The sequence below is a fragment of the Platalea leucorodia genome (genome assembly GCF_965183815.1).
Source record: "Platalea leucorodia genome assembly, contig: HAP1_HAP1_SCAFFOLD_24, whole genome shotgun sequence".
In the NCBI taxonomy this organism is placed as follows: Eukaryota; Metazoa; Chordata; class Aves; order Pelecaniformes; family Threskiornithidae; genus Platalea; species Platalea leucorodia.
Genome location: NW_028121458.1, coordinates 670,120 through 733,997, shown reverse-complemented (window position 1 = coordinate 733,997; position 63,878 = coordinate 670,120). Strand labels below are relative to the sequence as shown.

Sequence of the window (63,878 nt, the reverse complement as noted above, 5' to 3'; positions counted from 1 at the left end):
TAGTAGACTAACCTACACATTTGACTGCCTTCTCCTTCATGGACAGTGCTGATGCCCAGCAGGACCAGATGTGCAACGGCAGCTCCATCACCCAGTTCCTCCTCCTGGCATTCGCAGACACGCGGGAGCTGCAGCTCCTGATCTTCTGGCTCTTCCTGGCCATCTACCTGGCTGCCCCCCTGGGCAACGGACTCATCATCACTGCCGTAGCCTGCGACCACCGCCTCCACACCCCAATGTACTTCTTCCTCCTCAACCTCTCCCTCCTCGACCTGGCCTCCATCTCCACCACTCTCCCCAAAGCCATGGCCAATTCCCTGTGGGACACCAGGGCCATCTCGTACTTGGCATGTGCTGCACAGCTTTTTCTGATAGTCTTTTTTATCTCAGCAGAATGTTAACTTCTCACTGTCATGGCCTATGACCGCTACGTGGCCATCTGCAGATCCTTGCACTATGGGACCCTCCTGGGCAGCAGAGCTTGTGTCCACATGGCAGCAGCTGCCTGGGGCACTGGCTTTCTCTATGCTCTCTTGCACACTGCCAATACATTTTCCCTACCCCTCTGCCAAGGCAATGTCCTGGACCAGTTCTTCTGTGAAATCCCCCAGATCCTCAAGCTCTCCTGCTCACATGCCTACCTCCGAGAGGTACGTCTTCTTGTGGTTAGTGTCTGTTTAGTCTTTGGATGTTTTGTTTTCCTTGTGGTGTCCTATGTGCAGATCTTCAGGGCCGTGCTGAGGATCCCCTCTGAGCAGGGTCGGCACAAAGCCTTTTCCACGTGCCTCCCTCACCTGGTCGTGGTCTCCCTGTACCTCAGCACTGGCATATTTTCCCACCTGAAGCCCCCCTCCATCTCCTCCCCAGTTTTAAATCTGGTGGTATCATTTCTCTACACTGTGGTGCCTCCAGCAGTGAACCCCCTCATCTACAGCCTGAGGAACAAGGAGCTCAAGGATTCCCTGAAGAAACTTATGACTGGATGTTTTTAAGCAGCAGTGAACTGCCCATCTTCTTCTGCAAATCACATTGCACTCAGAATGTAACTCATTCTAGGCTGAGACTGTCTTTGGTACTTTGTTTTTAGCTTTTCTTAGTTGTAATTATGCTGTCCACAAAAAATGCTTGTCTGCATCCCGCTTCTGTTTCAGTATCCACCTGTTTTTTGTGATCTACGGACTGTGTAAATGAGGAGCCATGTTCTCTGTGTGTTTAAACAAAATAAATGACACTGCAGTGACTTTTTTGTCCATGATCCTTCCCCTGAAACCTTTGTAAAGCTGCAGGTGGAGTACGTTGGTGCAGAGGTGGAGAGGAAAAACAGCCCTGGCACAGCAGCACTGCCAGGGAGCATCAGTTCTTGGTCTTTCCCCAGCTGCTCTCTTTCCACTTCCACACTCTCCTTCTCAGCCCTTGTCTTGGTGCATGGTCGGAGTGCTCTGGCAGCTTGGTCACAGTCCTGTGGTGCGGCAGTCCTGGGACCGCAGGCAGGGACGGGCAATGGGCACCTCTGTGACAGAGCTGGCCTCTATAATAGCATTTTGGATTAGCTATTAGGAAAAATGTCTTCATGGAGAGAGTGGTTAGGCATTGGAACAGACTGCCCAGGGAAGTGGTCCAATCACAGTCCCTGGAAGTATTCAAAAAACGTGTGCATGTGGTGCTTAGGGACATGGCTTAGAGGTGGACCAGGCAGTTAGGTTAACAGGTTGGACTCGATGATCTCAGAGGTCCTTTCCAACTTTAACGATTCTATGATTCTATGAGAAAGGATCTTCTCCGGGCAGTGCCTGAAGGCTTGGGTCTTTCAAAGTGGCTCTAGAGAACATGCCCAGAGAAGTGCCCAGGAGAGGAAAACCCTTGTGAGCAGCGCAAGTGTGTGAGTGTGCAGCTCTGGGGCACACAGCAGTGTCATGGACGCTCATGGGAGAATTCAGTCCTTGGCACCCAAGAATGTCTCCTCGCACAGCCAGGCCTCCTGGGAGAGACGTGAAGGACCAGCAGAGCAGGGTCTGGTCTGTGCCCGTGTGCGCTGGACACCCCATCCAAAGCACACACCATACGGGCTGTTGTGGAGAAAATTAACCCTCTCCCAGCCACAGCCAGTACACCGAAGCTCCCCTCCCACGGCATTCCTGGTAGCAGTTCCGTCTCACTCCCTGCCCAGTGCAGACCAACCGCCTGCAATACAAATGGGGTCACCAAAGGAGCTCCTCCCGAGCCGTGCACAAGCAGTCAAAGAGCCAAGAGGTGCCTCAGGGAGGTCCTCCCCTCACACATCTTGATGTGCTTCCTCAGCCCGTGTTTTTTGGATCCATGAATAGTGAATGGTGAAAGATGGTCATCCCCTGAGGATGGGATGGAAATCTTGAGCGCTCCTTAACTTAATAAATACTGCTTGTTGTTGTTATGCTAACAAATGTAAACCAATTGAGTACAGTGTAAATATCATTCGAGAACATGCCCATACCTTACACCAAATAGCTCAAGAACAATCTCTGCTCAGGGGTCTGTCAGCTGACTGGTCATGGCTGTGCTCTTAGGTACCACATCTCGGAGCTTGGGCACAGCACAGTTTAAGGATATTAGCTGTGAGGAAAGGGTAAACTGCTGAGCCCAGATAGCCAGGTAAAAATCCTGAGAAGAGACCTGAGCAGGATGCCCTCAGGAGGAGGAGAATAAAAAGGAACCTGTGTTTGGCAAACGCAGGGGCACCTCTGGACCTCAGGAGGTCATGTTTGAACAACCAGACTGCCCATGCAGAACAACACTGGGTGACTGAGAATACTTGCAAGGAACTGAACGTGATCGGAGAGGACTAAAGTGTGTGTGTGCGCTATTGGATGATTAAGCTTAGCTGTATAGAAACCTTTCAAGCTGTATATGAACTCTTGAAAAATCCCGATGGATACCTTCCTTCCCTATGGAGAGCTGGTCTCACGATCATGAAAGAAACCTGTTGCAGTTCTACTCTTGTGTCCCTTTCCTCCTCAGATGACAAACTTCCCAACTTGCTTTTGCGACAGTGCCCCAGTTTAGCTGGGGCACCTCATGTGCATGCATAAATATTGACCCTTGTAATTCTAGACTTTGCATCCTAGCCTCTCTCCTCAGTGTGCACGTGGCAGTTGGAAACTTTCCTAACAGAAGCAACTGATGGCCACGACTGCAGTGTGGCAAGGTCTGTCCCCTGTCAATCCAGCAGATGTAGGGCAGTCCAGGAACACAAGGCACAGAGCACTGCGGTCTCCACTTGTGTGCCTGCACACTGTCCTATGTGCAGATCTTCAGGGCCGTGCTGAGGATCCCCTCTGAGCAGGGACGGCACAAAGCCGTCTCCACGTGCCTCCCTCACCTGGCTGTTGTCTCCCTGTTCGTTAGCACTGCCATGTCTGCCTACCTGAGGCCCCCCTCCATCTCCTCCCCTGTTCTAAATCTGGGGGTATCATTTTGGTATTCAGTGGTGCCTCCAGCAGTGAACCCCCTCATCTACAGCCTGAGGAACGAGGAGCTCAAGGATGCCTTATAGAGACTGGCCCAGTGGTCATTGTTTTACCAACAATAACCTGCCTCCCTTCTCTGCCCATTTCCCAGAGTTTATCTTTGGCCAGGAGTGATTGTTTTCTCTTGTGATAATCCTGCTTATAGATAATTTGCTGGGTTTACACTGCTTTTCTTGAGGCTCGATCTTACTGTGTGTGACCCTTGCACAGTACTGTGTCAAATGTGGCCTGTTCAGTAGCAGCTCTTCAATAAAACACTATCTCCCAGTTCCAGAGACTGAAGGCTGAGCTCTTCCTCCAAAGGTGCTGCCAAGAAAATGTCCAAGGAACTGGTCTTTTAAAGAATCTTTTCTCCTTTTTTTCTCCCTGTGTTTGGGGTTCAGCTCATGGTACTATTGGGTTCCACTGGACCAAATGCTCTGATTTAAAAGCTCTCTTCTTGGTGTCCAGTGGCAGGGCAGATGGTCCATGAGCTCCCCGTTATCTCCTTAGCATTTTTCATGTATGACAGGAGTGGTGGCATATACCAGACTCTCTGGAAATGAATTTGGAGGGGTGAGGAGAGGAGAGGATGGGGACTCCCCATGTGCCCTGGGGTTGGAATGAATGGAAGCTCAGAAGGTGAAACACCTTCAGATGTGAAATCTCCCCCCTCAAAAAACGCTAAATTGAGGTATGCACAAAAAAGTACCCTGCCATGGGAGTCAGTGGGAACCCAGCAGGCAGAGGGAAGGGAGAGTGGAGAGATGCGGGAGCTGCCTGAGGAGCCCCAGGACTCTCGTGCTGTCCTGGGCAGTGGGGCTGATGGAGGCAGAGAAGGGGGCAAATGCAGGCGGAGTTGGGGATAACCTCCAACATGAATGCAGCAGAGCTGGAGATTGACTGGCTTCTGTTTCCTCGTGCCCTTGGGGCCAGCATCAGCCCTGGGGCTGGTGGGGAGGCTGACCCCCCTCTCTGCCCCCCAGCAGCTGCTGTGCCCTTCAGAGGGGCTGGGGCTGTGGTTGAGTGCCCAGAGCTCTGCAGCACCCTGCAGCGGACACCACCATGGCGTCAGGGAGGTGGAGAGATCTGGGCAGGGGCTGGGCTGGGCCGCAAAAGGCCTGGAAGAGGGAATGCTACTGCAGAGGTAATCTGTGTGAGTGTGCAGGGTGGGGGCACCCAGCAGGGTGCTCACGGTGCAGAGCCAGGCGTCATGGGGAAGGAAGCAAGGCACCAAAGGTGCAGAAGAGAGGGGCCAGGTCTGTGCCATGTTCCCTGGACATCCTGGGGAAGCAGCCTCAGGGAAATTGTCCCAGACCCGTCCCCCACACCGGCCATTTCCATCTCTGCCATAGGTCATGGGTCAAGATAAAGACAGGGAGATCGCTTACTGATTCCTGTCACAGGCAAAGAAGACACGACATTTCTTGCCAATTGAAAGAATCTGGATAGTGAGAAATGATAACAAGAGTATTAAAGCCCATTTCCCCACCCCACTCCTTTTTCCCAGGCCCAGATTACTCCTTCATTCCCAATTCTTCTACCCACCCCAGCCTTGAGAGGTGCAGGGGGGTGGGAAATGGGGGGTTTCAGGTAGTACATAACAGTTCACCTCTGTCACTCCTTCCTCCCCATACTTCTCCCCTGCTCCAGCGTGCGTCCTCTCCACAGGATCCCGCTCTATTTGCAGTCAAGGCTATGTGTTGTTCAGTTCTTGCTCTCTGACTTTTCTCCTTTCTACTCACAGAATCACAGAAATGTTGAGGTTGGAAGGGACCTCTGGACTTTCCTTCCCCTTTGTGAACCCATGTTAAATAAAAGTCCAGTTTAACTCATTTGATATCCTTCTGAGATAAGGTCACCATCCCAGTGGATGAAGGGAAGGTGGTGGGTGTAGTTTTCCCGGATTTTAGTAAGGCTTTTGGTACTGTCCCTCACAGCATCCTTCTGGACAAGTTGTCCAACTGTGGGATGAGCGGGTTCAGGGTGCGCTGGGTGAAGAACTGGCTGAAGGGCAGAGCTCAAAGGGTCGTAGTGAATGGGGCTGCATCTGGCTAGCGACCGGTCCCCAGCCGTCTTCTTCAAGGCTCTGGGGAAGAATGCCTAGGATTCTAGGGCCAGTTCTGTTCAATATGCTTATCGATGATCTGCATGTAGGAGTTGAATGCACCATTAGCAAGTTTGCTGATGATACCAAACTGGGAGGTACTGTCGACTCTCTCGAGGGACAAGAGGCCTTGCAGAGGGATCTAGATAGATTGGAGCATTGGGCTATGATTAATGGGATGAAATTTAACAAGTCAAAATGCCAGATTCTGCACCCAGGATGGAGTAACAGCGGGCACGAGTATAAATTGGGAGAGGAGTGGCTGGAGAGCAGCCCTGCAGAAAGGGATCTGGGGGTGCTGGTGGACAGCAGGCTCAACAGCAGTCAGCAGTGTGCCCTGGCAGCCAGGAGGGCAAACCGTGTTCTGGGGTGCATCAAACACAGCAAAACCAGCCGGTCCGGAGAGGGGATTATCCCGCTGTATTCAGCGTTGGTGCGGCCTCACCTGGAATACTGTGTGCGGTGCTGGGCCCCGCCATTGGAGAAGGATGTTCAGGTCCTGGAATGCATCCAGAGGAGGGCACCAAAGCTGGTGACAGGGCGGGAAGGCATGTCCTCTGAGGAGCAGCTAAGGGCTTTGGGCTTGTCTAGTTTGGAGAGAAGGAGGCTGAGGGGCGACCGCATGGCTCTCTCCAGCTGCCTGAGGAGGGGACGTGGAGAGGGAGGTGCTGATCTCTTCTCCCTGGCATCCAGTGATAGGATGAATGGGAATGGCTCAAAGCTGCACCAGAGGAGGTGTAAACTGGATATCAGGAAACATGTCTTTACCGAGAGGGTGGTCAAACCCTGCAACAGGCTTCCTAGAGAGGTGGTCGATGCCCCAAGCCTGTCAGTGCTTAAGAGGCATTTGGACAATGCCCTTAATAACTTGCTTTAACTTTTGGTCAGGCCTGAATTCATCAGGCAATCAGACTAGATGATCATTGTAGGTCCCCTCGAACTAAACTGTTCTGGTCTGCTCTGGTTTATATGCTATGCTATTCTACTCATTTAATCAAAAAAGGTGGCAGTTGTGTGACAAGCCATGGGCCTACAGCTCTTCCTGGCAGTGCACACATGGGCTGCAGCACCTCAGCTGGGGCACCAGGCTGGAGGACAGCCTTCTCACGGGGAACCTGAGCAGCTCCTGCTGGGCTGGGCTGGGCTGCATGGACAGTGTGGTCTTCACGCCTGTGCTGTGCTGCACAGGTCCCTGCGCCGCAGGACAACCTCAGCAGCTCATTGCCACCGAGGAGCCTGCAGGCAGCTCCCACTCTCCACTGGCCATCAGGCCACCTGCCTGGCTTTGCCTGCCCCTAACAGTGCAGCAACAAGTTCTCATGGGAACGTTGTTTCTGTTGGACTGCACAAAGGATAAAGAACGTTGTTTCCTTGTAAGAAAATCCTATAGCAGCTTGACTTACCAAACCAGGAGACTTCTGCAGATGGGATCTGCATGGCATGCTGTGTGTGTCGGTCGGGAGCCCATCCCATGCTACACCACCTGGTGTTCCCACCATCTAAAGGGACATAAGATTAGCTATACGGTTCTCTTCTTACAGTGTTAGCACTAATGAGCAGCATTTTAAATGATACCTCACAGGGTCTGAGTGCCTTTCTTACTGGGATCATAACAGACCAGCACCTGCAGGTGAAAACCTCTCTCAGCACCCTGGATTTGAACACGAAAGTGGGCCTGGGCCTGGATTTGAACACGAAAGTGAGCAGATTCCCTGAATGCTGTAAGGCAACGTGGGGCTGAACATGAGGCAACGGCCAATATCTCCACGTCAGTGGAGATCTCGTAAATACAGCAGAAGGAGAAGAGGGAGACGGAGTTCTCCCAAAGGCACATGAATCGAATCATTCAGATGAATAACTCCATAAACTGCCCTGAACTTCATGAGCAGGGACAGTTTTAAGGTCCAAAACTGATTACAGAGCCCAAAGTCTCCTCTTCAGGGCCCAAAGCCTCCTTTTCAGCATCCAACTACTCCTTTTATGGTCCAAATGCTCATTTTAAGGCCCAAAGCCTCATTTTTAAGGTCCAAACCCTCATCTTAGGATCCAAAGCCTCATTTCTATGGCCCAAAGCCTCACTTTTAGGGATCAAAGGCTCATTTTAGGCTCTGAAGTCTCCTTTTAGGTTTCAAAGCCACATTTTTATGGTCCAAAGGCTCTGTTTCAGTTTGCAAAGTCCCCTTTTTAGATTCCAAAGGCGCATTTTGACTTTCCAAAGCCTCAATTTCAGGCTCCAAAGCAGCATTTGTAGGATCCAGACAGCCATTTTGAGGGCCTAAGTTGCATCTTGAGTTTCCAAACCATACATTTTTAGGGTTCAAACCGCTCTTTTAGGGCTTAAAGCTTCAGTTTTAGAGTACAAAGCTTTGATTCTAGGCTTGAAAGCCTCCTTTTGATGCTCCAAACCCTCATTTTCAGGGTCTAAACCCTCATTTACAATTTCCAAGCCACACTTTTATAGATTCAAGGACTCATTTCAAGGGTCCACAGTGTCATTTTTAAGTCCCCAGTTCTGATTTTGAAGGTCCAAAGCCTCATTCTTAGAGTCCAAACCCTTATTTATAGGGTCCAAAGGCTCATTTTTGGGCCCAAACCCTCAGTTTTAGCTTCTAAAGCCTCCTTTTCAGGGACCGAAGCCTCGCTTTCAGGAACCATAGCCTCATTTGTAGGATCCAGTCTGCAATTTGGACGGACCAAAGCCTCATTTTGACAGCGCAAATACTCATTTGGTGGGCCCAAAGCCTCCTTTGAGGGTCCAAACTCCTCATTTACGCTACAAAGCCTCATTTGTTTCATGTCCAAAGCCTCATTTTGAGCCTCCAAAACCCCATCTTTAGGGTGAAAAGCCTTAGGTTTTGGTACCAAAGCATCATTTTAGGGCACAAAGCCTCATTTCAGGGTTCAAAACCTCCATTTCCTTTCCCAAGCCCCATTTTGAAGGCCCAAATCCTCCTTTGGAGGGTCCAAACTCTCATTTATAGGCTCCAAAGCCCTCTTTGACAGCTCAAAGCCTTCACTGGGGTGCCCAAAGCCCTATATTCAGGATCAAAGCTTCAGCTCTTGGGGCCACAGAGGAACCAATGGGTTCCCCTCGTTTGCAGGGTCCCAAGTGTCATTTGTAGCATCTAGTCCATTCTTTTTACTGCCCAGAGTCCCTTTGAGGGTCAAAATCCTAAGGTTTTTTGTTCCAAACCTGTCTTTTATTACCCATAGCCTCTTTTGGGGGCCCACAGTTTCATTTTTAGGGTTTAAACTCTCACTTTTAGGGCACCAAGCCTCTTTTCAGGGTCCAAAGCTACATTTAGAGGGTCCAAAGCCTCAGTTTTACTTTTTAAACTCTTAGTTTTGCTCCCAGAGCGTCATTTTTGACTTCAAAGCCTCATGTTAGTGGCCCAAAGGCTCCATTTCAGATTGCAAACTCTCCTTTTTAGACTCCAAAGCCTCATTTTTACTTTCTAAAGCCTCTATTTCAGGCTCCAAGGTGGCATTTTGAGGATCCAGCCAGTTGTTTTGAGGGTCTGAGCCACTTCTTGAGTGTCCAAACCCTCATTTTTAAGGTCCAAAGCCCTCTTTTAGGGCTCACAGCCTCATTTTTAGGGCCCAAAGCCTCATTTTTAGAGTACAAAGCTTTGATTCTAGTGTTTAAACGCTCCTTTTGATGGTCCAAGCCCTCATATTCAGGTTCCACACCCTCATTTGCAATATTTCCATGACAACTTTTAAGGTTCAAGGATGCATTTACAGGGTGCAGGGTGTCATTTTTAAGTCCCCAGTTCTGATTATGAAGGTCCCAAGCCTGATTTAAAGGGTCCAAACCTGTCTTTTATTAACAACACCCTTTTTTCAGGACACACACTGTTTGGGCAGGCGGGGGTCGGATCCTTGGTGCTCCGTGGCAGGTGGGCTGGATTTCCAGGCACAGGCGGTGGCTGCTGGCATCAGGTCCGGCTCTCAGGGGTTCTGGGGCATGCGGGACAGCTGTCTGGGCACGTGGGGCGGCTGCTGGTGTCAGGCCGGGCTCACGAAGCTGCAGAGAGGCGCCTGTGAAGAGAGGAGGCTGCCGAGGCCCCGCTGCAGCTGCGGTGCCACGTGGGTGCCAGGGTGCGGGGCAGCGCTGGGCGCCCTGTGGGGTTTGGGCACCTGGCTGCACGTGGCAGCTGTGGGCACGGAGAGCTTTGTGCAGAAAACGGGGCGCCCCGCACCCCTCGGCTGGGGCTCTGCTCGCCTGCCCACGGCTCGTCTCCTCTCGGCCCTGACCATCCTGACCTGCCTGCTCTGCATGTGCCGGGAAGGAGACCTGACCCCGGCAGGCCGAGGGGACCAAAGCCGGGCACGGCACTGCAGGGCCAGCAGAGCCTCCTGGTCGCCTTTCTCAGCGTGCCTGGCAGGGACCAGCGCTCGCCTCCATGCCCATCCCTGACCAGGCAAGGGGACAGCCTCGGCTCACTGCTCGCTGAGGTGCTCTCCATCCTCTCTTCACAAGACCTATCCAAAGGGATACGTACCCTGCACAGACAAAAGCCCTGCCTGTGCTGAGAACGCGCACGCTGGCAGTGTTGGGCTGCAGGTGGGACAGACTGACTCTTTCTCCAAAGCAAGGCACAGAGCTGGGAAGGTTCGGCACCACGGTCTGCGTTGCTGGGACACCTTGGCTGCGGTGAACATCTGGGATTTATGGCATCACCTAACCGAGTGATTTCTGCTGCGGGGTTCACTGGTAGGGAGATGTCACTATTGCAGTTCTCACTTTTCATGGCAATGGCATCCCTTGTTGTTTTTACTTTCTGACCTTGCTCTGCCTACGTCTGTCGCTGGGTCTGCTCTTGTCGAGGCTGGGTCACTTGTAACCAACACTTGCCACAGTCAGAAGGGGTTTCAGAAAAGAATGCCCATGAATGGAGAGGCCAGTGAAAGCATCTTACAGCAGAAACCTCAGTCGAGTCTAGCCAATAAGTAACTCAGCACTCCAGAATACTCTAAATGCTTCATGACCAACAGCAGCCATCTCATACAGAAGTTTGGCAAAAAAACCTGCCAACAACTCACTGTTTCCTCTTCCTCCACAGACAGATCACACCACACAGTGCCATCCCAAACAGCACGGAGCCCAAGACTGCCACGGCGCCTTCTATGCAGTATTTCTGGAAATCATTGGGATCCACAGCATTTGAGTTTCTCCTGCCATCCACACCTGGAGGAACACTTCTGCACATTAGTGTGTCCTGCGCACGACTGGCACTCTCCCAGGAGGTCTGACATTGCCAGGAAATGGTCTCTCTCACTTTGTTAGCATCTCCGAAGGAGTGACCATCCTGGGGCTGCAGCATTTCAGCAGAAACAAAGGAAACTCCCAAAGCCATTGCAAACCAATGCACTCTGGAGCCTCTCTTTCTGCATCCCTGCATCAGGGAGTGCCACCCCCAGCTCTCCCTCCCCAGCCCAGCACCCACACCCCGAGGGGACAGAGTCAGGCCCTCTCACGAGACACCTCCACATCGCTCTCCCCCTTTGCCTTTTCTCCACCATGGGCACCGCTTGCATCTACTGAACGAGGTTCAGATGGCCTCGTTCCCAAAATGGCAGAGTTCTGAAATTCCTGGGAAAGGGGGGCGGTGGGAGGCGAGCACTTCACCACATCCACAGAGGGTTACCGGTGTCTCTCTGGCACACTGCTGGCAAGAACCTCCACACCCCCGAGACGACAGCCATCCTCAGGGAGCCGCTCCTGGCTCCCTTCAGAACACTTGCTCTGTACTAATAGTTCGGCTGCTGACACCATGTGCAGTAGCCGGCACCAGGGGAAGAGCCTGCAGACACCCAGGGATTTTGAGATGTGACACTGGATGACCGAGGGACAGCAATTACCTGGCACGCCGCTTGGTCGGATTGCCCCCGTTTTTCCGTCAGAGACTGGCAATGAGGGACTGCCTCCTTCCTCAAGCGCCTCCTTCTCCACGGTCTCACGGTCCATCTCTTTAGAAAGAAAGTGGGTCAGTTTAAGTAGAAGTAACCGTTCCTCCTCAGGAACACGGTATCTTCAGGAGGCAAAATACATTAATTACACTCAGAAACAAAGCCTGGGCATTTCGGGGTGCACCTCATCACTGGTCCAAACAATGTGTCAGTCATGGAAAAAAGTTAAGCACGGGACACTTTCCAGTTTACCAGTAGACGGCAAAACCTGACCTGCTGAGAGACTGGGAGATTGCAGGTCATCTTCCTGTTCACATTGCACTCAGTTCATTTTGGGCAAACTGCAAGATGACGGTAAATTACTTCCCTCAGAGAGGACAGGAGGACGCTGCAGCCAACTCAGGTGGGGAAAGAGCCCTTTGGAGAAGCACAACCCATCATGCCAACTCCATCACACACTAAGGGTAACAGCCCCACACAGTGGAATGAACCCCAAGCTCTTGCAACCATGTTCTGGGCACTTTCACAAGCGGCAGTGAAGAGCCCACAGTCCCCCAAAACAAGAGGAAAGCCACAACCAAGGTAGCTAAAACACAACTACACACAGACAGCTAAACCACCCGAGACTGAATTCACAGCCTTTCATTTTAGCTGCCTTCAGGTTCAGTGTCCGGCCTCAAGCTGGGTGTCCGGCTTTCACCTGTCCCTGACCCCGAGGTGTCACAGCGTCCTAAAGGTGAGCTCTGATCTCAAAGCCCTAACCTGAACACCTAAGCCCCAAAGCCCTCGTTCCTGTGCTCCAACCCTCTGACCTTCAACCCCTCCTAACCCTAACTTCCTCTGTTTGGCCCCTTGAACAGGGCAGGGATCGTGAGGTCCCAGAACAGTCGCATGGCACTGGAAGAGGAATGTGAGGTGACCTGTGTCTGCTGTCTTGGGCTCAGCGACCATGAAATGATAGTGTTTTCAATTCTAGGAGAGGTAAGGAAGGGGGTCAGCAAGACCGCTACCCTGAACTTTAGAAGGGTGGACTTTGAGCTGTTCTAGAGTCTGGTTAACAGAGTCCCTTGGGAGGCAGTCCTGAAGGGCAAAGGAGTCCACGAAGGCTGGACGTTATTCAAGGAGGAAATCTTAAAGGCGCAGGAGCAGGCCGTCCCCATGTGCCGCAAGTCAAGCAGGTGGGGGAGAAGACCGGCCTGGCTGGACAGAGAGCTTTGGCTAGAACTTAGAAAAAAAAGGAGAGCCTACCGCCTTTGGAAGAAGGGGCAGGTGACTCAGGGGCACTACAAGGGTGTTGTGAGGATATGCAGGGAGAAGATCAGAAAGGCGAAGGTGCCACTGGAACTTAAACTGGCCACCGCTGTTAAAGACAACAAAAAAAGTTTTTATAAATATGTTAGCGACAAAAGGAGGGCCAGGGAGAATCTCCCTCCTTTGTTGGATACAGAAGGTAACCTTGCCATGAAGGATGAGGAGAAGGCAGAGGTACTTAATGCCTTCTTTGCCTCAGTCTTTAATAGTCAAGCTAGTCATCCTCGGGTTTTTCCAGCCCCTGAGCTGGGAGATGGAGATAGGATGCAGAGTGAAGTCCCAGTTGTTGAAGAGGTGACAATCACTGACCTGCTCCTCCACCTGGATGTGCACAAGTCCATGGGGCCAGACGGGATCCACCTGAGGATACTGAGGGAGCTGGCAGAGGAGCTGGCCAAGCCACTCTCCATCATTTATCAGCAGTCCTGGTCAACCGGGGAGGTCCTGGATGACTGGAAGCTAGCAAACGTGACGCCCCTCTACAAGAAGGGTCGGAAGGAGGATCCCGGGAACTACAGGCCTGTCAGCCTGACCTCGGTGCCGGGGAAGGTCATGGAGCAGGTCATCTTGAGTGCCATTATGCAGCAAGTGCGGGACAACCGAGGGATCAGGCCCAGCCAGCATGGGTTTATGAAAGGCAGATCCTGTTTCACTAACCTGGTCTCCTTCTATGACAAGGTGACCTGCTTAGTGGATGAGGGGAAGGCTGTGGATGTTGTCTACTTGGACTTTAGTAAGGCCTTTGACACTGTCTCCCACAGCATTCTCCTGGAGAAGCAGGCTGCACAGGGCTTGGATGGGTGCACTCTACACTGGGTTAAAAACTGGCTGGACAGCCGAGCCCAGAGAGTGGTGGTGAATGGAGTCAAATCCAGTTGGCGGCCGGTCACGAGTGGTGTTCCCCAGGGCTCAGCGTTGGGACCAGTCCTGTTCAACATCTTCATTGATGATCTGGATGAGGGGATCGAGTGCACCCTCAGTAAGTTTGCAGATGACACCAAGTTGGGTGGAAGTGTCGATCTGCTGGAGGGTAGGAAGGCCCTGCAGAGGGACCTGGACAGGCTGGATCGATGGGCCGGGGCCAACCGCATGAGGTTCAACAAGGCTAAGTGCCGAGTCCTGCACTTCGGTCACAACAACCCCAGGCAACGCTACAGGCTGGGGGAGGAGTGGCTGGAGAGCTGTCTGGCAGAAAAGGACCTGGGGGTCTTGGTTGACAGCCGCCTGAACATGAGCCAGCAGTGTGCTCAGGTGGCCAAGAGGGCCAATGGCATCCTGGCCTGTATCAGGAACAGTGTGACCAGCAGGACCAGGGAGGTGATAGTGCCCCTGTACTCAGCACTGGTGAGGCCGCACCTTGAGTACTATGTTCAGTGTTAGGCCCCTCACTACAAGAAGGACATCGAGGTGCTGGAGCGTGTCCAAAGAAGGGCAACGAAGCTGGTGAAGGGTCTAGAGAACAAGGCTTACGAGGAGCGACTGAGGGAACTGGGGTTGTTTAGTTTGGAGAAGAGGAGGCCGAGGGGAGACCTTATTGCTGTCTACAACTACCTGAAAGGAGGTTGTAGCGAGGGGGTCGGTCTCTTCTCTCTAGTAACGAGTGATAGGACGAGAGGAAACGGCCTCAAGCTGTGCCAGGGGTGCACCGGTCAAGCTGCGCTAGGGGTAAACCGGTCAAGTAAATCCGGTTGTCCCTTTCCTCCACCTGGCTCGAGGCACGGCCCCCTCTAGTTCTCGTCATAGTATTCATAGAATCATAGAATGGTTTGGGTGGGAAGGGACCTTTAGTGGTCATCTAGTCCAACCCCTCTGCAATGAGCAGGGACATCTTCAACAAGATCAAGTTGCTCAGAGCCCCATCCTGCCTGTCCTTGAATGTTTCCAAGGATGGAGCATCTACCACCACTCTGGGCAACCCATTTCAGTGTTTCACCACCCTCATCGTGATTTTTTTTTTCTTTTTGTTCAGTCTAAATCTACCCTCCTTTACTTTAAAACCATTACCCCTTGTCCTGTCTCCCTCCCCTCTGCCTGCTGGGATCCCACTGACTCCCATGGCAGAGTCCTTGTTTGGGCGTACCTCAATTCAATGTTTTGCCTTTGGGGGACTTCACCATTGAGGGTGTTTCACCTTCTGAGCCTCCATTCATTCCAACCCCAGGGCACGTGGGGAGTCCCCATCCTCTCCTCTCCTCACCCCTCCAAATTCATTTCCAGAGAGTCTGGTATATGCCACCACTCCTGTCATACATGAAAAATGCTAAGGAGATAACGGGGAGCTCATGGACCATCTGCCCTGCCACTGGACACCAAGAAGAGAGCTTTTAAATCAGAGCATTTGGTCCAGTGGAACCCAATAGTACCATGAGCTGAACCCCAAACACAGGGAGAAAAAAAGGAGAAAAGATTCTTTAAAAGACCAATTCCTTGGACATTTTCTTGGCAGCAGCTTTGGAGAAACAGCCCAGCCTTCAGGGCTGCGAGATACTGTTTTATTGAAGAGCTGCTACTGAACAGGCCACATTTGACACAGTACTGTGCAAGGGTCACACACAGTAAGATCGAGCCTCAAGAAAAGCAGTGTAAACCCAGCAAATTATCTATAAGCAGGATTATCACAAGAGAAAACAATCAGACTCCTGGCCGAAGATAAACTCTGGGAAATGGGCAGAGAAGGGAGGCAGGTTATTGTTGGTAAAACAATGACCACTGGGCCAGTCTCTATAAGGCATCCTTGAGCTCCTCGTTCCTCAGGCTGTAGATGAGGGGGTTCACTGCTGGAGGCACCACTGAATACCAAAATGATACCCCCAGATTTAGAACAGGGGAGGAGATGGAGGGGGGCCTCAGGTAGGCAGACATGGCAGTGCTAACGAACAGGGAGACAACAGCCAGGTGAGGGAGGCACGTGGAGACGGCTTTGTGCCGTCCCTGCTCAGAGGGGATCCTCAGCACGGCCCTGAAGATCTGCACATAGGACAGTGTGCAGGCACACAAGTGGAGACCGCAGTGCTCTGTGCCTTGTGTTCCTGGACTGCCCTACATCTGCTGGATTGACAGGGGACAGACCTTGCCACACTGCAGTCGTGGCCATCAGTTGCTTCTGTTAGGAAAGTTTCCAACTGCCACGTGCACACTGAGGAGAGAGGCTAGGATGCAAAGTCTAGAATTACAAGGGTCAATATTTATGCATGCACATGAGGTGCCCCAGCTAAACTGGGGCACTGTCGCAAAAGCAAGTTGGGAAGTTTGTCATCTGAGGAGGAAAGGGACACAAGAGTAGAACTGCAACAGGTTTCTTTCATGATCGTGAGACCAGCTCTCCATAGGGAAGGAAGGTATCCATCGGGATTTTTCAAGAGTTCATATACAGCTTGAAAGGTTTCTATACAGCTAAGCTTAATCATCCAATAGCGCACACACACACTTTAGTCCTCTCCGATCACGTTCAGTTCCTTGCAAGTATTCTCAGTCACCCAGTGTTGTTCTGCATGGGCAGTCTGGTTGTTCAAACATGACCTCCTGAGGTCCAGAGGTGCCCCTGCGTTTGCCAAACACAGGTTCCTTTTTATTCTCCTCCTCCTGAGGGCATCCTGCTCAGGTCTCTTCTCAGGATTTTTACCTGGCTATCTGGGCTCAGCAGTTTACCCTTTCCTCACAGCTAATATCCTTAAACTGTGCTGTGCCCAAGCTCCGAGATGTGGTACCTAAGAGCACAGCCATGACCAGTCAGCTGACAGACCCCTGAGCAGAGATTGTTCTTGAGCTATTTGGTGTAAGGTATGGGCATGTTCTCGAATGATATTTACACTGTACTCAATTGGTTTACATTTGTTAGCATAACAACAACAAGCAGTATTTATTAAGTTAAGGAGCGCTCAAGATTTCCATCCCATCCTCAGGGGATGACCATCTTTCACCATTCACTATTCATGGATCCAAAAAACACGGGCTGAGGAAGCACATCAAGATGTGTGAGGGGAGGACCTCCCTGAGGCACCTCTTGGCTCTTTGACTGCTTGTGCACGGCTCGGGAGGAGCTCCTTTGGTGACCCCATTTGTATTGCAGGCGGTTGGTCTGCACTGGGCAGGGAGTGAGACGGAACTGCTACCAGGAATGCCGTGGGAGGGGAGCTTCGGTGTACTGGCTGTGGCTGGGAGAGGGTTAATTTTCTCCACAGCAGCCCGTATGGTGTGTGCTTTGGATGGGGTGTCCAGCGCACACGGGCACAGACCAGACCCTGCTCTGCTGGTCCTTCACGTCTCTCCCAGGAGGCCTGGCTGTGCGAGGAGACATTCTTGGGTGCCAAGGACTGAATTCTCCCATGAGCGTCCATGACACTGCTGTGTGCCCCAGAGCTGCACACTCACACACTTGCGCTGCTCACAAGGGTTTTCCTCTCCTGGGCACTTCTCTGGGCATGTTCTCTAGAGCCACTTTGAAAGACCCAAGCCTTCAGGCACTGCCCGGAGAAGATCCTTTCTCATAGAATCATAGAATCGTTAAAGTTGGAAAGGACCTCTGAGATCATTGAGTCCAACCTGTTAACCTAACTGCCTGGTCCACCTCTAAGCCATGTCCCTAAGCACCACATGCACACGTTTTTTGAATACTTCCAGGGACTGTGATTGGACCACTTCCCTGGGCAGTCTGTTCCAATGCCTAACCACTCTCTCCATGAAGACATTTTTCCTAATAGCTAATCCAAAATGCTATTATAGAGGCCAGCTCTGTCACAGAGGTGCCCATTGCCCGTCCCTGCCTGCGGTCCCAGGACTGCCGCACCACAGGACTGTGACCAAGCTGCCAGAGCACTCCGACCATGCACCAAGACAAGGGCTGAGAAGGAGAGTGTGGAAGTGGAAAGAGAGCAGCTGGGGAAAGACCAAGAACTGATGCTCCCTGGCAGTGCTGCTGTGCCAGGGCTGTTTTTCCTCTCCACCTCTGCACCAACGTACTCCACCTGCAGCTTTACAAAGGTTTCAGGGGAAGGATCATGGACAAAAAAGTCACTGCAGTGTCATTTATTTTGTTTAAACACACAGAGAACATGGCTCCTCATTTACACAGTCCGTAGATCACAAAAAACAGGTGGATACTGAAACAGAAGCGGGATGCAGACAAGCATTTTTTGTGGACAGCATAATTACAACTAAGAAAAGCTAAAAACAAAGTACCAAAGACAGTCTCAGCCTAGAATGAGTTACATTCTGAGTGCAATGTGATTTGCAGAAGAAGATGGGCAGTTCATTGCTGCTTAAAAACATCCAGTCATAAGTTTCTTCAGGGAATCCTTGAGCTCCTTGTTCCTCAGGCTGTAGATGAGGGGGTTCACTGCTGGAGGCACCACAGTGTAGAGAAATGATACCACCAGATTTAAAACTGGGGAGGTGATGGAGGGGGGCTTCAGGTGGGAAAATATGCCAGTGCTGAGGTACAGGGAGACCACAGTCAGGTGAGGGAGGCACGTGGAAAAGGCTTTGTGCTGACCCTGCTCAGAGGGGATCCTCAGCACGGCCTGGAAGATCTGCACATAGGACACCACAAGGAAAACAAAACACCCAAAGGCTAAACAGGTACTACCCACAAGAAGCCCCACTTCCCTGAGGTAGGCATGTGAGCAGGAGAGCTTGAGGATCTGGGGGATTTCACAGAAGAACTGGTCCAGGACATTGCCTTGGCAGAGGGGTAGGGAAAATGTATTGGCAGTGTGCAAGAGAGCATAGAGAAAGCCAGTGCCCCAGGCAGCTGCTGCCATGTGGACACAAGCTCTGCTGCCCAGGAGGGTCCCGTAGTGCAGGGGTTTGCAGATGGCCACGTACCGGTCATAGGCCATGACAGTGAGAAGACAGTATTCTCCTCCAATGAAGAAGAGAAAGAAAAAGACCTGTGCAGCACATCCCAAGTACGAGATGGCCCTGGTGTCCCACAGGGAATTGGCCATGGCTTTGGGGAGAGTGGTGGAGATTAAGCCCAGGTCGAGGAGGGAGAGGTTGAGGAGGAAGAAGTACATGGGGGTGTGGAGGTGGTGGTCACAGGCTATGGCGGTGATGATGAGGCCGTTGCCCAAGAGGGCAGCCAGGTAGATGGCCAGGAAGAGCCAGAAGTGCAAGAGCTGCAGCCCCCATGTGTCTGTGAATGTCAGGAGGAGGAACCCGTTTGTGGAGCTGCCATTGGACATCTGTTGCCTCTAGCCATGGAAACTGCCAAAGGAAATAAAAGAGAAAAAATCAGAGAAGATTCTCAGAGCAAAATTTCATTCATTCATTGTGCAATACCTAAGGGTGCTTTTTTCCTGGGGGGGGGCTGTTATGCAGCTCCAAAGCTTCAGCTGTGGTTTGTGCTGGCTGAGTGTGCTGTGCAGAGCCGTGCCCTCTCCCCAGGGGCTCCTGAAGGGTCAGCCCTGCTTTCCAGCAATGACCCATGGAGGCAGCAACAGCCCAGGGTGTTTGGAGGGAGGCTTCCTGGGGAGGGGTTCCCTGTGCTGCACTAGAGCGGAGGGCAAAAAGCCCAGAAGGACGCTTTCTTCCCCAGAGGAAGGTGGGAGATGAGGTGCAGCAAATGGGTCTCGTTACACTGTGCTTTAGTATTCAGACACCCCCATCCCACTTGGGAAATGGTCTTGGAAAGGGTCACATTCCCCTTTTGCCCCATTGCTCTCAGTGCAAACCTCCGCCAGTGCTCCCATGCAGGAGGGCTGCTCTGTCCATCAGCCTGGTGCCCAGCTGCTCTGGGCTTGCACCGCTCTCAGCTGCAGGACGACTGCACCCAGAGGTTGCTCTGCAAAAGACACTGGCCTGTCCTGGGAGCAGAGGGGTGCTGTGCCAGGTGCAGAGTTCAAAACACCTCTCCTTTCCAGCACAGCTCTGCAGAGTGTGAGGAAGAGGACAGGGCAAGGATGCTGATTGGCATGGGCAGATCGGGTGCTCTCAGACATCTCCAGGGTCCTGCAGGAGAGCTGTGCCCTTCTGGAGGGATGCTCACAGCCCCGCAGGACTCCCTGTCCAGCAGAATCCGGTGTCTTAAGGTGCTGTCTGCTAAGGGAAGCAGTGTCTCATTGCCCAAGCACTGAGTGCAGTGTCTCGAGCCTGGCAAATGAAGAGAGGGCTTGGGCACCTTGGTCCCATGGAAACACCTCCAGGGCAGCGCCCTCCAGGCCAGGGCCAGAGCAGGCACTCCACACCCCCACCCCTTGCCCCACACCACCACCGTTCCTGCCAGGGACCCCACGAGCAGGAAGAAGAGCAGCACAAGCAGGTGGAGGACCAAAGCAGAACTCTGTGACTCTCCTCCTAAGGGAAGCAAGGAGAGGAGAGGCGGCCGGGCACTCAGGAAAGCCTTCTCCTTACCCAGCAGAGCACAGCACCTGCCAGTTAGCAAAAGCCCCGGGCAGTCGCTCGCAGCCCCTTTGCCCTGCAGAGGGAAGCGGCCACGTGTCAGGAGAGATGCCCCTCTGCTGTGCCAGAGCTCTGGCTGCAGAGGAGGCAGCTCCTGCCCTGGACCACACAGCCTTGAGGGCAGAGGCTGTGCTGGGTGGGAGACGAGAGCAGGGGTCTTGCGCAGAGGCAGGTGTCTGCATTGGAGGGGATGGCAGGGAGCTTCCCAACTTCTCCCTCCCATGCCATTTGGGGTTGGAGGTTCCTAGAGCTCTCTGCCCATGTCTCTGCTGCCTGGAGCTATCCCTGCCGGGAACTGTTGCTCTGCCCTCCAGTTTTTCCCTGTCAGGGATCACAGACCCCATCACCCACTCCTGTCTGCTCTGCTCTGACCTGAAGAAACCTCCCAGCTCCAGGCACTCTCCAGAGGTACTCCCCCCTTGCAGGCAGGAAGGAGCAGGTCAGAGAAACCCTGCTGAGGCCAGCAAAGGAGATGCTGGTGCTCTCTGGAGGGAGAGGATTGGATGCAAGCAGTTGCCTTGGCTCCTACCAGACCTCCTGATCTCTCAGGGTGGCAGCTCAGGACTCTCAGGCTCCCCCTCCAAACGCAGCAGCGCCTTTTCCCTTTGTCCTGAAACAGCAGGAAACTGAAAGCACAGCCTCAGGAAAGCTCTTTAGCTTTCAGGGATCCCCTGCCTTGCTCTTCCTCTGCAAAAGTCCCCTCTGAAATGCCCTGGGCAGCTCTGGCTGCACACCCTGCCTTCACCCCTTCCCCCTGGTCTAACAGGAGCCCCTGGGCTGGGAGGCCTCCTCACAGACCCTGCAGGCTGGAGCCTATGAACGCTTTCGGAGACCCTTCCCGCAACAGCAGCTGCATTGCCCTGCACCAAGAGACTTACCGTGGCAAGGGCTGCAAAGGTTTCTTCCCTTGCAGCTCCCCTCTCTCCTCCCACTCCAGCCTGCCTTTAATCGCGCTCTGCCCTACTCCTTTGCCCAGAGCCCTGCTGCGTTTGGCAGAGGAGTTGCTCCTCGGCAGAGCTGTCTCTCTGCCCTGCTGCCTGCTTACCAGGAGCTCCCTCCACCCCAGGAGCCTGTCTCAGCCCCGGAGGAGGGGACCTGCCCAAGACGTCACTGTCTCTGCCCCCACCCCACTGGGCGCTCCCTCCAGGTGTCCCTGGGGCTCTGCAGGAACCTGCTTGGGAAGAGACTGAAGGAATCACCACTGTTGCCTCTCTCACCTCTGCAGAGACGTTTCTTTGCAGCAGTGGCCTTGCTGCTCTCTGAGACACAGTTAGGTTTGCGAATCCCCCTTCCTTGGCCCATCATGAGACAGGACACCTGGAGACTGCCAGGGAGGCATCTCCTTTAGCCATGCTGAGGGAAGGCAATGAGCTGAGTCACTGGAGGCATCTCATGCTGGATTTGTAGTGCTGGGGCTGGAAGGGACCTCAGCTGCCTCCCATGCCTGCCACAAACCCCCAGGAGGTGGGATTCCTCTTGCTTCTGTCATGGCGTCTGTTACAAATAGGCACCTGCACTCCTTTCCTACAGTCCCATGGTCATCGCCCTGTCACTCCAGAAACACAGATGGGTTCTGCCCCTTTATAGCTTGATGGCAATAGGGTGCACTGTGTACCCGTGTCCATTAGAGCCTTATAATCCCGCGGGTCTCATATTCCAGGCCATCGAATCCACACAGTCCCGTAAACCCGGTTGTCCCTTTCCTCCACCTGGCTGGAGGCAGGGCCCCCTCTAATCCTGGTCATAGCATTCATAGAATCATAGAATCATAGAATCATAGAATGGTTTGGGTGCGAAGGGACCTTTAAAGGTCATCTAGTTAAACTGCCCTGCAATGGGCAGGGACTTCTACAACCAGATCAGGTTGCTCAGAGCCCCATCTAGCCTTTCCTTGAATGTTTCCAAAGATGGGGCATCTACCACCTCTCTGGGAAACCCGTTCAAGTGTTTCACTCCCCTCATTGTGAAAATTTTTTCCTTGTGTTCCATCTAAATCTACCCTCCTACAGCAGCCTTCTCTTCTCCAGGCTGAACACCCCCAGCTCTTTCAGCCTTTCCTCATAGCAGAGGTGTTCCATCCCTCGGATCATTTGTGTGGCCCTCTTCTGGACCCGCTCCAACAGGTCCATGTCCTTCCTGTGCTGAGGACTCCAGAGCTGGACGCAGGACTCCATGTAGGGTCTCACCAGAGCAGAGTAGAGGGGCAGAATCCCCTCCCTCGACCTGCTGGCCACGCTTCTTTTGATGCAGCCCAGGATACGGTTGGCTTTCTGGGCTGCGAGAGCACATTGCCGGCTCATGTCCAGTTTTTCATCTACCAGTCCCCCCAAGTCCTTCTCCTCAGGGCTGCTCTCAATCCCTTCATCCCCCAGCCTGTATTGATACTGGGAGTTGCCCCCACCCAGGTGCAGGACCTTGCACTTGGCCTTGTTGAACCTCATGAGGTTCACACGGGCCCCCTTCTCAAGCTTGTTCAGGTCCCTCTGGATGGCAACCTGTCCCTCGGGGGTGTCACCTGCACCACTCAGCTTGGTGGCATCTCAAAACTTGCACTCAGTCGCACTATTCATGTCCTTGATAAAGACATTAAACAGTACTGGTCCCAGTATGGACCCCTGAGGGACACTACTCGTGCATTGGGTATCTCCAGGGGTGGTCTCCACTCCAAGGTGGGCTTTGACTAGATGACCTCCAGCACCTACAACCTCTCTTCTTCCTCTTGGATTTGACCTTGAAGCTATCTCAGGATTTCTGATGTCTCCACTGGAGGGGTTGTCTTCTCAGTCAACACCCAAGGTTGAGCTTGAGGCCTTCTAAAGATCTAATGGCCACCTGGCACCACCTGAGGAGGACAAGCCTTGAGCCCACCCAAGCTCAGGTGAAGACCTGGGCAGAGGCTTCCCTCCAAGGAAGGCTGGATGAGGTGAGGGGGAGTCTCAGCCCAGGGCTGAAGGTGCTGGGGGAGGTGGGGCTGGCCCACAGCAAGGTGAAGGTCAAGAAGCGGCGCTGCAGCTGGGGCCAGAGGACACATGGGGCATGGCATAGTGGAGGGAAGGGAGGCAGGGGTATGGCCAATGGACGCACTTAGGGGTGCCAAGGTTGCACTTAGGGGTCCAGGGGGGCCCTTAGGGGTCTGGGGGCAGTTAGGGGTCTGTACAGGGATGAGACCCAGTCTATAAGGTTAAAGAGATCCAGTTTGTACAGGGACGGGGCCCAGTCTGTACTGGCAGGAGTTAAAGGGATCCAGGTTGGACTGTGACGGGACAGAGCCTGTACTGGGAAGAGATCCTGGGATCCATTTTGTACTAGGACGTGCCCAGTCTGTAATGGAAAAGGATAAAAGGATGCAGTTTGTACTGGGACAGGGCTCAGTCTGAGCTGGGCAGTGTTAAAGGGATCCAGTTTGTACTGGGATGAGACCCAGTCTGTGCTGGGAAGGGGACCAAGAGATCCAGTTTCTACTGGGACAGGGCAAAGTCTGTGATGGGAGGCGTTAAATGGATCCAGCTTGTACTGGAAGGGGGCTCAGTGTGTACTGGCAGGGGTTAAAAGGAACCAGTTTGTACTGGGACAGGGCCCAGTCTGTACTGGCAGGTATTAAATGTGTCCAGTTTGCACTGGGAGAGGCCCCATTCTCTACTGGGAGGTGTTTGAAGGATCCACTTTGTACTGGGAGGGGGCCCAGTCTGTCCTGGGAGGGGGTCAGGGGATGCAGTTTATAATGTGACAGGGCCCAGTCTGTACTGGGAGGGGTTAAAGGGAACCAGTTTGGACTCAGACAGGGTCCATTCTGTACTATGAGGGGTTAACAGGATCCAGTTTATAATGTGACAGGGCCCAGTCTTTACTGGGAGTGGTTAAATGGACCCAGGTTCTGCTTGGAGGGGGGTCAGTCTGTACTGAGAGGGGTTAAAGGGTTCCAGTTTGTACTGGGACTGGTCCCAGTCTGTACTGGAAGGAGTTCAGGGGATCCTCCTTGTACTGGGAGGGGGGGCCCAGTCTGTACTGGGAGGTGATCAGGGCATGCATTTTATAATGGGACAGGGCCCGGTCTCTGCTGCAGGGCATTAAAGGGAACCAGTTTGTACTGGGACAGGGCCCACACTCTACTGAGAGAGGTTAAAGGGATCCAGTTTGTACTGGGACTGGTCCCAGCCTGTACTGGAAGGAGTTCAGAAAAAGAAATCTATGTAATAGCTGAAAAAGTCTTAATTTCCAGCTTTTCGTGACTCTTTAAAGAAATTTTGCTGATCCCTGAGGGATGCTGCTAGTATCTGGCTCCTTGGAGGACTTTGTACCACTGACAGATTTGTTCCTGATCGTCCAGCCAACTTCCCACCCACCGCATCATCCACTTCTTCAGTCCAGATGTCAACAATCCGCTCCAGGGAGACCACGGGAAACCACATGCAAGGACTTGCAAAAGTCCAGGTACACAGCATGCCCTTCTTTCCCCTCCCCCATGGGTTCAGCAATCCTTTTCTTGTCCTTCAAGTGATGGAGATAGCTGCAAGAGCATTTGCCCTGCCACCTTCCCAGGGGCTGAGGTGAAGCTGACCAACCTGTAACACTCCCGGTCCTCCTTCTTGCCCTTCTTGAGGATGGCTTTGATATTTGCCTTTTCTGAGGACCTTGCAACCTCCCTGATCTCTCTGCCCCTTCCAAGATGTTTGAGAGAGGTCTCATGATGACACCAGCCAGCTCCACCAGCCAGCTCCACCAGCACCTCTCTGCTCCTTCCCACACCAAAAGCCTTCTTCATATCCCATCCTTCCAGGGGAGTGCCCAGGACACAGCACACGCCAGTCCAGGTCCTCTGGGCTGGCTCAGAAGAGAGCCAGAAGTGATTTCTTCCTGCAGGCCCACAGCTCCAATGGTTTCTCTGCGCAGCTCACGGCTTCCCTGAGCATTTTTCTCAGTGCCCCCCAACCTTTCTAGTCCACAGGCTTAGATGAAGGGATTGAAGAGGGATGTGAGGATGGTGGAGAAAAAGGGTTTTGTCAAACTGTCTCAGGAGGGCTGTTCTGGGCATCACACCCCCAAGGACGAGGGTGTCATAGAAAACAGTGGCACTAGTGAGGTGAGAGGAGCAGGTGGAGAAGGCTTTCTGCCTGCCCACGCTGGATGGGAGAGCTGCCCCGGGGAGGCATCTCTGATGCACACAGGACGACCATGTGAACAGGAAGGGAAGGATGGGGTCTAAAAAGCAGGTTATGAGAGCAAAGAGCACGAGTGTCACAGTGTCACTGTGTGAGAGCTCCAGCAATGGGGTGAAATCACAGAAGAAGTGGTCCGCTCCCCTGGGACCACACAACTGTATCTGGGACACGACTGAAATTATGACTGTAGATGACAGAAATGCCCCTAGTGAAGGGGCAGCTGCCCTCTGGAGACAGACCTGCCGGTTCATGAGTCTTGTAGAGAGCAGGGGGTGGCACACAGCCCAGTACTGATCGTAGGGTGTGGTCACCAGTACTAAACACTCAGTGCATGCAAAAGGTGCAGGAAACAATACTAGCACCGTGATGAGCAGAGATGGTGCTGTCCCCAGTCATGCAGCTGGCCATCAGCTGGGGCAGGGTGGTGGGTCTGTGGAAGATCTCCAGGGAAGACAAATGGCCCAAGAAGAAGCCCATGGGGGTGTGCGGATGCTGGTTTGCCACCACGTGCATGATGATGAGGGTTTTCTCAAGCACAAACACTATGCAGGTCATGAGAGAGAGGGAAGAGATTTGCCTAAGGGCTGGGAATGTTCCCCATTCCGTAGATATGGGGGAGTGCATGATGGCCCCATTGCCCTTTCTCCACCTATGAGGAAGAATATTTGGTTCAGTTTTAGTTGCTTGGGTCTCAGACAGACAAGTCAATGCAAGTACATTTATTTTGTTTAATTAGAGAAGGAGTATAGCTCCTTATTGACACAGTCGGTGGGTCAGACTAGTGAGGAAGAGAATGAAGTAGAAGTGGGGTGTCCACATTTCTTTGTGGACAACATTATCACAAGTTAAAAAAGAAGAAAAGAAAAAACTTACCCAACAACAATGATAACAACAAGAATTAATCAAGAAAGGCTGGGCCTGTTATGAGTTACATTATGAGTCATATGTTGAAGAAGATGGACACTCTATAGCTCCTGGAGAACATCCAGTCATCAGTTTCCACATTGCTTCCTTGAGCTCCTGGTTCCTCCTGCTGTAGATGAGGGGGTTCACTGCTGGAGGCACCACTGAGTACAGAGCAGCAACCACTCGATTCAGGGATGGGGAGGAGGTGGAGGGGGGCTTCAGGTAGGCAAATGTGGCGGTGCTCAGAAACAGAGAGACCACGGCCAGGTGAGGGAGGCACGTGGAAAAGGCTTTGTGGCGTCCCTGCTCAGAGGTGATCCTCAGCACAGCCCTGAAGATCTGCACATAGGACACCACAAGGAAAACAAAACACCCCAAAAAGACAAAAGTACTAAACACAAGAAGCCCCACTTCCCTGAGGTAGGCATCTGAGCAGGAGAGCTTGAGGATGTGGGGGATTTCACAGAAGAACTGGTCCAGGACATTGCCTTGGCAGAGAGGTAGGGAATATATATATTGGCAGTGTGCAGCACAGCACTGAGAAACCCAGTGCCCCAGGTAGCTGCTGCCATGTGGACACAAGCTCTGCTGCCCAGGAGGGTCCCATAGTGCAGGGGTTTGCAGATGGCCACGTAGCGGTCATAGGCCATGACAGTGAGGAGAGAAAACTCTGCTGAGATCAAGAAGGCGAGCATAAAGATCTGGGCAGCACACCCTTGGTAGGAAATGGCCCTGGTGTCCCACAGGGAATTGGCCATGGATTTTGGGAGAGTGTTGGAGATGGAGGCCAGGTCGAGGAGGGAGAGGTTGAGGAGGAAGAAGTACATGGGGGTGTGGAGACGGCGGTCACAGGCTACGGCAGCGATGATGAGTCTGTTGCCCAGGAGGGCAGCCAGGTAGATGGCCAGGAAGAGCCAGAAGGTCAGGAGCTGCAGCTCTCGCATGTCTGCGAATGCCAGGAGGCGGAACTGGGTGATGGAGCTGCCGTTGGACATTTTTTCACTTTGGCATGTGGACTGTTCAAGGAGGAAAATACAGTAAGCTAGCAGAGACTTCTCTGAGCAAAATCAAAGCCCTTTCCCATAGACTCTGCTCCTGCAGCACACACCCCCTTTTCATTTTCCAGGAGACCTTCCTCAGGTCTGTGGCTGGAGCTCTGGTTGGTGCTGGCAGAATGTGCCATGAGGAGCAGGGCCCCTGCCCGCTGGTTGCTGAGGAGTCAGCCCTGCTCTGCAGCAGTGGGGTCATGGGAATGGTGGGGGCAGGGGCAAGTGCAGGTGTCCAACTTTGCCAGATGAAACCACACCTAACACAGAATGGCCTGTCAGCATCTGCACTGCCAGTGCCAAGGAACTGGCATAGCAGAAGGCAGTTTGAGAGGCTTGGGGTTTCTTACCGTTGCCCCCATCTCTCCAGGGATTGTCCTGGGATGTCAGAAACCCTCTGCATTTCTGCTGCTCTCATGGAGAACAGAGTGAGCTCTGCGAGGCAAGACGATTGCCTGTGGCTCAGTGCAGTGAGGGCATCTGGTCACTCCCTCTGTCTCGTCCCCAGCTGCCTTGGGCTTGCACCTTCCTGAGATGGAGGGCAAGCACACTCTTATGTTACGCAGCCAGACACTGCTGAGAGCAGAGGGATCCAGTGCAGACTACTAAATATGTCAGCCTTTCTCACGGTCTCAGCACCCCACTTCTAGCCCAGGACACTCATGCCTCCTTTCACCAACCCAACAGCATTTCCTCAGCCATAGAGTCTCTGCATTTCTCCATGGGGCTTCCAGAGAACACAAAGGTGCTATGGGACAGGTTTGCATGCTGGAAGGCAGCTCACAGCTTGGAAGGACACCCTAAGGAGATGATAGCCAATTGTCTTAATGTTGGCATCTCATGAAGAGAAAAGTGACTCCTTCCCCAGCCCCACAGGCTGCCTTGCCCACAGCCCCACAGATTAGAGGAAAGCTGGGACGCTTGTTCCCATCGACATGCCTGCATGAATGGACGAACAAGATCAGTGTGTGACTCTGCAGCTGAAATTCCCATCCCCAGGGAGTCTGACAGCACTAAAAAGATGACTTTAAAATGGGCAGGTGGAGAAATGAGGAAAAATACAGTGAGGGTCTGGCTGAAAGAAGCAAGGGGGGAGGCAGACGGACCCTCAGGACAGCGTTACCCTTACCCAGCTGTGCACGCCACCTCCCAGACAGTGATAATGCAGGACAGTTGCCCTCAGCCTGATTGCTGGTCAGTGGGAAAAGGGGACATGGCACGAGGGATGCCCTTCGCCTCTTCTGCTGCTCTGCTGGACAGAGAGGTGACTCCCACCCCAGACCCCATGGCCGTGAGGGCCGAGGGCTGTGCTGGGTGGGAGAGGAGAGATGAAGGGGTTGCTCAGGGAAGGCATCTGCACTGCAGGGGTGGCCGGGAGGTGCCCAGATCTCCCCTGCAACAGGGCTTCCCTTAGCAGGTCCTTCCTTTCCTGCCCATCTCTACTGCCTGCAGCTGTCCCTGCCACGAGCTGTTGCTCTGGCCCCACGTCTCTTCCCTGCCAGTGCTCACAGACCCCATCTCAGCCCCTGTGTGCCCAGCTCTGCCCTGCAGCCTCTCCGTGTGTGCAGGGGCTAAAGAGCAGGTCCCACAAACCCCAATAAGACTGGAAAGGTGATGCTGGTGCTATGTGTAGCCCACCCAGCCAACCAAGAGGAGAAACCTCAAAAGACAGACACCTGCCCTTACAGGAACTCCATCTTGAAAAGTTCCCTCAGAAATGCGTGGGGGTGAGCTGGAGCTGAGAGCAAACCTGACCCACACAGCACCCTCTCAACAGCAGAAGGACACTGCCCTGCCGAGGATCGCTCCTTCTACCCACAGCTTCTCCCCACAGCGCCATGGGGAGCTCCCTGGGCAGGCTGAGTGCTGACTCTGGCAGGTGACAGAGTCCCTGCCCCAGCACACAGCCCCTGGCGTGCAGGGACCCTGCTCGGAAGGACGGCCCTGGGCACCTCTGGCTGCACGCCCACCTTCACACCCCTTTGGCCGTTCCTGGAAGAAGGCAGCCGTCATGCCCTGTGCCTCTGACGGTGCGGCAGGGGAGCCCTGCTTTGGAGCATGTCCTCCTCCTCCACACCAGAGAAGTTGTGAGAGTCCTCCTGAAAGATCCCATAGGCTGTGGGATGTGCCAGCTTTTGGAGATCTCTCCAGGAACTGCAGCTTCTTTACCCTGCTGCCAGAGCCTTACTGTGTCAAGGGCTGGGAAGATTTCTTCCACAATGATCTCTCAGTGTCCTCGCACCCCAGACTGCCTTTACCCTCTTTCTGCCTCGCTCCGCTCCCCTCGGTGCGTGCAGGCAGTGCCCTCAGCCCTGCTGCGCTTTGCAGAGGAGCTGCTCCTGGGCAGAGCTGTCTCTCTGCAGGGCTGCCCACTTGCCAGGAGCTCCCTCCATCCCAGGAGCCCAGCCCAGCTCAGCAGCAGAGGCCCAGCCCAAGGCAGCACTTTCTCTGCCTCCTACCCCCAGCCCCTGCCCCCAGAGCCCTCCAGGTGTCCCTGGGCCTCCAGGGCTGACAGCTCCTGAAAGGCAGCAGGGTCTCTCCTGGGGAACAGAACTTGAAGCAGACTGAAGTCACCACCAACTCTCCCTCCCTAAACACTGCACAGACTCATTCCTGCAGTGGGAATTGCTCTGCCAGGGTGTGTGGAGCTACGGGAGGTGTCAGCGTTCCCCTCTGGAAACCCCCGTTCCTCTCCCATGGTCAGGCAGGGCATGTGGGCAGGGACAGGCAGGGGATCATTGCCACCTGGGCAGGGCAGGGATTGAGCCAAGTCAACGTCAGCATCTCAGCTCTCATCAGTATTCCTGAGGCCGGAGGGGCATTCAGCTTCTCCAGTGCACCCCACAGACCCACAGGAGGTGGGATGCCTCTTGCCTCAGCTCGGCTGCACAAAAGAGCTGGGAGCTCCTTCTCTAAGCTGCTGTGTTAATGATGGGGATAGAGGCCAGGAGTGAGCTTTTCCGATGCAAACGCCTGGTGACACTGGAGCTGCCAGAGGTGGTTCAGGACATGTGCAGGAAACTCCAAGCTCTAATGGAGCAATTGTGAGAGACAGGGCAGCATCTGGGGGCATTGCCTTGGCGGCTGGTGGGGAATCCCTTTGGCCAACTGAAATGGTAGAAAACGATGACAGGACAACCCAAGCTGTCCCTCCTCAGTATGCTTAGGGCAGCTGACAGAGGTGTTCATCTGACCAGACGGAGTCACGTGCCACAGGGGAGCTCAGTCTGTCTGTCTCTTCTCCATCAGCTGTATCTCCACTAAGTGTAACCAAAGGTTTCCAATGGACATCCCTACATTGCCTAAGCTAGTCCAGGGCAGCCGCTCAGCTTAATGGCCAAATGCAGGCCTGTAGTCCTACCTCAGATGCCAAAGCTGCCCAGCACAACCGGAGCGTCCAGCTGGCTGGGCAGTGCAGGACCCACGGGACAGCTGTCCCCATCCCAGGCTGGTACATAACAGACACCCCAGGGCATCTCAGATAGATTTGGGGTGCATGAGCACGTGACTGAATGGCACCGCTGCAGGGAGACAAGGTCTGTCCCATGTCTATCCAGGAGATGCAGGCAGTGCATGAATACGAGGCACATCACAACTCTCATATGCCAACACTTTCAAATGCTGCTGATTCTTCTTACCCCCATCCTTTATTCACCTCCTTGATGATACAATCGAGACACAGGTGAATGATTTTCACAGTGTGCCTGGATCACACAATGTCCATAGTCAAGGATATTTTCAGCAGCAACCTGTTCTTCTTGGAGATCAGCTTCACCTCCACCACAGCCTCTCTGGGCTGCAGTGACATTGCAGACAGCAAAGCCCTCTCCTGCCAGGGCCGCCCAGTCCAAACCTGTTTCTCTCTTGCCTTGGGGAGCACAGGGTTTGGTCACCTTGAGGGCCCCTCATTTCATCCTCACATTGCCATCTGCCATCCACACCAGCATGTCTCTGCTCTGAAGCAAAGCCTTGGCTTGCACAGGATCTTGGGTGCAAGATCTGTGACAAGTCTGAGGTTGGCCCTGGTGGCACCAAGCTGAGGGGCTGCAGCCCAAATGTGCACCAATGGCCTCAGCCTGGGGCACAGACAGGAGGGGCTGGAGCCCTGTGTGCTGTCACAGAGCTGTGACATTGATGTAAATACCTGCTGAGGTGTGGTGGGACAAGTCAGAAAGCTTGAGGTGCTGCGATGGATGGATACAGGCTCTTCAGAAGAGATAGCTGGGGAAGATCAGGAGGGGATGCCCTCTGCGTAGGAGCTGCCTGGATGTATGGAGGTCCTCTATGGGATGGGAATCAGATTGGGTAAAGCCTTTTGGGTGAGGGTCAGAGGACAGGCCCTTAGGGAGACATCATGGTAGGAGCTAAATACCTGGAAGCAGGTGAGGAAGAGGGCAAAGTCTTATTCAAGCAATTCCAGTTCAATGACCCCACATCACCCTTGGGGACTTCAGTCACCCTGACACTCATGGGAAGGGGACAGTGCAAGGTGCAAACAGACCCAGAGCTTTCTGTGGGTTCTTGGGGCCAGCTTCTCAGCCCAGCTGCCTGATGGCCCACATAGGTGATGCTCACCTGGATCTCCTACTTGCAATCAGGGAAAAACAAGTCAGGGATATTGCTGATGTGCAGCAGTATTTTCCCCCTTCTTAAATATGTTATCACAGAGGCACTACCACCATCGCTGATTTGCTCAGCTTTGGCCAGCGGCGGGTCCATCTTGGAGCGGGCTGGCACTGGCTCTGTCGGATGTGGGGGAAGCTTCTGGCATCTTCTCACAGAAGCCACCCCTGTAGCCCCACCCGCTATCAAAACCTTGCCATGCAAAACCAATACAGGCACTCCTCTGGCACTTCTCCTCAGGACACTCCTCAGCTGCTCACGTCACAGCCTGTCCTGATGCACGAGGTTATTCTGCCCCCAGGGCAGACCTTGCCCCTTTGCCTTGCAAAACTCCAGGACGTTTCTGTTGGCCAAATCCACAAGAGTGTCAAGGTCCCTCTGCACTGAAACTCTAAGGTGTCAGCACTAAAGGCTTGGGGGCCAGTGCCTGAAGCAAAAGAATATGGGGAATTGCAGGACACTAGAGGTAATGAAGCAGACTTATGCGCTTCATGGAGTTGCTACCCAAGGTGGAAACTATCACAGCAGCCATCTCAGAAATACCAAAAGAGGATGCAAAACAAGAAATGCATGGCCAATGGGGAAAGGATTAACAGGGTAGGCAGTTCTTTTTGGAGTTTATTATGACAGTTACGGAGAAGAACTTTGGCTGGGGGAATGATAGCAAAGGAGAGAGTCAGGGCTGCTTGGGGACATCTGTGAAGCAGCCCAGCACCTGATGTGAGTTACTGCTGTGGCCAGGGAGTCCCATGACCCTCCTGCTTTTGCAGCCTCCCCCAGCACACAGCCCCTGCCCTGCCCCAGCCATGTCCCACGTCAGGCTTCACAGACAGCCCTGCTCTCAGCTGTGCTGGGGTCTGGGCCAGGAGAGGGGCTGGGGAGGGCTCACCATTCCCCCATAAAGGCACTGAGACCAGCAGGAGGATGGAGATGGCCTCGCAGCAAGATTCACCCATAAACCTGGGGTGAGCTGCCAGTGTTGGAAATGGGCGATGAGAGAGGCCAGGGGCTGACAAATGCCCTGGGCCACCTTCCTGGTCTGCCCATGCCACCAAGGGCACAGAGCGACCTCCTCCTCTCTCCTGCACCTGCATGTCTCAGCTCCCATCCACGAGCCCTGCCTCTGCACCACAACCCTCCCTGGTGTGAGTCCTCACCCTGCGTGGTCATACAGTACAAGCTCTACACTGATGATTTTCTCTCCTGGGCACTTGCCAGCCCAGCCCAGCTCCCCCCAGCCTCTCCTCCTTGCCCTGCCCTCTCTCCCCCTCTCCTGCCCTCTCTCCAGCTCAGCCCAGCCTGCGCTGGCCCCACGGCAGTGCCCACCGCAGGGTGCTGCAGGGCTCTGGGCACTCAGCCCACAACCTCAGCCCTCTGAAGGGCACAGCCGCTCCTGAAGGGCAGAGGGAGGTCAGCCCCACAAGTGGGGAGTATCAGTGGCACAAGGAAAAGGAGGTCACTGGTACCCTTTGCCCCCTGGTCTCCTCTCCAGGAGACCCTGAAAGGTCATCCCGTCTCGCCAGGCCAGCACAAGAGCCTTGGCCCTTGCGGTCCTTGAGAGCTCCTGCTGCTCCAGGGACAGAGCAGCCTGCCCCAGGCTGCGACAGCCAGAAAGGTGGTGTCATTTCCCATTCATTCCTGCTACGCTGAGAGTGAATCTTAGACAAAGAATTTGCTGCAGGTTCATTTATTTTGCTTAAATACAATAAGAGATTGGCTCCCCATTTACACAGAGACTCTGGGTCATACAAGATGGGTGGATACTTAAGTAAAAGGAGGATGAATAATGACATTTCTTTAAAAATAACATCATCAGAAGTGGGAAAAAAAAAATATAAAGAAGGAAAGATGCTTGGCCTGTCATGACATACAGTGGGAGTCATGTACAGAAAAAGGTAGGCAGTGTACGGCTGCTGAAAAACGTCCAGTCAGTTTCCTCAGGGCATCCTTGAGCTCCTGGTTCCTCAGGCTGTAGATGAGGGGGTTCAGCGTTGAAGGTACAATCGAGTCAACAACAGCTATCAGCAGATCCAGAGCTGTGGAGGAGATGGAGGGGAGCTTAAGGTAGGCAAACACGCCAGTGCTGACAACCAGGGAGACCACAGCCAGGTGAGGGAAGCACGTGGAAAAGGCTTTGTGCTGTCCAAGCTCAGAGGGGATCCTCAGCACGGCCCTGAAGATCTGCACATAGGACAACACAGTGGAATCAAAACATTGAATGGCATAAATGGCACTAATCGTGACAAGCCCCACTTCCCTGTGGTAGGAATGTGAGCAGGAGAGCTTGAGGATCTGGGGAACTTCAAGAAGAACTGGTCCAAGACAAACCCAAACGCAAACCAATCTATCCCTCCTGCCTCACCACAGGACAAATATTTTGAAAGAAATCTACAGGGATGAGGAGGGCATAAAGAATTTTAAAATATGTAAAGTGCAATAATACATATCTTTTGCTTTATTTTTTTATATTTTGGTTACTTTTCTCTTTGCTTACTTTGCAATTCACCATGTGCCTCCAAGCCACACCAGCCAAACATTTCTTCACCTCTAAACTTATTCAGCCATGCAGAACACACTGTGCTAACTTGGGATCCAAGATGACATGCTAAGGGACACACGCCTCAACCAAAGTGAGGCTAAGGAGCCTTAGTACATCTGGCACTTCAAATGTCACCAGGCATTTGTGTGTGAACTCCTGGTCTCCATCTCTGATCACGGGACCATAGAAAATGAGTACAGGTGCCTATTTTTAACAGATGCCATGACTGAAGCAAGGGCAATCCCACCTCCTGGGGGTTTGTGGCAGGCATGGGAGGCAGCTGAGGTCCCTTCCAGCCCCAGCACTACAAATCCAGCATGAGATGCTTCCACTGACTAAGCTGATTGCCTTCCCTCAGCATGGCTAAAGGAGATGCCTCCCTGGCAGTCTCCAGGTGTCCTGTCTCATGATGGAACAAGGAAGGGGGATTCGCAAACCTAACTGTGTCTCAGAGAGCAGCAAGGGCACTGCTGCAAAGGAATGTCTCTGCAGAGGTGAGAGAGGCAACAGTGGTGATTCCTTCAGTCTCTTCCCAAGCAGGTTCCTGGAGAGCCCCAGGGACACCTGGAGGGAGCGCCCAGTGGGGTGGGGGGCAGAGAACGTGACGTCTTGGGCAGGTCCCCTCCTCCGGGGCTGAGACAGGCTCCTGGGGTGGAGGGAGCTCCTGGTAAGCAGGCAGCAGTGCAGAGAGACAGCTCTGCCGAGGAGCAACTCCTCTGCCAAGCGCAGCAGGGCTCTGGGCAAAGGAGTAGGGCAGGGCGCGATTAAAGGCAGGCTGGAGTGGGAGGAGAGAGGGGAGCTGCAAGGGAAGAAACCTTTGCAGCCCTTGCCACGGTAAGTCTCTTGGTGCAGGGCAATGCAGCTGCTGTTGCGGGAAGGGTCTCCGAAAGCGTTCATAGGCTCCAGCCTGCAGGGTCTGTGAGGAGGCCTCCCAGCCCAGGGGCTCCTGTTAGACCAGGGCGAAGGGGTGAAGGCAGGGTGTGCAGCCAGAGCTGCCCAGGGCATTTCAGAGGGGACTTTTGCAGAGGAAGAGCAAGGCAGGGGATCCCTGAAAGCTAAAGAGCTTTCCTGAGGCTGTGCTTTCAGTTTCCTGCTGTCTCAGGACAAAGGGAAAAGGCGCTGCTGCGTTTGGAGAGGGAGCCTGAGAGTCCTGAGCTGCCACCCTGAGAGATCAGGAGGTCTGGTAGGAGCCAAGGCAACTGCTTGCATCCACTCCTCTCCCTCCAGAGAGCACCAGCATCTCCTTTGCTGGCCTCAGCAGGGTTTCTCTGACCTGCTCCTTCCTGCCTGCAAGGGGGGAGTACCTCTGGAGAGTGCCTGGAGCTGGGAGGTTTCTTCAGGTCAGAGCTGAGCAGACAGGAGTGGGTGATGGGGTCTGTGATCCCTGACAGGGAAAAACTGGAGGGCAGAGCAACAGTTCCCGGCAGGGATAGCTCCAGGCAGCAGAGACATGGGCCGAGAGCTCTAGGAACCTCCAACCCCAAATGGCAGGGGAGGGAGAAGTTGGGAAGCTCCCTGCCATCCCCTCCAATGCAGACACCTGCCTCTGCGCAAGACCCCTGCTCTCGTCTCCCACCCAGCACAGCCTCTGCCCTCAAGGCTGTGTGGTCCAGGGCAGGAGTTGCCTCCTGTGCAGCCAGAGCTCTGGCACAGCAGAGGGGCATCTCTCCTGACACGTGGCCGCTTCCCTCTGCAGGGCAAAGGGGCTGCGAGCGACTGCCCTGGGCTTTTGCTAACTGGGAGGTGCTGTGCTCTGCTGGGTAAGGAGAAGGCTTTCCTGAGTGCCCGGCCGCCTCTCCTCTCCTTGCTTCCCTTAGGAGGAGAGTCACAGAGTTCTGCTTTGGTCCTCCACCTGCTTGTGCTGCTCTTCTTCCTGCTCGTGGGGTCCCTGGCAGGAACGCTGGTGGTGTGGGGCAAGGGGTGGGGGTGTGGAGTGCCTGCTCTGGCCCTGACCTGGAGGGCACTGCCCTGGAGGTGTTTCCATGGGACCAAGGTGCCCACGCCCTCTCTTCATTTGCCAGGCTCGAGACACTGCACTCAGTGCTTGGGCAATGAGACACTGCTTCCCTTAGCAGACAGCACCTTAAGACACCGGATTCTGCTGGACAGGGAATCCTGCGGGGCTGTCAGCATCCCTCCAGAAGGGCACAGCTCTCCTGTAGGACCTTGGAGATGTCTGAGAGCACCCAATCTGCCCATGCCAATCAGCATCCTTGCCCTGTCCTCTTCCTCATACTCTGCAGAGCTGTGCTGGAAAGGAGAGGTGTTTTGAACTCTGCACCTGGCACAGCACCCCTCTGCTCCCAGGACAGGCCTGTGTCTTTTCCAGAGCAACCTCTGTGACGAGACACATTTGCTGCACCTCATCTCTCACCTTCCTCTGGGGAAGAAAGCCTCCTTCTGGGCTTTTTGCCCTCCGCTCTAGTGCAGCACAGGGAACTCCTCCCCAGGAAGCCTCCCTCCAAACACCCTGGGCTGTTGCTGCCTCCATGGGTCATTGCTGGAAAGCAGGGCTGACCCTTCAGGAGCCCCTGGGGAGAGGGCACGGCTCTGCACAGCACACTCAGCCAGCACAAACCAGAGCTGAAGCCTCGGAGCTGCGTAACAGTCCACCGGGAAAGAAAAGCGCCCTTAGGTATCGCACAATGAATGAATCAAATTTTTTTCTCAGAGAAGCTTGTCTGAATCTTTCTCTTTTCTCTCCTTTGGCAGTTTCCATGCCCAGAAGCAGCAGATGTCCAATGGCAACTCCACGAACAAGTTCCTCCTCCTGGCTTTCGCAGACACACGGGAGCTGCAGCTCCTGCACTTCTGTCTCTTCCTGGCCATCTACCTGGCTGCCCTCCTGGGCAATGGCCTCATCATCACCGCCATAGCCTGTGACCACCGCCTCCACACCCCCATGTACTTCTTCCTCCTCAACCTGTCCTTCCTCGACCTTGCCTCCATCTCCACCACTCTCCCCAACTCCATGGCCAATTCCCTGTGGGACACCAGGGCCATCTCCTACCTGGGATGTGCTGTACAGGTCTTTTTCTTTGTCTTCTTCATTGTAGGAGAATACTGTCTTCTCACTGTCATGGCCTACGACCGCTATGTGGCCATCTGCAAACCCCTGCACTATGGGACCCTCCTGGGCGGCAGAGCTTGTGTCCACATGGCAGCAGCTGCCTGGGGCACTGGGTTTCTCTATGCTGTGCTGCACACTGCCAATACATTTTCCCTACCCCTCTGCCAAGGCAATGTCCTGGACCAGTTCTTCTGTGAAATCCCCCAGATCCTCAAGCTCTCCTGCTCACATTCCTACCACAGGGAAGTGGGGCTTCTTGTGGGTAGTGCCTGTTTAGCCTTTGGGTGTTTTGTTTTCCTTGTGGTGTCCTATGTGCAGATCTTCAGGGCCGTGCTGAGGATCCCCTCTGAGCAGGGACGGCACAAAGCCTTTTCCACGTGCCTCCCTCACCTGGCTGTGGTCTCCCTGTTTGTCAGCACTGCCATGTTTGCTTACCTGAAGCCTCCCTCCATCTCCTCCCCAGCACTGGACCTAGTGGTGACAGTGCTGTACACTGTGGTGCCTCCAGCAGTGAACCCCCTCATCTACAGCATGAGGAACCAGGAGCTCAAGGATGTCCTATGGAAACTGGCCCAATGGATGCTGTTTCACAGACAATAACCTGCCTTCCCTTCTCTGCACATTTCCCAGAGTCTTTCTTAGGCCAGGAGTCTGTTTTCTTCTCTCATGATAATCCTGCTTATAGATAATTTTCTGGGCTTATACTACTTGTCTTGAGGCATGATCTTATTGTGTCTGACTCTTGCACAACACTCTGTCAGATGTGGCATGCCCAATAGCAGCTCTTCAATAAAACAGAATCTCCCAGGTCCAGTGCCTGAAGGCTGGGCTCTTCCTCCAAAGGTATTTCCAAGAAAATGTCCAAGGAATTGTTTTTTTGAAGAGTCTGATCTCCTTGTGTTCTCAGTGTTTTGGGAGTTAAGATCATGGTACTATTGGGTTCCACTGGACCTAGTATTCTGGATTTAAAAGCTCTCTTCTTGGTGTCCAGGTGCAGGGGAGATGGTCCATGAGCTCCCTTTCTCTCCTCAGGTTTCTTCATGTATGACAGGAGTGATGGCATATACCAGACTCTCTGGAAATGAATCTGGAGGGGTGAGGAGAGGAGAGGATGGGGACTCCCCACATGCCCTGGGGTTGCAATGAATGGAGGCTCAGAAGGTGAATGGCCCTCAGATGTGAACTCCCCCAAAAGCAAAACATGAAGCTATTGAAGCTGTTGAAGTGTCTAGAGGAGAAGTCTTACGAGGAGCAGCTGAGGGAGCTGGGGTTGTTTAGTTTGGAGAAGAGGAGGCTGAGGGGAGACCTTATTGCTCTCTACAACTACCTGAAAGGAGGCTGTAGTGAGGTGGGGGTCGGTCTCTTCTCCCAGGTAACAAGTGATAGGACAAGAAGAAATGGGCTCAAGTTGTGCCAGGGGAGATTTAGATTAGATATTAGGAAAAATTTCTTCCCAGAGAGAGTGGGTAGGCATTGGAACAGACTGCCCAGGGAAGTGGTACAATCATGGTCCCTGGAAGTATTCAAAAATCCTGTGGATGTGGTGCTTGGGGACAGGGCTTAGAGGTGGACCAGGCAGTTGGGTTATGAGGTTGGACTCAATGATCTCTGAGGTCCTTTCCCACCTTCACGATTCTATGATTCTATGATTAAATTGAGGTATGCAAAACAAGGACTCTGCCATGGGAGTCAGTAGGAGCCCAGCAGGCAGAAGAAAGGCAGAGTGGAGAGATGCAGGAGCTGCCTGAGAAGCCCCAGGACTCTCATGCCGTCCTGGGGAGTGGGGCTGGTGGGAGCAGAGGAGGGGGAAATTCAGTCAGGATTGAGCATCACCTACAATATGAATTCAGGAGAGCCAGAGAGTACATGGCCTCTGCTTCCTTGTGCCCTTGGAGCCAGCACCAGCCCTGGGGCTGATGGGGAGCCTGAACCCCCTCCGCTCTGCCCCCAGGAGCTGCTGTGCCCTTCAGAGGGGCTGGGGCTGTGGGGTGAGTGCCCAGAGCTCTGCAGCACCCTGCGGTGGGCACTGCCGTGGGGCCAGCCCAGGCTGGGCTGCTCTGCTGGGCTGGGGAGAGGGCAGGGGAGGTGGGGAGAGCTGGGGAGGGGCTGGGCTGAGCTGGGAAGTGCCTGGGAGAGGAAAGCCCCAGTGTAGAGCTAAGCTGTGTGAGTGTGCAGGGTGGGGGCCCCCAGCAGGGTGCTGACAGTGCAGAGTCAGGCATCATGGTGAAGGAAGCACAGCTCCAAAGGTGCAGAAGAGAGGGGCTTGGTCTGTGCCATGTTCCCTGGACATCCTCAGGAAGCTGCCCTGGGAAAACTGTCCCAGATCAGTCCCACACACCGGACATTTCCATCTCTGTCCGTACACCCCAGCCCTGAGAAGAGGGACGTTTCCTGCATGGTCAGCCCCATCCTCCTCCGGGGCTCAGTGATACCCAACTCCACCACCAGTATTAAGAAAAAGGGAGCCAGTTTCCTACTGACATTTATTGCACGCAAGCCCCATAGCTCTTGCCACAGCTGCTCTCTCAGCCAAGCCAGATCCCGGACAGATGCAGCTTGAACAGGTGCTCATGGTCTTGTCTCAACAAATACTGAATATCTCCACTGAGTGAGATCCCACCAACTGGCCTGGGTTCTTGCTCCTGTGTTTTGTTCTGAACGATTTCTAAAGAACCCATCTCTCTCAGCTTCTCCTTGTCCAGAATGTGCTCCAGGTCCCAGCCACCCTTCTGGCCTCTGCAGGACTTGCTCCAGTCTGTCAGGGTCTTTCTTGTGCTGGGAAGCCCCATGCTGGATGCAGCAGTCCTGATGTGGTGGTCCTGTAGAGGGTTAGCCTGGCCAGCAGCCAGACACCCACCCAGCTGCTCACTCACTCCCCTGCCTCAACAAGACAAAGGGAGAAAATAAGATGGAATAACTCATGGGTCAAGATAAAGTAAAGGAGATCAGTTACCGAATACCATCATGGGTAAAGACCCATTGACTTGGGGAAGATCAAATTCACTTTTGCCAATTATGAAGATATTTAGATTGTGAGAAGCAATGACAAAAATATTAAAGACCATTCCCCTCACACTTTCTCCCAGGCTCAAATTACTCCATTGTTCCCACTTCTTCTACCTTCCCCAACACCACAAGGAGCAGGGCGGATGGTGCGGAGGGCGCTAACAGTCACTACAGAACATCTCTGCTGCTCCTTCCTTCTCACACTTCTCCCATGCTCCTGCTTAGGTCCTCTCCATGGGATCCCACTGTATTTGTGGTCAAGGCTAGGTGTTGCTCCTTTCTTTCTCTCTTACTTTTCTCCTTCGTAATCACAGAATCATGGAAATGTTGAGTTTGGTAGGGACCTCAGGAGATTCTGTAGTTCAACCCTCCAAGTGAGGCAGGGTCAGCTAGAGCAGGTTGCTGAGCACCTTGTCTAGCTGGGTTGGGAATATCTCCATGGATGGAGACTCCACAACCTCTCTTGGCAACTTTTTCCAGTGGCTGACCACCCTCACAGTCAAAAAGTGCTTTCTTGGATTCAGATGGCATTTCATGTGTTTTTAGCTGTGTCCATCACCCCTTGTCTTGGCACTGGGAACTACTGCGAAGAGTTTGGCTCCCTGGTCTTCATGCTCTCCCATCAGGTGTTTATACACATTAACAAGATCCCTCCGAGCCTTTTCTTCTCCAGACTGAACAGTCCCACATCTCTCAGCATTTCCTCCTATGAAAGATGCTGCAGTCCCTTAAAACAGCTTTGTCACCCTTTGCTGGACTTGCTTTTGTAGGTCAAGAACTTTATTGTAGTGAGGAGCCCAGCACTGGACACAGCACTCCAGATGGGGCCTCCCCAGTTACTGAGAAGAGGCGAAGGGTCACCTCCCTCCATCTGCCAGCAAGGCTTTTCCTAATGCAGCCCAGGAGGCTGTTGGCCTTTGCCGCAAGGGTGCAATTCACATCCTGCTCAGCTGCTTCTCTCTTGGGACGCCAAGGTCCTTCTCTGCAGAGCTGCTATCATCTGGCCAGTTGGCCCCCAACATGATGTCCACAGTGTGGCTGGGTCACAGGCTGTCCTCCCCCAGGGACTTTCTCAGCAGCACCTTGTCCTTCTTGCAGATCAGCTCCACCTCTGGCACAGGCCCCACGGTGCTGCAGAGTCACCTGGCACAGCAAAGCCCTCTCCTGCCAGGGCTGCACGGCCCAGGCCTCTTGCTCTCTGCCCTTGGGGACTGCAGCTTTTGCTCTCCGTGGGGGAACCTCATCCATCATTATGGCACCACCTGCCACCCACTCCAGCATGCCTCTGCTGGGAAGCCAAGCCTTGCCACACACGGGCTCCCACCTCTGGGGACCAGGTTTCCATGTGACAAGTCTGCCCTTGGCCCTGGTGCCACATCTGAGGTGCTGCAGCCCAAATGGGCACCAAAGCCCACAGCCTGGGGCACAGAGAGCAGGAGCCCCGTGTGCCATCACGGAGCTGCCACATCAGTGGAATAAGAGGTGAGGTGGGGAAGGACAGCTCCCATGGCTTTTGTAGTTGCTGGAGATACAGCGTCTTGAGGAGAGACCTACAGGGATTATAAGAAGTGGAACATGCACTGTGGGATTTCAAGGTAGCTAAGATAAATGGAGGTTCTCTATGGGACAGGCAACAGGTTAGACAGCAGCCTGTGTGTGGCTCAGCTTCTGAGCCACCCAGTCTTCTGCTAACCTGGACCTGATACTTCCAAAAGAGGAAGGGCTCATCAGGAATGTGAAGAGCAGTGTCAGCCTTGGCTGTAGTGACCAAGAAATGGTTGTCTCACAGATTCCCAGGGAAATGGGGAAGGAGAGGTGCAGAGAGCAGACCCTGCACATCAGGGAGTGAGAACTGTTGAGGGCACGGGCAGGTGGGATCCCATGGGATCCCATGTCAGGGCCCTGAGAGCATCCATAGGCCTTCATGGCCATGACCAGCCTCACCTGGGGCCTCTACCTGCATCTCTGTCCATGGGCCCAGGAGCTCATCGAATCCAGGCCTGAGTTTCAGCCCCAGCTGGATCTATGCTGGAGGTGTACGGGTCTCCAGACACACCCATAGACACAGCCTTGCCTGTCCATGGACCTTACTGATACAGAATTGCAGACTCACTTCCCAGCTTGATTCTCTATGAGATGTGCAATGGAATGGCACCATAGCCCTCCAAGTGCCAGACCCCAGCTGATTCACAGAGGCCTAAGGGCCTTTCTGCTGCCTTACCTCCTGTCGTTTGGTCAGGTTTTGGGAGGAGAGAAAGGCAAAGCAGGTGAGGTTTCTGGGTGCCAACGATTGAAGCAGAGCCTTCACAAGTGAAATGATCTAGAGGCTATGCTAGTCCAAAACTGTTGTCTTCACCTCCTTTCTCTGAGGCCTTAAATCTTCTGCAGGAAGCTGGAAATGCTGAGATCCCTCCATCTCCCTCTCCTTTAGCCATGAAGTTGATAGTACCCAGGTCAGAGGCTTTCAGTTCTGTTTCCAGCTAAAGCACCCCATGCTCTGGAGATATGCCAGGACACTTGCCTAAGGAAGCCACTCTTCTGGACAAGAAGGTGGATGTTCCCAGGAATCTCAGGAGGCATGGTATACTGACAGCTGTGTTCAGGGAGCTGGCCAAAGATCTCGTCTCCATTTCTGTAATGGTGGCCTAGATGCCAGCTTCATGTCTAAACTCTCTCTCTGGATGCTGACATTTACTGAGGAACCTGGTCTGACCTCAGAGCTGGCCCTGCTTGGAGCTGGGCATTGGACTACAGATCACCTGAGCGCCCTTCCAACCCAAATTGTCCTGTGAGCACATGATGTAGAGACCCTCACCTCCACCTTAAGCTTTTCTCCTGGGGCACATGGTCAAGGCTCAGGCTCCTGAAATGGTTGGTGGGAAAGAGACTACAGGGGGACTCTAGTCCAGCCTCCAGGCTGGCTGTCACTTTGTGGAGCAAAGACGACTTCCAAAGGTGGAGATCACAGAAACACTCATCCTAGTCCATTTTATCTTTCCTATTTTCCTGCCAAGAGGCAGTTTGTGGCCGTTGCCTCTTTCACTGGCCACTGCAAAAAGAGAGCTTGGATCTGTCACCTCTCCAGGTAGGTTTAGGCTCTTATTAGGTTGCCCCATGCCTCCACTTCAGCAGGCTAGAGAGGCCCAGCTCCCTCAGACTCTCCTCACACCTCCTGCTTTAGGCTCCTCACTCCATTTGGCAGACCTCCTCTGGACCCCCTCCAGTCTCTCCACTTTCCTTTTGAAATGCAAAGCCCACGGGCTCCTATGGCAGCCATCATGACTCGCAGGCCCTTCTCCTCAGGGCACTCCCTAGCTGGTATGGTCACTGCCCATGCTGCTGCATGCAGTTGTTCTGCAGCTTTTCCTTCCAAACCTTCAGGTTTCTGTTGGCCAAATCCCCAGAGGTGTCGAGGTCCCTCTGGACTGAACCTCCAGCAGTCAAGCACTGAAAGTACATGTGCTGATGCCCATCCTGAGTCATGGTGCCTTTAACAAGACCATAACTTAAGCAGCTGCAGGACACTAATGATGATAAGAAAAGAGTACTAGTGTAATGGAGTTGCTAATCAAGGGAGAAAGCATAGTGATAACCATCTCAGAAACAGCAAAGGTGGGTACAAAGTGAGGAAAGGCAGCGCCAGTGGGGAAATGGTGAAAAGGGGTTGGCTTTTTGCAGGGGAGGGGCTAAGGCTGGTTCAAGAGTAGCACTTGAGAGGTGGGAAATTAATGAAAAGGAAATGAATGGTGAAGCAAAGGAAGTGACCAGGGCTGTTTGGGGATACCTGTCAAGTAGCCCTGCATCTGAGCCACACAGCCTGGAGCAGGACAAGAAAGCTGCAGCTGCTCTGACTGTATTGACATGTGACTTTCTTCCAGGGTCACAGGAAACCTGAGAGCTTTCCTTACCGTCACCACTGCCTTGCTGAAGTAGGATTTACCCTTGGTAAGTCCATGCTGACTGCTTTTGGGCACCCTCATCTCTTTTAGGTGCCCAGAGAAGTCACCCAAGAGGACTCTAACTGATGGCAGACTCCTCACCACAGTGAGCTTGTACAGCCTGGGGTTCCCAGGGTCGCCCCTTGGGCCCCTTTCAAAGATGGGTGCAACATTGCCTTGTGCTCACTCACAAGAGACTTCTGCCCATCCCAAGTCAAAAGGGAGATTCAAAAGAAACATCGATCTTCCCCTGCAACTTCATTACCACCATTTTGCCTGTGACACAGTCTATTCAGTTTCTCCAATCTTTCCTATATTTGCACCTGTCCTGATACAATGGCCATTTCTGAAGTCATCTTTGCAGATGCCGACTGCCTCGGCAAAGGCCCTTGCCATTTTTCTCCATTTTTCTCCTCCCCCTGTTCTTTGTTCATTCAGATACCTCTCACCTCTGCAGTTGCTTTGAGCTCCAGGGAGTAAAAGCTTACTTCTCTTTCAACAGTTTAATTGTCTCCCTAGCCAGCTCTTTAATTGTCTTTATGTCTATCTTTTTGTATCTACCTACCTACCCTATGCTGCTGCTTTGAGCTTCAGGGAGTAAATTTGGCCTGTCTTTCAGTAGTCTAATTGTCTCTTCAGCCAACTTTTTAGTTATATCTCTTTTTGTATCTACCTATGTAAAACATTTCTCATATTATCTCTTGTAGAAAGGCAACCTCATTAGAGGTAACTTGAATTGAGCATATGGTTACAGAGTGTGTTTTATTGTTTATGAAACATTATCATGCTTTGCTTTTCTTTAATTGCAAATAGGAAAAATTCTTCTGTGCCGGTGTGCAGCCAGTTCTCGAAGGAGAGCAGGTGGGAGATGGTGCAAAGGACCTGTAGCATCCAGCTGCAGACTTCAGGGCAGAAGTCTGATGTAAGGAACAGTGATGCAAGTCCCAGGGGGCCAATGTCAGAAATGGTGAGGTTTGGGAGTGAAGGAGCAAGGTTGTCCATACAGTGTCAGACCTCAAGGGGCTGCTTTTCCTACCTGTCCAGACCTCCTGAGCGGACACTCTGGATCATCAACTCCTGGAGAATGCTGCTATAACCTCCTCTCTAAACTAAAAGGTAATACAGTATTCCTTTTAAAAGAAAAAATAATTCTTATTAGGTGCACTTTGAAATCTTCCTCCTTAACTACACTATGAAACAGCTCCAATTAGCGATACAAGTCTTGAAGACTTGAAGAAAATCACAGGAAGATAAAGAGCTCGTTAGGGCATTTGGGGCTCATTCCATGAACCTCAGATACTGAGAGAAGACTGAACAAACTGCTCAAGAAGTCAAAGTCAGAAGCAAACCCCAAAGTACCTTGCAGTATTAATGGGCCCCACTGAGGACCATTACTGACAAAGCCTCCCCAGGGACTCCTTAGAGCAGATAATTGGAGGCCATGATTGCAGATAGGCAAAGGCACTGTGCAGGTGCCTGTAACGCTGAGGAAACCCTTTGGCTTGTTTTATGAAGCAGAAAGGGCAAACCCTGACCCCCAGGCCCTGGGAAGGCAGATCCCAAGACCCTCAAATTAAAGTTCCATCTCACCAGCCTTGGTGGCAGAGGCAACTGCTATAGCCAAGATGACAAAGACCGCAGTCCTGTTGGGCCTTTCAGCCTTGCTAGAGCCCTTGGCCACATCTCCTGCAGGCTGTCCTACACTCTCCCATGCCTGCAACTCTTTCCCTTCAGGCTGCTGACATCCTTCTTGCTTTCCCACCTAGCTCTCACCCTGGCATTTCTATACCTTCACTGATGGCTCTTTACTCTCACTGGCCATTCCTTGAAACACAAAGCCATGGGCTGATCCAGACTCCCTCTAGGTATCCTCTTGTACCACAAGGCTACCCTTTCAGTGACATTTTTTTTTTCTCACATCCAGTCTGAACCTTCCAAGCTGCTGTTTGTGGAGGTTTCCTTCTCTTCCCACTACCAAGCAAAAGCTCCATCATCTCTGAAAACACCCTTCAAGCAGTTACAGGCTACTACTAGAGTGCCCTGAGCCTCCACTTCACCAGGCTAAAGAGCCCCAGTCCCTCAGCCTCTCCACACAGGCCCCAAACCCCATCCTGCCAGATCTCCTCTAGAACCCCTCCAGGTCCTCCCCATTCCTCCAGACCAGGGAGCCCCACACCCAGACACACTGGTCCAGATGTGGCCACACCAGTGCTGAGACAAGGGGGATGATGATAACTCCCTTCTCTGGGTGCCCATGCTCCAACTAATGCAGCCCTCTCTGCAGCTGGCTTTCTTCATGGTGAGCAGGTACCACTGCCTCCTATGGCATTCCTCTTAGTGCCCAGGCCCTTCTTCTCAGGGGCACTCCAGAGCTGTTCAGGTCCCAGCCTGCCCTCATGTTGGGGCTTATTCTGCCCCAAAAAAAGCATGTGCAACTTGTCCTTGTAAAACTTCCTGAGGTTTCTGTTGCCATATCCCAGAGTTTCTCAAGGTGCCTCTGGAGTGAAGCTCTGTTGGCACAGCTGTTACTGTGTACGGACAGATGGCCCACCAGCTTAGTGGTGCCTCTGACAAGATAACAGCATGAGGAATTGCAGGACACTACAGCTAATAGAAGGAGGTACTGGTTTAATGGCATTGCTGACCAAGGCAGGAGTTCCCATGATGACAAGCTCAGAATCACCAAATGAGGGTCCACAGGAAGCCAAAGTAGGGCCAGGGAGGAAAGGGTAAAGAGAGATGTGCTGCTTGCATGGGAGGGTACTGGGACGAAATTGTGAGTGGGAAAAGAGGGGAAAAGGAAAGAAAAATTGAAGCAAAGGAAATAATCAGGGTCTTTGAGGGGTACGTGCCAAGCAGCCCCGCATCTGGGCAACAATGCCTGGAGTGGGACAAGAAAGCCACAGATCATCTGACCAAGCCTCTTTCTGGCTGACTTCAGTGGTCACTGGGAACCTGAGTGCTTTCCCTCCCATCATAAAGGAAAGAGCTGTTGTGGATGGAAGCACAGAATCATTCCTGCTGGAAGGGACCTCAAGAGATCTCTAGGCCAACCTCCTGCTCTCAGCAGGGTCAGCGACGGGCTCAGAGCAGGTTGCTCAGGAGCTTATTCATTTGGGGCTTGAAAAGCTGCAAGGATGGAGATGACACAAGCTCTCTGGGAAATCTGCTTCAGTGCTTGAATTGTCTTGATGGGGAGAAGGATTTTCCTCCCTTGTTTCAGCTGATGCCCAGTGGCCCTCATCCTCCCATCATGCACAACAGTGAAGAGCCTGGCTCCATTTTCTTGCTGGTACCCAAGAAGATGTGGGAAGGCTGTTATTAGGTCTCCCCAAAGCTTTCTCTTCTCTTCTCCTGGCTTTGCACCTTTGCAGCAAAGGCAGACACTGGCATCCTGGGCTGCGTTGGGAAGAGCACTGCCAAAGGGTTGGTGGAGGTGATCCTTCCTCTCTGCTCAGCACTGCTACAATTTGTCTTGCTGACTTCCGTCAGGGTTTTCTACCCTACCACTCACTCACACCCTCCACATCTTCCACCAGTCCTGCCTTGTCTTCTTGTGAAAAACAAGTCCAGGAGAGCATCCCCCCATGTTGGGTCAGGGATCACCTTCCACCTTCCTTCTAAGGAAGGACTTCCAGCAGAGGTCCATGGTCTTCAAAGTCCCCAGTGATTACTAGAGCCTAAAATTGTGTCCCTTCCTCCAGCTGCCTAGAGGACACCTCATCCTCTTCCCAGCCTTCCTCAGGCAGTTCAGGGATCCTGACCAGAAGACCATTGTACATCAAGGCGTTAGCAATCCATGTAATGGTAAATCTGAGGAGACCCAGGCCTGTGCTGTGCTCCACGTTCAGCTTGGCCTTCAGGCCATGTTGTGCTGAGCATATTGCTGGGTTGCAGGATAAACTTGATTGTAATGAGAAGTCTGCAGGAAGCTCCCACCTGGTGCCGGTGATTAGGCCAGCTGCTTGTCCTTCCTTTTATCTAAAACTGCAACAACAAATTCACATGTGAACCCCCTCTTTTGGGGGCATTAGAAATGATTACTTGAATTTTTCCTTTATAAGAAAACACTGAAAGAGATCACAGAAGCAAAATGGGATAACCCTTCTACAGACGGGATCTGCAAGACTTGCTGCACCAGCTGACTGGACAGAAGTAACCTCACCGGGATCTTCCAAGCCACGTGCCTGCTGCTGGCCTTTCAGCTTCTCCAGTAGGCACAACCAAATCATGTGGGCACTGCTGTCCCATCGGGTACTCAGGTGGAAAGGACATGACAACCCCTGTCCAAGCCCTCTTCCTGCATGGGCCTACCAGGTACTTAGGGATTCCCACAGTCAACTTGCCAACCACGTGCCTTCTGCTGGTCTGGCAGAGACCCTGGCAGATGTGAGCCTCAAAGCACGTATCCCAGCCATGAGTCAAGGGCTGAGCTATCAGCTACTGCAGAAAGAAGTGACCTCACAGTCCCGTTCCCAGCCGTGTTCCTGCTGCTGCCCTACCAACTCCAGAGACAGAAGTGACCTCACAGCCACCTTCAAGGCCTTGTGCCTCCTGCTGGCCCAGCAGATCCTGAGGCACAGCTGACCTCACCATAGCATTCCCACCCACCTCCTCCTTGTGGCCTATGAGCTGATCAGATACAGGTCACTTCACATTCCTCTTCCAGTGCCATGCGACTGTTCTGGGACTTCACGATCCCCCTCCTGCCCCAAGGGACCAAACAGCTTAAGTTAGGGTTAGGAAAGGGTTGAAGGTGAGGGGATTAGAGCATGGGAAAAAACGGCTTTGGAGCTTAGGTGTTGAGGTTAGGGTTCAGGGACTACAGCTCACCTTTCATGGCTGGGGATTAGGCAAAGGTTTATAGGGTAGGTTTGGTGTTCTGCTGAGGGTGTCTGGTTAGTGTTGAGGGTACGAGCTACCCTTGTGGATGAGGGTTTTGTTTAGGCCTGGGGTGAGGGCTAGGGTTAAAGCCAACATTTTAAAGCTAGAGGTATGGGCAAGGGATTGGGGTGATCAATAGGGTAAGAATACGGGTAAGGGGTTCTGTGTTTGGACTTTGGTTTCGAGGTAAACTTTGAGGTGAGGGATTGGAGTAGTGGATTCCTTGCAGGGTGAGGGGTAGCATTTAGGGGCAGGCTTAGGACTTAAGGTTGCTGGTTAGAAATAGGGTAAAGGCCTGCCATGAATGTTTTCACAGTCAGTGTTGCAGAGGCATCAACATTACCTGAACTCATCTTACCTCTTCAAAATCTTTCATTTCTTTTGGCCAAGCCCCTCTTCCCTCCCCCAAACCTACCATCTTCCAGTCCCAGCTAGCCCTGAACTCCCCAAATCTTTCATCTTGTTGGGGACAGTAATGTAAGGGCGTTCAAGACCTCCAAGTGTCTGTCTGCCCACTGCTGGCCAGTCCGAAGTGCCCTCAGAGCCAGCAGCCAAGGGGACACAATGTGCTGCTGTGCTGGAGAGGTCCCTGCTCAGCCACCCCAGCAGTGCTGGCGGCAGGTGATGCCCTCCCCCACCCCGAGGTACTCTGCCTGCATCCCAGCTCATGCTCCAGAAGGGCTCCCATATCTCCTGGGACGCATTTCCCACAGGGGTGCTTCAGCTACCCCAGGGCATCCTGGAGGCAGTGACCACCTCTGTGGGGATAACTGCAGCAAGCCCTCAACGTAGATTTTAGGACAAATTTGAAACCTCCACAGGAAAGAACTCCATGCAATAGCTGAAAAAGTCTTCCTTTCCAGCATTGCTAGTTTTTCTATGAATTTCCATTTTTTTGTCATGGTTTTTTATTAACAGCTCAGAGGGTATGTACTAGCAAGCTGATTATGCTTTCTTTACTATGTTAATATTTTTATGCAGCCACTTAGCACAGTAAATTTTCTTTCCAATATTTCAAATGGAGAAACATTGCTCAGAAGAACTACTGTATTTATACGGGCACATTTTACCTCTCGACTTCTGCCTCTCTCTTTTATCATAGAATCATTTAGGTTGGAAAAGACCTTTAAGATCATCGAGTCCAACTGTAAACCTAACACTACCAAGTCCACCACTAAACCATGTCCCCAGGCACCACATCTACACATCTTTTAAATACCTCCAGGGATGGGAACTCGACCACTTCCCTGGGCAGCCTGTTCCAATGCTTGATAACCCATTCAGTGAAGAAATTGTTCCTAATATCCAGCCTAAACCTCCCCTGGTGCCCTTCTTTGGACACACTCCAGCATCTCAATGTCCTTCTTGTAGTGAGGGGCCCAAAACTGAACACAGTACTCAAGGTGTGGCCTCACCAGTGCCCAGTACAGGGGCACTATCACCTCCCTGGTCCTGCAGGCCACACTATTTCTGATACAAGCCAGGATGCTTCTTGGCCACCTGGGCACCCTGCCGGCTCATGTTCAGTCAATTGTCGACCAACACCCCTAGGTCCTTTTCCCCCAGGCAGCTCTCCAGTAAGTCTTTCCCAAGCCTGCAGTGTTGCCTGGGGTTGTTGTGACCCAAGTGCGGGACCCAGCCTTGTTGAACCTCATACAGCTGGCTTTGGCCCATCGATCCAGCCTGTCCAGGTCTCTCTGTAGGGCCTTCCTATCCTCCAGCAGATCAACACTCCCACCCAACTTGGTGTCGTCGCCAAACTTACTGAGGGTGCACTCAATCCCCTCCTCCACATCATTGATAAAGATACTAAACAGGACCGGCCCCAGTACTGAGCCCTGGGGAACACCACTTGTGACCGGGCGCCAACTGCATTGAACTCCATTCACCACAACCCGTTGGGTCTGGCCATCCAGCCAGTTTTTCACTTAGCAATTACTATGCCCACCCAAGCCATGAGCAGCCAGTTTCTCCAGGAGAATGCTGTGGGAAATGGTGTCAAAGGCCTTACTAAAGCCCAGGCAGACAACATCCACAGCCTTTCCCTCATCCACTAAATGGATCACCTTGTCATAGAAGGAGATCAGGTTAGTCAAGCAGGACCTGCCTTGCACAAACCCATGCTGACCGGGCCCGATCGCCTGGTTGTCCTGTACGTGCCATGTGATGGCACTCAAGATGATCTGCTCCATAACCTTCCCCAGCACCGAGGTCAGGCTGACAGGCCTGTAGTTTCCCGAGTCCTGCTTCCGGCCCTTCTTCTCGATGGGTGTCACATTTGCTAACCTCCAGTCAACTGGGACCTCCCTGGTTAGCCAGGACTGCTGATAAATGACTGAAAGTGGCTTGGTGAGCCACGCCATTTCTGATACACGCCAGGATGCTACTGGCCTTCTTGGCCACCTGGGCACCTTGCTGGCTCATATTCAGCCGGCTGCCATAGTGTCTCTGTGGCTTCCTGTTGCCACTCCTGGAGTCTGGGAGGCACCTCAGCCCTGCGGTGTTATCACCCTATTCTGTACCTGTCTGAGATGCCCCAAGGCATGAGGAATGGACACGGGGACCTCGGTTCAAGGAAGCACATCCCAGTGTGGCATTCAGGTGGTTTCCCAGGGAATGTTACTCTCAATGTGAAGTGACCTTGAGACACAGTCTATCCTGCAAGCCTTGGCGGCACCCCTAGAAATAGCTGATGGCATTTGTTCTCACTCGGGTTCATCTCACCACATGCACATAATGTGCATGCTTATGTCTCATCTCACAGAATTACAGAACGGTTTAAGTTGGAAGGGGCCCTTACAGATCATCTAGTCTAACTCTTGTGCTGTAGGCATGGACATCTTTCCCTAGGCCCGATAGCTTAAAGCCCCACCTAACCTGACCTTGAACACTTCCAGTGATGGGGCATCCACAACTTCTTGGGGAAACCTGTTCCAGTCTCTCAGCACCCTCAGTGTAAAACACCCCTTCATTATGTCCAACCTAAATCTACACTCCGTTTAAAACCACTGCCTCTTGTCTTGTCACTACAGGCCCTGGCAAAATTCTCTCTCCATCTTTTTTATAAGCCCCCTTTATATATTGAAAGGCTGCAATAAGGTCTCCCCAGAGCCTTCTCTTCTCCAGGCTGAACAACCCCAGCTCTTGCAGCGTTTCTTTGTAGCAGAGATGTTCCAGCCCGCAGATCATTTTCAAGGCCCTCCTCTGGAACCACTCTAACAGGCCCATGTCTCTCTTGTGCTGAGGACTGCAGAGCTGCATGCAACACAACCATGCACTTGACCTTGTTGAACTTCATGAAGTTTGCGTGGGCCCACTCCTCAAGCCTGTCAAGGTCCCTCTCCGAATTACATCCCTTCCCTCTAGAGAATCAACTGCACCTCTCAGGTTGGTGTCCTCTGCAAACTTGCTGAGGGTGCACTCGATCCCACTATGTCGTTGATGAAGATGTTAAATAGCATTGGTCCCAGTACGGACCCTTGAGGGACACGACTCGTTACTGGTTTCCACTTGGACATTGAGGCATTCACTGCAACTCTTTGGACGGGGCCATCCAGCCAATTCCTCATCCATCTAACCCTCCATCCCTAAAACCCATACCTCTCCAGTTTAGTGGCAAGAATGGTAGGGGAGACTGTATGAAAGGCCTTACAGAATTCTTAGCAGATGACATCTGTAGCTCTCCGCTTGCCCACTGATGCAGTTGCTCCATCATAGAAGGACACTAGTTTAGTCAGGCACGATTTGCCCTTGGTGAAACCATGTTGGTTCTCCAATCATCTCTCTGCCTTCCATATGTTTCGACATGGTTCCCAGGAGGTTCTGCTCCACGATCTTACCTCTGTACAGTGCAAACATAGACTTCTGACTCAGTCCTGTGGTGTCCCTCGGTGGAGGGACAAACTACCTGTCTGAGCTGGGATGAGAGGCCAGTGCTAGAAATGGTGGTTATTATTGGTTGGTCTGTGATGGCTGTCTTGGAGCAGCTTCCCCAGGGTGTCCAGAAAACACGGGCACAGAGCAGACCATGCTCTCCTGGTCCTTTGTATCTATTCCAGAAGGCCTCTCTGTGCAAGGACACTGCCACAGGCCCCCACCCTGCACACTCACACACTTTAGCTGTTCACTGGTGTTTTCCTCTCCTGGCACTTTCTTGGGCATGTTCCTGAGAGCAACTCTGAAAGAAGACCTAAGCTTCAGGCACTGCCCTCAGGAGATGCCCTTGTATGATGGAAATGCTGCTATGGAGGCCAGCTCTGTCACAGAGGCGCCCATTGTGTGTCCCTGCCTGCCATCTCAGGACTGCCACACAGCATTACTGTGACCAAGCTGCCAGAGCAACCCTTCCTTCACCAACAGAGGGGCTCAGAAAGAGAGCCTGGAAGTAAAAAGAGAGCAGCTCTGGAAAGACCAAGAGCTGGTGTTCCCTGGCAGGGCTGCTGTAATGGGACTGTTTTCCCCTCTGCTTCGGCGCACAGGCACTGCCACTGCGGCTCCAGAGAGCTCTCAGAGGAAGGATCTTGGACAAACAAATGGCCGCAGGATCCTGTATTATTTTTTAAAGCAGAGAGAACATGACTCTCACTTACACAGTCTCTGGGCAACACTACACAGGTAGATACCAAGTCAGAAGTGGCATAAAGAATGACATTTGTTTTTGTAAAATATTATCACAAGGAAAAGACAGCAAAAAACGCTCCACCACCACAAACTACAGAAGGCAGGCTGGGCCTATGATGAGTTACATTATGAGAGACGTGCATAACAAAATGGACAGTTTATTTCTTCAGAAAAACTCCAGGTCATCAGTTTCCACATTGCATCCTTGAGATCCTGGTTCCTTATGCTGTAGATGAGGGGGTTCACTGCTGGAGGCACCACCGAGTAAAGAATTGCCAGCATCAGATCCAGGGATGGGGAGGACATTGAGGACGGCTTCAGGTAGGCAAATATGGCAGTGATGACAAACAGGGAGACCACGGCCAGGTGAGGGAGGCACGTGGAAAAAGCTTTGTGCCGTCCCTGCTCAGAGGGGATCTTCAGCACGGCCCTGAAGATCTGCACATAGGACACCACAAGGAAAACAAAACACCCAAAGACTAAACAGGCACTACCCACAAGAAGCCCAATTTCCCTGAGGTAGGCATCTGAGCAGGAGAGCTTGAGGATCTGGGAGATTTCACAGAAGAACTGGTCCAGGACATTGCCTTGGCAGAGGGGTAGGGAAAATGTATTGGCAGTTTGTAACACAGCACAAAGGAAACCACTGCCTCAGGCAGCTGCTGCCATGTGGACACAAGCTCTGCTGCCCAGGAGGGTCCCGTAGTGCAGGGGTTTGCAGATGGCCACATAGCGGTCATAGGCCATGACAGTGAGAAGAGAAAACTCTGCTGAAATGAAAAAGACAAATCCAAAGACTTGGGCAGCACATCCCGAGTAGGAGATGGCCCTGGTGTCCCACAGGGAATTGGCCATGGACTTGGGGAGAGTGGTGGAAATGGAGCCCAGGTCAAGGAGGGACAGGTTGAGGAGGAAGAAGTACATGGGGGTGTGGAGACGGCGGTCACAGGCTACAGCAGTGATGATGAGGCCGTTGCCCAGGAGGGCAGCCAGGTAGATGGCCAGGAAGAGCCAGAAGTGCAAGAGCTGCAGCTCCCGTGTGTCTGTGAACGCCAGGAGGAGGAACTCAGTGATGGAGCTGCCATTGGACATTTGCTGCCTCTGGGCATTGGGCCCTGGCATAAGAGAAAAAGACAGTGATGAGTTAGGGCAGACATCCCTGAGCAAAATCAAAGCCATCTCGCATAGACCCTCCCCCTATCACACACAGACACCCTTTGCCTTTTCTACGAGACCTTCCTTCAGCTCTGTGGCTGCAGCCCTGGTTGGTGCTAGCCAACAGCAACAGCCGAGTGTCCTAATGATGGCATCATTGTAAGGGAAAACCAGCTCATTCCCCAGCCCCACAGACTGCATTGCCACAACCCCACAGGTGAGAGGAAAGCTGGGACACTTGTTCCCATGGACACACTGACACACAAGATCAGCGTGTGCCTCTGCGGCTGAAACTCCCATCCCCCGGGAGCCTGACAGCAAGAACGAAATAAAATAACAATTACACAGACAAGTGGAGAAACGAGGAAACATACAGTGAGGGTCTGGCTGAGAGAGGCAAGGGGAGAGGCAGCCGGGCACTCAGGACAGCGGTACCCTTACTCAGATGGGCCAGGCAGCTGCTCTCAGCCCCTCTGCTCTGCAGAGGGAAATGGGCACATGGCTGAGAGAGGCACCACGGCCCTGCTGGAGCTCTGGCTGCAGAGGAGGTGGTTTGCGCCCTGAGGGCAGGGGCTTTGCTGGGTGGCAGATGAGGCAAGGGGGCTTGCTCAGAGGAAGGGGTCTGAATTGGAGGGGGTGCTACAGAGTTTTCTGAATTCTCCCTCCCACAACATTTTAGCTTTTCATTCCCTCTCATTCCCTGGTCATTCTCCTGCTGCCGGGAGATTTTCCTCCAGGAAGGTGTTGCCCTGTGCCAGGTCTTTCCCTGTCAGGGCTCAGAGACCCCATCCCAGCATTTGTGCACGCACCTTGGCCCTACAGAAACCTGCCTGTCTGCAGGGCTCTCACTGGACGCATGTTCCTGTTTGCAGGTGGAAAAGGACAGGTCAGAACAACCCTGATGGGTCCAGCAAAGGTGATGCTGGTGCTGTCTATAGGCAGAGGAGTGGCTGAAGGCACTTTATCAGGCTTCTATCAGGCTTACTGATCCATCAAAGTTACAGCTCAGGAGTCTCAGTGACTTGTTCAAGCAAGAGAGCTCCTTTTGCATTTCTCTCCCCATATTCCCCAAGAGTAGGAAACTGAAAACACAGGTGCAGAAAAGCTCCTTATCTTTATAGTAATCCCTGCCTTGAGCTTCCCCTTGAAAAGTGCCCTAGGAAATGTCCTGGGGTCATCTGGAGCTGTGAGCAGCCCTGACCCACGCAGCACCCCCTTGACAGCAGAAGGTCCTTCTCCTGCAGGAGTTGCTTCTTCCACCCACAGCTTCTCCCCGCACTGCCGTTGGGAGCTCCCCAGGCAGGCTGAGGGCTGACACTGGCAGGAGACAAAGTCCCTGCCGCGGCACACAGCCCCCTGGGTTGCAGGGTCCCTGCTCTGAAGGACGGCCCTGGGCACCCCTGGCTGCACACCCACCTTCACACCCTCCAGCCATCCGTGGGTGAATGCAGCCGTCATGCCCTGTCCCTCTGACCGTGCAGCAGGGAAGCCCTGCAACAAAGCACGTCCTTTTTCTCTACACTGGAGAAACTGTGAGAGTCCTCCTGGCAGATCCCATAGGCTGTGGGATGTGCCAGCTTTAGGAGATCTTTCCAGGAACCACAGCTGCATTGCCCTGCAGCCAGAGACTTATCCTCTTAAGGGCTCTGAAGATTTTTCTCCAAGTGGGCTCTCCTCTGTCCTCCCACCCCACACTGCCTTTAACCTCTCTCACTTCCCTCGTCTCCCCTCGGTGCCTGCAGGCAGTGCCCTCAGCCCTGCTGCGCTTTGCAGAGGAGCTGCTCCTGGGCAGAGCTGTCTCTCTGCAGGGCTGCCCATTTGCCAGCAGCTCCCTCCATCCCAGGAGCCCAGCCCAGCTCAGCAGCAGAGGCCCAGCCCAAGGCAGCACTTTCTCTGCCCCTCTGGGCTCCCTCCAGGTGTCCCTGGGGCTCCAGGGGAACCTGCTGTGAAACAGGCTGGAGCAATCACTCATGTTCCCTCCCTCAGCTGGGGAGAGACACTTCTTTCCAGAAGTGTCATTTCTCCTCTCAGAGTCAGTGTTACATCTAAATATCACCTTTTTTGGTGTTATTATTAGACAGGACACCCAGGCAGGGACAGGCAGGGATCTCCTTTACCCCTGCTGAGGGAAGGGATTCAGCTGAGTCAATGGAGGCATCTCGTCCCTCATTTCTATTCCTAGCATTTGAAGGAGACTCAGCTCCCTCCCATGCCTGCCACAAACCTCCAGGAGGTGGGATTCCTCTTGCATTGTTCAGGTGTGCACAAAATAGGCACCGGCATGTGAGCTTCACTTCTCAGCTCCTGTGCTGATCAATGGCGATGGAAGGCAGGAGTGAGGTGTTCAGATGCAAAACCCTGGTGACATCAGAGGTGCCAGAGGTGATGCAAGATACATGCAGGTAACTGCAAGCTCTGATGCAGCAGTTCATAGAGACAGGGCAACATCTCAGGGATCATCTATGGGCCTGGTGGGAAATTCCTTTGACCAAGTGAAATGACCCCTGATGCCCAAATACAGACCCAAAGAACCTTTTCCTACTCATTATCTTCATGGCAGTTTTTAGAGGTATTCCTAGGAAGGATTGCAGTCGTGTACCATAGGGAGAGCTAGGTCTCTCTCTTTTCCATCAGCTGGATTTACTAGATCTCCACTGACTATAATGGCCTTTGTCCCACATTCATCCCCACATTGCCTAACAGAATTCAGGGAATCTACTCACTTTCGTGTTCAAATCCAGGCCCGCAGAGCTCCATGAGGTGCCGGGCTGGCAGGGACCACACAGGACCTCCAGGAAAGCAATTCCCATTCAGGGTGGGTGCATCACAGCTGCCCCAGGCGTGAAGGCCAGGCTGCACGTGCAGTGCAGCACAGCTTGATATACAACGGTCTTCTGGTCAGGATCGGCCACATCCTGCACTCCACCCTGGTGCCACAGCTGAGCTGCTGCAGCACAAACGTGCACAGCCAGGAGGAGATGGATCGCAGGCAGGAGGAGCTGGAGCCCCATGGCTTGTCACACAACTGTGACATTTTTTGATTAAATGAGATGTGCTAGGACAGCTTGCTCCCATGGGGTTCTGCAGTGGAGCAGCCTCTGCTGGAGAGACTGGCAGGGAGGATGAGTATGGGTGATGGCCCCTGTGTTGAGGGGATGCCCCCTGTGTTCTCTTCCTTTATCAGTGGTCTGGAGGAGGGGATCGAGTGCACCCTCAGTAAGTTTGGAGACGACACTAAGCTGGGCAGCAGTATTGATCTGCTGGAGGGTAGGAAGGCTCTGCAGAGGGATCTGGACAGGCTGGATCGATGGGCCAAGGCCAATTGTATGAGTTTCAAGGAGGCTCAGTGCCAGGCCCTGCACTTGGGTCACAACAACCCCAGGCAATGCTACAGGCTTGCAGAAGACTGGCTGGAGAGCTGCCTGGCAGAAAAGGACCTAGGGGTGTTGGTTGACAGTCGGCTGAATATGAGCTAGCAGGGCGCCCAGGTGGCCAAGAAGGCCAATAGCCTCCTGGCTTGTATCAGGAATAGTGTGGCCAGCAGGACCAGGGAGGTGATAGTGCCCCTGTACTGGGCACTGGTGAGGCTGCACCTCGAGTACTGTGTTCAGTTTTGGGTCCTTCACTACAAGAAGGACACTGAGGTGCTGGAGCGTGGCCAGAGAAGGGCAACGAGGCTGGTGAAGGGCCTAGAGAGCAAGTCTTACAAGGAGTGTCTGAGGGAACTGGGGCTGTTTAGTTTGGAGAAGAGGAGGCTGAGGGGAGACCTTATTGCTCTCTACAACTGCCTGAAAGGAGGTTGTAGCGAGGTGGGGGTCGGTCTCTTTTCCCAGGTAAAAAGTGACAGGACAAGAGGAAATGGCCTCAAGTTGCACCAGGGGAGGTTTAGATTGGATATTAGGAAAAATTTTGTCACTGAAAGGGTTATCACGCACTGGAACAGGCTGCCCAGGGAAGTGGTTGAGTCTCCATCCCTGGAGATATTTAAAAGACATGTGGATGTGCCGCTCAGGGACATGGTTTAGCGGTGGACTTGGCAGTGCTAGGTTAATGGTTGGACTCGATGATCTTAAAGGTCTTTTCCAACTTAAACAATTCTATGATTCTATGATTTGTTTTTAGTAATTGGTCAGGGAACATTTTGAATGCCTTTAATATGGTGCTCAGATAAACGACACTCCCTTTGTTGGAGAATGTAACCCAGATATTTTACCCTCCTCTTAGAAAAATTACATCTTAGGTGGAGAAGCCCGATGGCCCTTCTCAGCAAAGGCAAACACTGAAGTGCAGGTGTTAGCTATATAAGATTCCTTGGCTACCAATAAATCATCAACAGGTTGTATCAAAAATGGATCCATTTTTTTAAACACAGCATCCTGCAAATCTTCTAGTAAGATTTAGAAAAATAGTGGAGGACCCAGCAAAGCCCTGAGGGAGCCTTGTCCATGTGAGCTGTATCTTTCCCCAAGTACATGTAGAGTCCGCATGAATAGGTATACTGAGTTAAGGTAGAAAAAGTTGCCCCTGTATCTATTAGACGGGGTAATTATGTTCATCAGTTGAAAGGTTTGAGACCTGACCCTCATAAGAAGAAGGGTAAAATATTTCATATTCAGAGGCTCCTGTAGTGACTGCACCATAGGTCCCTGCTAACTGCCAATGCTGGGTGAAATCCAGCTGCCCCTGTTGGACAGAGCAGGGAAAGACAGCACCACAGGATCGAGGAGGTCCTTTGGGGAGACTTTTGTTGTTGTTGTTTTGTTTTGTCATATGGGGCACTCCTGTTTCCAGTGGCCTTGTTGTCCAGGATAATTACAACAGTTTACAACCGTCTCCTGTTCCTTGAGATCCATTGCTTCTAAAGCATTCTCCTCTGCCCTTACCTTGGAAACCTCCACGTCCTGGTCCCCTTAATCTAGGTTTATCATTCAACATCCTTGCTAATAGACTAGCTTTCTGTTCCCGTTCTTTTCCTTTTTTTTGCTTGAGCTATCTTTCCTCTTTTCCATCAAACACGAACATAGCAATGCTGACTATCTCATCCAAACCTCTGCCGTGCCATCCTGGCACGTGTTTAGATCGATTTTTCTCTTTCTAAGGGGTCAACGCCCCCAGGCATTCTTATTTATTTAACCAATCGAGTGTAATATTCAGAGGAGTGTTTCATATTTCCTTGCTGACATTCTGGCACCCTAGCCCAATTTACAGTCTTTCTAATGACTCTGACAATCCCCCTCTCACTCTCTGCAGCGTCTCTCTATTGGCTGATAATCTGGGGTCCCATCCTGGGTTCTGCCCGGTGCTTCCTTGGCCCAACTGCAATTTATTTCCCAGATTTCAATTTTTTCATCCAGAGTAAAGACTGCCTCAAATAGTTGCTGCACGTTGGCCCACGTAGGGTCATCAATGCACAAGATGCTGCATGTAGTTTGTATCACCTTGTCTGGATCATCCCACACTCTGGGCATTTGTTGTTGCCCCAAAACCAAATCAGCAGGTACAAACGGCACATGGACTGTTCCCACAGAAAGCTGGCCATGTTCCAGTCCCAGCCCTACAATTTCTTGTCAGAGAGGAGCTTGCAAACCAGTAGCAATAGCTGGAGCAGAAACCAGAGCAAAGGCAGAAAAAAGAGCAGTAGGATGGGCCGATGGAGCTGAATGTGGAATGTCCTTGATTTTCCTGTTCAGCTGGAGGTTTTTACACTATTTCTGGCCTGAAGGGGAAACATCTCGCTGATATTTAATAATTCTGGAATGTAAAGAGCTCTTATTTTTCCTGTTTGTTCACAGATCTTTACTTATTCCCTGCTCTGGAGGGCAAAAGTTTCTTTGATACCTGTAATTCTCCCAGATATACCAATAGTCCAGTAATTATCCCAGACATACCAGTATTCCCTTTTTGTGATGGGAATTGATCCTCCAGTTGCTGGTGTAAGTAGCTCAGCTCAATATCATAAAAAGACCCAGACCGTGGCCGTGTTTGGCACGTGTCACCGTAGGCAGTCACTCCTGGCTGAATTTCCTGACACAGGGCTCGGGATTTGGCAACCCAGCCATCCCATCAATAGATTTCCAGTGTTGCACTGTTGTCCAGGGTAATATTTTATCCTTCATGGACAGCTCTTAAGACTCTGAGAGGTAAAGTCTTTATTTCCATGTCTGGATTGTCCTTCTGGTCTTTGTGATGTGCTGGTGTCCCTTAGTTTGCTTGCTCAAGCATGACTAATCAGCGTACAAGCTGAACTGTGTATGTATATCTCTCTCTTAAGAAAGTGAATACACTTTCATACTGTAAAGACTGATTGGCAGAATAGGGAGGGAAATTTTCATAACACTCTCTAGACACACGCACAGTATGGTCCCCTCCAGGATGTTGGTCTTAGACCTTCCGTCTATCCCGGAGCTGGTCCCAGGATCCCCTCATCCCCTGCAGTTCCCCTCCACACAGACAAGCACACAGACACACAAATGGCTCTCTCCAGCAGAGAATCTCAGGACCACTGAGGCTGGAAGGCAGGCAGCTTCCACATTCTCTGTGCTTCTTCTTCATGCCTGATTTTAGTCAGGAGCTCCTTTCTCACCTGTGCCATCCTCCTGCCACCTTTACTTGACTTCCTGCATGTTGGAGTGGACCATTCTAGAGCCTGACGAGGAGATCTTTGAACATCAAACAGCTCTTTGCACCCCTCTTCTCTGCAGGACCATATCCCACAGGATTCTTCCAAGCAGGTCCCTCAGCAGACCAAAGCCTGCTCTCCTCAAGTCCCACAGGGCACCTCTCAGTCACCCTTATCAGGAAGAGGTTGTCAATGAGGTCCAAAAACCTCCTGGACAGCTTGCACCTTGCTATGTTGCTCCTTCAGCAAATATCGGGGTAGTTTAGGTCTGCCATGAGGACCAGAGCCTGCAAACGCAAGGCTTTGTCCAGGTGTCTGAAGAGGGCCTCATCTACTTCCTCTCCCTGATCAAGGGGTCTGTAACAACATTGCCCATGCTGTTCTGCCCCCTCATGCTGACCCATCAGCTCTCAGCTGACTCATCGTCTGTCCCCAGGCGGAGCTCCACGCATTCCTGCAGCTCTCTCCCATAAAGGGCAACTTCCCCTCCGGGTCCAGATCTATGGCCTTATGAGTACCAGACCCCCAAGACCCCACAGTTTCTCCAGAGGCGGGAATTTGTAGTGCCCTACAACTCCTCATGCTGTTATCTTGTGAGACACACCCTTATCAGGATGAGCCATCTGCTCGCAAACATTAACAGCCGACCAAATGGAGCTTCAGTCCAGGCAGAATCCAGACCTTGAGAAACTCTGGGATTCAGCCATCAGATAGCTCTTATGTTTTGCAAAGAGAAGCGGCCATTTCTGTATCGGAGTGGGATAATCACCCCATACATCAGGACAGGCTAGGACCTGATGTGCTGAGGAGAAGGGCCTGGGCATTGCAAGGGATGGCGTATGAGCCAGTGGTGCATGCTCGCCATGAACAAGGCCAGCTGCATACGGGGCTGCATTAGGAGGAGTGTGGGCCACGCAGACAGCTTGAGTTATCATCCCCCTCAACTCAGCACTGGTGTCACCCCACACACATGGGTGTGCCCCAGCGTGCAGCTTCCCAAATTGGAGAAGTAGGGAGGAACTGGAGAGTGTCCAGAGCAGGTCTGCCAAGGTAGGGTTTGGGACCTAGTGCACGTGACCTCTGTGGGGTGGCTGAGGGACCTGGGCTGCTTTGTCTCAGCAGCATTGTGGAGGCTGCAGGCAGCACAGGAGTAGCCTGAGAGTGCTTGAAGGGTGGTTTCAGAGATGGTGGAGCTTTTCTTCATGGAGGGAAACCGCATGAGAAAGAAATAATGCCACCAAGTGCAGCTGGGGAGGTCCAGACTGGACATGAGCAGAAAGAAATGTCATTGGAAGGGCAGTGCTGTGGTGGAACAAGTCACCCAGAGGAAGACTGGATCAGCCCAGGGCTTTGTGTTTCAAGGAACAGCCAGGGAGCAGAGAGAAAGATACCAGTAAAGAAAGGAAGATGCTCAGCTGAGAGCAAGGCATAGTAGCAGGATGGCTCTCTACAGCCTGCAGGGAAAGAGGTGCAGGTGATGGGACACCACAGGACAGGTTATGGTGGAGATGATAAAGGGATGTAGAAAGGCGGAAAGCCCCCAACAGAGATGAGCTCTCCCTCCCCTTGGCTATGGCTGTTGTCTCTGCCACTGATGCCTGTGAGGAGGCACCTTATCCTTACAGCACAGGGGCCTCCTTGCCTCCCTGTCCCCACCCAGGAACCTAGGAGGTGTCGTACCGCAGTCCTGCCCTTGGAATTGAACATCCCCACATCACAGTGCCCCAGGAGCAAACGTGCGAGGGACAAGATCTGCCTTCGCAGGGGCTGGGCGTCAGGAAATGGCCCTTTTGTTAATGAGGTCAGGGCTTGGCCTCTTGGCTTAATGAAACACATCCAGCCAACTTCCCATTGCCTTTGCCTACCTGTCATCGCTGCCTCCAGTTTTCTGCTCTAACCAGTCCCCAGGGAGGCCTTGTCAGTAATGTCCTTCAGTGGGACCCATTAAAGCTCCAGGAAACTTTGGAGTTTGCATGTGCCTTGCAATTCTTGAGAGATTTATTCACCTTTTGATTACTGCCTGAGGTTCGTGGACTCAGCACCAAAGCCACCAGAGGAGTCATTAAAATGCCTTGGGCTGGGCCTCTGCTGCTGAGCTGGGC

General features: G+C 52.7%; 2 protein-coding genes and 1 pseudogene across 3 annotated transcripts; 2 read left to right on the top strand and 1 right to left on the bottom strand.

The window, feature by feature from the left end:
- Window positions 1–68: 68 nt before the first annotated feature.
- On the top strand, window positions 69–992 carry LOC309603243 (olfactory receptor 14A16-like; annotated as a pseudogene). The gene has a single exon. The product of its transcript is annotated as an olfactory receptor 14A16-like (transcript).
- A 17,079-nt stretch (window positions 993–18,071) lies between these two features.
- LOC309603150 (olfactory receptor 14A16-like) lies at window positions 18,072–55,094 on the bottom strand (the record flags this gene model as incomplete). The annotated part of the gene is made up of 2 exons (XM_082338069.1): window positions 18,072–18,929; window positions 55,029–55,094. 2 exons carry the CDS (start codon window positions 55,092–55,094, stop codon window positions 18,072–18,074), a joined length of 924 nt encoding a protein of 307 aa, XP_082194195.1.
- LOC309603252 (olfactory receptor 14J1-like) lies at window positions 33,827–38,154 on the top strand (the record flags this gene model as incomplete). The annotated part of the gene is made up of 2 exons (XM_082338140.1): window positions 33,827–33,840; window positions 37,197–38,154. 2 exons carry the CDS (start codon window positions 33,827–33,829, stop codon window positions 38,152–38,154), a joined length of 972 nt encoding a protein of 323 aa, XP_082194266.1.
- Window positions 55,095–63,878: the final 8,784 nt, after the last annotated feature.